Source organism: Schistocerca americana, chromosome 2 (genome assembly GCF_021461395.2).
Source record: "Schistocerca americana isolate TAMUIC-IGC-003095 chromosome 2, iqSchAmer2.1, whole genome shotgun sequence".
In the NCBI taxonomy this organism is placed as follows: Eukaryota; Metazoa; Arthropoda; class Insecta; order Orthoptera; family Acrididae; genus Schistocerca; species Schistocerca americana.
This window is the reverse complement of record NC_060120.1, coordinates 561,915,133-561,987,221: the sequence shown is the minus strand read 5'-3', so window position 1 is coordinate 561,987,221 and position 72,089 is coordinate 561,915,133. Positions and strand designations below refer to the sequence as shown.

At 43.6% G+C, this 72,089-nt stretch overlaps 1 non-coding gene across 1 annotated transcript; it reads right to left on the bottom strand.

Annotated features, from left to right (window-relative positions):
* Positions 1–45,066: 45,066 nt before the first annotated feature.
* On the bottom strand, positions 45,067–45,138 carry Trnaq-cug. Its single transcript has one exon. It is a non-coding gene; the product is annotated as a tRNA-Gln (tRNA).
* Positions 45,139–72,089: the final 26,951 nt, after the last annotated feature.

The window sequence follows — 72,089 nt, the reverse complement described above, 5'->3', positions numbered from 1 at the left end:
GCCGGAAATCGCGTCAATTAGCAAGTGATGCTGTGCCTGTATCAGTTCAAATTGCACGAGACAGTCGCTCTTGTCGTCAGCAGGACAATAAACTTTTTGTAGATTTGGACTTTAATGGCAAGGTCATACTATTCCAGCTCGATACCGGAGCTGCCGTTTCACTGCTCAATCACGACACGTACAAACAACTGGGCAAACCTCCGCTGCGTGCCGCAAATGTTCAGTTAAAAAGTTATTCAGGACAGCAGATCCCTGTGTTAGGACAGTGCACTCTTCTTGCAACATACAAGGGACAAACAAAACTTGTGTCATTTTACGTTCTTCGTTCGTCTACTGCAGTGAACTTGTTTGGCTTAGATTTATTTCAGTTGTTTAACATGTCTATAGTAAATCAGGTCCTATCAGTGAATCAGACTGTGCCTTCAGACAGTGTTTCTCGTCTGTGTGAAGAATTTGCAGACATTTTTGCACCGGGCCTTGGTTGCGCTAAGAACTATGAAGCACATTTGGAACTGAAAGTAAACGCGCAACCGAAATTTTTCCGAGCGCGCAATGTTCCTCATGCATTGCGTGATGAGGTCGCAAGAACATTAAACGATTTAGAATCACAGGGTGTAACTGAACGTGTGCAAGCTTCTCTCTGGGCCTCACCCTTAGTAATTTTGCCAAAACCTTCCGGAAAACTGAGACTTTGTGTGGACTTCAAGGCAACAGTGAATCCACAACTAGTGACTACAACTTTTCCCTTACCCCGCCCGGAAGATCTTTTTGATAAACTGTGCCCGGGTAAATACTTTTCCAAGTTGGACCTAGCAGATGCGTACTTGCAAATCCCAGTGGACGCCGAATCCCAGCGCGTTTTGGTGGTTAACACGCATCTTGGTTTGTACCGATTCAAAAGACTGCCGTTCGGGTGTGCATCCGCCCCTGCATTGTTTCAGCAATATTTACAAACTGTTTGTGCGTCGGTCCCTACTGCTGCGAACTATCTGGACGATATTGTGATCTCCGGAAAGACAGCCGACGAGCATTTAGCACACCTACGAACGTTATTTCAAGTCTTGCGACAAAATGGTCTTCGCTTGCGGAAGGACAAATGTGTGTTTTTTGCTCGTGACTTACCATACCTGGCGCATGTCATCAATGCCCAAGGCATACATCCGAGTCCAGAGCACCTCCGTGCCATACAAGATTTGCCTTCACCACAAAATGTGAAGCAGCTACAGAGTGTGTTGGGTAAAATTAACTATTATCATCGCTTTCTGCGCAATGCCTCTTCCATTTCAGCTCCACTTCATAGGTTACGCCGTAAGGGTGTTCCGTTCGTCTGGACGACGGAATGCGAACGCGCCTTTCGCCAGTTGAAATCGGCGTTGCTTTCAAATACTTGCCTTACGCCATTCGATCCCCAGAAACCCCTTTTGTTGATGGTAGATGCATCGGATTTCGGGATCGGTGCTGTGCTTGCGCACAAAAATGGATCGCATGATCGCCCTATTGCCTTTGCTTCCAAATTGCTCTCGTCTGCGCAAAGAAATTACTCACAGATAGAGAAAGAAGCTTTGGCTCTCGTGTTTGGTGTTACTAAGTTTCATGATTTCTTGTATGGTCGTCACTTTACCATCATCACAGACCACAAACCTTTGACATCGCTTTTTCATCCGAACAAGCCTGTACCTCCGCGTACAGCGCAGAAATTCATTCGCTGGTCTATTTTCCCCTCGCAGTACCGCTACGATATCTTGTATCGGTCCACTGCTAAGCACGGAAACGCCGATGCGTTGTCCCGTTTGCCTGTTGCTGAGGATAAAGCATTCGATTCTTCCGAACTTGCTTGCATGTTCATTGATTCGGAAACCGATGAAGTGGTCGAATCGTTTCCGATTGATTTTCGTCGTGTAGCTACAGCCACAGCTGCTGACCCTGTCCTTGCTACCGTTTTGCGTTTTGTTGCTACGCAATGGCCTTTGTCAAAATCTCGGATCGAGGATCCGTTGGTTCGCCGATTGTTTGCTCACAAGGAGAGACTTTTTGTTCGACATGGTGTTTTGTTGTTGCGTTCTGATAATGATCAGTCCAGAGTCGTGGTCCCACGTTCGTTACAGTCCTCTGTCTTACGGCTTCTTCACCAAGGACATTGGGGTATAGTGCGAACGAAACAACTTGCTCGTCAGCACTGTACTTGGTTCGGAATCGATGCTGCGATTACGAATATGTGCTCTTCTTGCATGGCGTGTGCCGAACAACAATCCGCACCGCCGCGGAAAGTCTTTGCATGGCCAAAAGCCACTTCCCCTTGGCAACGCTTGCACATCGATTTTGCTGGTCCATTCTGGAATGCTCGATGGTTGGTTCTGGTAGATGCCTTCAGTAATTTTCCTTTTGTTGTCCGGATGTCTTCCACGACGTCAACTGCCACCATCCAAGCGTTGTCTGCTATCTTTTGCATTGGAGGTCTTCCGCAGACTATTGTTTCCGGCAATGGCCCACAATTCATGTCTGCAGAATTTCAGTCATTCTGCCAGGCCAATGGTATTCAACATCTGACATCCGCGCCGTTTTCGCCTCAGTCAAACGGTGCCGCTAAACGATTGGTCCGGACTTTCAAGTCACAGATGTTGAAGTTGAAAGAGTCGCATTCTCGGGAGGACGCGTTGTTGCTCTTTTTGTCATTGTATCGCTCTCAGCCCCGAGATGGTCGCTCGCCGGCTGAGTTGCTCCATGGTCGTCCTCATCGAACCTTGATGTCTTTGCTGCATCCGCCGCATCAGGTTCCTGTGCAGCGGCAGACTCCTGCTTTTGCCCCAGGCGACGTTGTATTTTATCGCAACTATCGAGGTTCACGGCGTTGGCCCGCAGGGCGCATTCTTCGTTGCCTCGGCCGCGCGATGTATTTGGTTTTGGGGGCCTCTGGTGAGGTGCGTCGGCATCTCAATCAGCAGCGCCTCTGTCGTCGCACGGGTTCTGCCGCTCCCCTTCTGCTTTCAGCGACGGTGCCGTCCGGTCAGCGCCCTGGGGACCCATCTACTGGCTCGCCTCATCCCCAGGTGTTACCGACGATGCCTTCCATTTTGCCCCATGGCGACGCGCCGCCGCAGCCGCCGCCGCCGCCGCCGCCTGTTCTCCCGCCGGCGCCGCCCGCATTCGACGCTTCGCTGCCGCCGCCAAGCGCCTCCCTGGGTCACGCGCCGCCGATCGCTTCCCGTGACCAGTTGTCCTCCGCCATGGAACTCTTGCCCGCTCCGGACCACATGGCGTCATCGCGCGTCGGGTACCCCGACGCAATGGAGGTCGATCCTTCGGCCCCTCCTGTCTCCTTACGGGCGCATACACCGCATGTTGACGTGCACCCTGGACTAGGTTTTCAGGCGTTTCCTAGCTCCCCTCGGACCGAATGGCCGGGTGCGGGTGGCACAGCCTCGCCTGTTGGTGGGCTCCCCACCTCATCGCATACGTCAACATGGGGTCCTCCCCACGGCGGGCGGAAGCCTTATAACACGACCGTTCGCCGATTTGCGGGGGAGGAATGTGGTGTCACCGCCAGACACCACACTTGCTAGGTGGTAGCTTAAATCGGCCGCGGTCCATTTAGTACATGTCGGACCCGCGTGTCGCCACTGTGTGATCGCAGACCGAGCGCCACCACAAGGCAGGTCTCGAGATACGGAATAGCACTCGCCCCAGTTGTACGACGACTTTGCTAGCGACTACACTGACGAAGCCTTTCTCTCATTTGCCGAGAGACAGTTAGAATAGCCTTCAGCTAAGTCCATGGCTACGACCTAGCAAGGTGCCATTAACCGTATCTGAAGGTAGTCTTATTTGTATTATCAAGAGCGATGTACCACAAAGATAGAATAAAGTTAAGTATTCGAGGAGCTGCATACTTTTCTTATTTGCATTCACTAATTATCCTGTTCCAGAATTCACGCCCGTCTGCGTTAGATAGCGTGCATTTTAGGCTTCCTCTATCTACAAGGTGTTGGCACATTTACCAACACATCAATTATGACCACCAGCGTTCTTTTTGCTGGAATATTTTGTAAGTAACTTTGTTGTAATTTTGATGTTTATAGTACGTAACTTCATTGCCGTATTCATATAGGAATTGGCTGCACAATAACTTACTTGTCAGGAAATGAAGGTTACGCCATACAGCTGGTTACATCCAGAAGAAGGATATCCCAATGTAATCAACTTATCTACCTGAAGATAAGGATGTAAGCTGATGGAAAGCTTCGTGAAAGAAAATAAAAGTGAATGACACTGATGATTGTTTTTCTTTTTTTTTTATATCGTAAACAGTCGCAGTTTCCAAATCGCAGTCCAACATGGAGGACATAAGGTTACGTTATTTTTATTTACTTTAGTAAATGGTTCCTATCCAGTCACTGAAGTTTGAAAGACGCACTAATGCATTTCAGAGCTTGTGAGAGTCTCCCATCCCCCCCCCCCCCCCCCCCCCAGTATATACCTAAAATATGACGACAAGCAGATGAAAGAGATAGACAGTGTGAAGTTCTTAGTAATAACTTGATAATAAATTCAGTTAGCAGAAGATTTCCTCAGAACTGTTGAAGCACTTCATCAGATCTTTATTTGCTACGTGGACGTTGGCAGATGTAGACGAAATAAAAATGAAAACTCTAGCGTGCTTAGCTTACCTTCCTACTGGGTACCACCAGGCGGCATACAACGTCGCGGTGGGCAGTGATCATATTGTCTTGGATCTTCAGTGTATTCCCTAATGAAACCCGTCATAAATGATACACATCTCATTCGAGACCAACGGCTCAATTCATGGAACCAATACTAGAAATAAGAACAACCTTGGTAAAGATATAGAATCATTTACTTTGGTGCAGAAAAGTGTGCACTGATGATAAACACACATTTTCAATAACTTGCCAGCCATAAATTGTTAAATTACTAATTAAGTTACCTTTCAGGGACGGCTAAGTTATTTATTGATGGCCATTTCCTCCTATTTCATTACTATATTTCTTAGTGGGACCGAGTGAAGTGTATACATGACTAATAATAACGTGACTGTTACGTAAAATTTGACTTCTGCACATTTTCTGTGCATTAATATGATCTACAAAAAACCGTTCTAAACTGGTTTTTTCTTTGATGGTGCGTCATATACCGTAAGAACTATTACGTGGACCTTACTGCGATGTCTATATACATGTTTTGCCACAAGTTTCGTTATTACTTCCTGAATGAAAATATGTTTAAGATTTTTTTACTTATTCCACCTTCGTGAGGACCATTTAATTTGAAATCTGTGTACGGGGACTTGGCATATATTTTTTATTAATAATATGTATTCCATTTGCTTGTTTTATGGCGTGTTTTACATCCTCGGCCATCCCCACAGTACGGATCTATGGGACAAAAAGTAGATCTAATCTAATATATTCGAATCTATATTATAGCTGGCAGCAACTTCAGGTGTAGGTCAATGAAATGTGCATATTTTCCCATCAAATGTTGAAAACATTAAGACAGAATTATCCCTCAGATTTATACATTTCGGTAAATATTTCATTGGTGCTCACGGTCCACCAAGACACATAACCAAAAATTTCAAAATATTTCCTGTTTCTCGTGAAAACTTCTAGGTACTGCTCCAACACCTTTCATTAGTGGGCCATACATCTTCATTCCAGATATACACCATGTGTTCAAAAATATCCGGACACCCCCAAAAACATACGTTTTTCATATTACGTGCAATGTGCTGCCATCTACTGGCAGGTACTCCATATCAATGAGCTCAGTAGTCATTAGACATCGCGAGTGAGCAGATTGGGGCGCTCTGCGGAACTGATGGCCTTCGAATGTGGTCAGGTGATTGGGTGTCACTTGTGCCATACGTCTGTACGCGAGATTTCCACACATCTAAACATCCCTAGGTCCACTGTTTCCGATGTGATAGCGAAGTGGAAACCTGAAGGGAGAAGTACACCACAAAAGCGTACAGGCCGACCTCGTGTGTTGACTGACTGAGACCGCCGACAGTTGAAGAGGGTCGTAATGTGTAATACGCAGACATCTATCCAGACCATTACACAGTAATTCCACACTGCATCAGGATGCACTGCAAGTACTATGACAGTTAGGCGGAAGGTGAGAAAACCTGGATTTCATGGTCGAGCGGCTGCTCAGAAGCCACACATCACGACGGTAAATGCCAAACGACGCCTCGCTTGGAGCAAGAAGCGTAAACATTGGACGATTGAACAGTGGAAAAACGTTGTGTCGAGTGACGAATCACAGTACACAATGTGGCGATCCGACGGCAGGGTGTGGGTATGGCGAATGTCCGGTAAATGTCATCTGCCAGCATGTGTAGTGCCAACTGTAAAATTCGGAGGCGTTGGTGTTGTGGTGTGGTGGTATTTTTCATGGAGGGGGCTTGAACCCCTTTGTGTTTTGCGTGGCAGTATCAAAGCACAGGGCTACACTGATGGTTTTGGTTGAAATGGCCCTGAGCACTATGGGACTTAACTTCTGAGGTCATCAGTCCCCTAGAACTTAGAACTACTTAAACCTAATTAACCTAAGAACATCACACACATCCATGCCCGAGGCAGGATTCGAACCTGCGACCGTAGGGGTTGCGCGGCTCCAGACTGAAGCGCCTAGAACCTCTCGGCCACACCGGCCGGCACACTGATGGTTTTAAACACCTTCTTGCTTCCCATTGTTGAAGAGCAATTCGGCGATGCCAATTGCATCTTTCAACACGATCGAGAACCTGTTCACAATTCACGGCCTGTGGAGGAGTAGTTATACGACAAAAACATCCCGGTAATGGACTGGCCTGCGCAGAGTCCTGACCTGAATCCTATAGAACATCTTTGGGATGTTTTGGAAAGCCATCTTCGTGCCAGGCCTCTCCGACCGACATCGATATCTTTCCTCAGTGCAGCACTCCGTGAAGAATGGGCTGCCATTCCCCAAGAAACCTTCCAGCACCTGACTGAACGTATGCCTGCGAGAGTGGAAGCTGTCATCAAGGCTAAGGGTGGGCCAACGCCATATTGAATTCCAGCATTACCGATGGAGGACACCAAGAAATTTTAAGTCATTTTTAGCCAGGTGTCCGGATACTTTTCCCCACATAGCGCACATGTTCATTGGGTCATAAACCGAGTGAAATAATCTCCTTCTCCAGCTGCTTCTACTCAGGTGCTGATCTCATGTAATTATTGTTGACAGGAGAATAATATCAACGAAATATAAAACACTTGTGGCGCACTATCTTCCACGATTTTTCGAGTGCTCATTTACCTTTCCACGCTGAGATATTCCGCCGCCGAGTTATGATAATAAAGAAACGACCGTGCAGGAGTTTTCGCCGTTACGCAACGCGTTCGCAGTCCGTCGGCCGCGAAGGAGTGGAACACAATGTGCAAACTTCTCTGAACGGCATGAGGCGGGGGCAGGCGAGGAGAAGGAGCCGAGAAGGAGGAAAATGAAGGGGAGCCAGCGAAAGAATGGCGCGTCTGTGTGTAATGAAGGAACCGCCGGAGCATTGTTCGCTTAAGCTGCCCCTTTCTGGACAGTATGTGTCAATGTGCGCCATTATGCTGTCGCACACAGCTCCTCGCGGGCGCGCTTTCCTTCCGCATTTCCGCCGTGGCGGACGAGAGAGGAAGAAAGGAGAGCGAGACGTAATGGCTGTAAGGCAGCCTAATGAATGCCGACAGCTCTCTCAAGAAAAATAAATTTTTGGAGCAGCGTCTCCTGCGAAATCTGCCCGCTAGAAAAACGAGTAAGACCGGACCCGACTTCATGCAGACGCCGAGAGCGATGCCTCACTGTTTAACCACAACTTACAGCAAAATGAGGAGATATTTCCGAGAGGCCCCGTAATACGTGCGTCACATTTCTTCCGCGGATGAGATTCAGGCGGCCAACCATTTACGAGATTACAACTCTGCGTAACGCATTTTCCTCTTTTTAGCATTGGATTTCTTTAGCATTTTGGTTCTGATTGCCAAGGAAAGCATAAAAACTCTCTGACGTGTTTCTGTATATTAAACGACTACCATTTATCACCAGACATAATCAAAGAACTTAAAAATATGAAGGACAAAACATGAAATGAACACTCGTCAAATGGCAGTCCAATGAAACCAGTGAACGTAACACAGCAATAATTTCCACTTGTAGTGAGAACGCTTGACGGTTAGACCTAACGACAAATGCTTCCTTCTACTTGAAAATGTCAGTCCTTTATGCCCACGGTTAGGTTGGTCATAGCCATACAAGTTACGTGACTACCAACAGCACGTCAACCTCACCGGTTCCTCAGTGTCCATACACGAATGGTCTTCACATCAGAGATTAAGTGCCTGTTACTTCACCATAATCAGAACAAAAGCTCTTACTTATATACACTCCTGGAAATGGAAAAAAGAACACATTGACACCGGTGTGTCAGACCCACCATACTTGCTCCGGACACTGCCAGAGGGCTGTACAAGCAATGATCACACGCACGGCACAGCGGACACACCAGGAACCGCGGTGTTGGCCGTCGAATGGCGCTAGCTGCGCAGCATTTGTGCACCGCCGCCGTCAGTGTCAGCCAGTTTGCAGTGGCATACGGAGCTCCATCGCAGTCTTTAACACTGGTAGCATGCCGCGACAGCGTGAACGTGAACCGTACGTGCAGTTGACGGACTTTGAGCGAGGGCGTATAGTGGGCATACGGGAGGCCGGGTGGACGTACCGCCGAATTGCTCAACACGTGGGGCGTGAGGTCTCCACAGTACATCGATGTTGTCGCCAGTGGTCGGCGGAAGGTGCACGTGCCCGTCGACCTGGGACCGGACCGCAGCGACGCACGGATGCACGCCAAGACCGTAGGATCCTACGCAGTGCCGTAGGGGACCGCACAGCCACTTCCCAGCAAATTAGGGACACTGTTGCTCCTGGGGTATCGGCGAGGACCATTCGCAACCGTCTCCATGAAGCTGGGCTACGGTCCCGCACACCGTTAGGCCGTCTTCCGCTCACGCCCCAACATCGTGCAGCCCGCCTCCAGTGGTGTCGCGACAGGCGTGAATGGAGGGACGAATGGAGACGTGTCGTCTTCAGCGATGAGAGTCGCTTCTGCCTTGGTGCCAATGATGGTCGTATGCGTGTTTGGCGCCGTGCAGGTGAGCGCCACAATCAGGACTGCATACTACCGAGGCACACAGGGCCAACACCCGGCATCATGGTGTGGGGAGCGATCTCCTACACTGGCCGTACACCACTGGTGATCGTCGAGGGGACACTGAATAGTGCACGGTACATCCAAACCGTCATCGAACCCATCGTTCTACCATTCCTAGACCGGCAAGGGAACTTGCTGTTCCAACAGGACAATGCACGTCCGCATGTATCCCGTGCCACCCAACGTGCTCTAGAAGGTGTAAGTCAACTACCCTGGCCAGCAAGATCTCCGGATCTGTCCCCCATTGTTTGGGACTGGATGAAGCGTCGTCTCACGCGGTCTGCACGTCCAGCACGAACGCTGGTCCAACTGAGGCGCCAGGTGGAAATGGCATGGCAAGCCGTTCCACAGGACTACATCCAGCATCTCTACGATCGTCTCCATGGGAGAATAGCAGCCTGCATTGCTGCGAAAGGTGGATATACACTGTATTAGTGCCGACATTGTGCATGCTCTGTTGCCTGTGTCTATGTGCCTGTGGTTCTGTCAGTGTGATCATGTGATGTATCTGACCCCAGGAATGTGTCAATAAAGTTTCCCCTTCCTGGGACAATGAATTCACGGTGTTCTTATTTCAATTTCCAGGAGTGTAGTATCAAAATGTTCAAATGCGTGTGAGTTCGTAAGGGACCAAACTGCTGAGGTTATCGGGCCCTAGATTTGTACACTACGTAAACTAACTTATACTAAGAACGAAACACACACACACACACACACACACACACACACACACACACAGGACTCGAACCTATGCGGGAGGGGCCGCGCAATCCATGACATGGCGCCTCAAACCAGGCGGCCGCTTCGCGAACCTATATTGTATCCTAGCTAGGCGTCTCCATAAAATAGTAACATTCGCAGACTTGATGTCTGTTGCTGCCATTTGACTCTGCAACAAAGTACTTTGAGCTGTGGGCACAGTGCAATACCCTATTGCCTTTAGGAAAAAATTAAAGCATTTGGTTGTTTGGGGAAGAGACCAAACAGCGAGGTCATCGGTCTCATCAGTTTAGGGAAGGATGGGGAAGGAAGTCGGCCGTGCCCTTTCAAAGGTACCATCCCAGCATTTGCCTGAAGCGATTTAGGGAGATCACGGAAAACCTAAATCAGGCTCGCCGGACTCGGGATTGAACCGTTGTCCTCCAAAAAGCGAGTCCAGTGTGCTAACCATTGCGCCACCTCGCTCGGTTTAAAGCATTTCCACCCTCGTAAGGTTTCCCCAGAAATGAACGCGCATGGCCAGTTTTCTCTCTGTGAAACAGCAAAGCAAACACTCTCATCTTCTCCCAGCAACTCTTCCTTCTGTTTTCATTTCTGTATGCACATCTACATCAACATATATATTCCGCAAATCACCGTACAGTGCTTTACGTATCATTTCCTCTCCTGTTTCACTCACAAGTACATCTATATGTACGTTGGCGACAACAGAATAGTTCGTCAGTCAGCCTCGATTCCGGTTCTCTAAATTTGCTCACTAGTGCCTCATGAAAAGAGCATTATCTACCATATGGGGATTCCCATTTCAAATCCCGAAGTATCTCCATAATACTTGCTTGTTGTTCAAAACAAGACCAGCCGGTGTGGTCGAGCGGTTCTAGGCGCTACAGTCTGCAGCCGCGTGACCGCTACGGGGGCAGGTTCGAATCCCGCCTCGGGCATCAATTTGTGTCATGTCCTTAGGTTAGTTAGGTTTAAGGAGTTCTAAGTTCTAGGGGACTGATGACCTCAGAAGTTATGTCCTATATGCTCAGAGCCATTTGAACCATTTTTCAAAACAAACGGTAACAAATATAACAGCCCTCCTCTGAATTGCTTCGATATCTTCCTTTTATCCGACCTGGTGCGCATCTCAAACACACAAGCAGTACTTAAGAATGGCCCGTACTAGGGTCCTATATGCATTCTCTTTTATAGATGAATCACACTTTCCCAAAATTTTCCCAATAAACCGAAGTCGACGAATCGCCTTTCCTACTACAGTCCTTCCGTACTGGTTCCATTTCATATTGCTTTGAAACATTACGCCTAGATATTTAAAAAAAACATGACTGTGTGAAGCAGCGCACTACTAATGCTGTATTCGAACATTAAGAAATCATTTTTCCTACTCGTCTACATTAACTTACATTTTTCTACGTTTAGAGCTAACTGCCATTCATCACACCACATAGGAATTTAGTCTGAGTCAACTTCTATCCTCCCACAGTCATTCAACGATGACACCTTCCTGTACACCACACAATCATCAACAAACAGCTTCAGATTGGTGGCCACTCTCTTCCCCTGATCATTTTTGTATACAGAAGATAACAGCGGTGCTTTCACGCTTGCATGGGACACTCCTGACGATACTCTTGTCTCTGATGAGCACTCACAGTCGATGACAACAAACCGGGTTCTATTAGACAAGACGTCTTCGAGCTAATTACATATCTGGAAACCTATTCCGTATGCTGGTACCTACGTTACCAGTCTGCAGTGCAACACCGTGTCGAACCTAGGAATATGGAATCTGCCTGTTGCCCTTCATCCCTAGTTCACTAGATATTCTGTGAGAAAACGGTAAACTGAGTTTCGCGCGAACGATGCATTCTAAAACCCTGCTGATTTGTGGAAAGGTTTTCGGTCTCAATGGAGTTTATTATATTCGAACTGACAATATGTGCAAGGATTCTTCAGTAAAACGGTGTTAAGGATACTGGTCTGTAATTCTGCGGGTCTGTTCTCTTACCCTTCTTGCACACAGGCGTCACTTGCGCTTTTTTTTTCATACGCTTGGGACCTTGCGCTGGGCGAGATATTCCCCTATAACTGCAAGGTAAGGAAGGGGCCAATGCCGCTGAGCACTCTTTGTAAAACATACTTTTCTCTTTCCCTGTCTTCATTGCTTCTTTTATCACGTTCCTCTTTAGCTCCGTTCTCATACTGCAGTCAGTTCTCATACTGCAGACCTACTTTTCTTTAGTTCCCTTTATTCCATCTCTTCTCATGACTCGTTTTTTCTGTGTTATAGGTTTTTTCTGTGCTATAGGTGTTTCTAAAAGCTACATTTTACACTGACGACCCACGCCCTGATTACGATCAGGTAACATGTCGCGCTAAGGAAACTTGTAAGCTGTGTGTCTGTGTTTAGAATTGATCTACTATCAAACGTTATTCGACAAAGCCGTGATCTATGAACCTACGCTCTGCTGCAGTAGTGTTCATAGACGAATATTCAGTTTGTAAACGCAGTCTGATCACAAGTAAATAAATGAGTTTATCATCGTACACGCTGTGGTGTCACCGCCAGACACCACAATTGCTAGGTGGTAGCCTTTAAATCGGCCGCGGTCTGTTAGTATACGTTGGACCCGCGTGTCGTCACTGCAGACCGAGCGCCGCCACACGGCAGGTCTACTCTTAGAGAGACTCCCTAGCACTCGCCCCAGTTGTACAGCCGACTTTGCTAGCGATGGTTCACTGTATACAGACGCTCTTATTTGCAGAGACGACAGTTTAGCATAGCCTTCAGCTACGTCATTTGCTACGATCTAGCAAGGCGCCATATTCTTCAAGAATGTATTTTCAACAGATATAGTGAATCATGTACCGTCCAGAGCGACGTTCATCATTAATGGATTAAAGTTAAGTATCAAACTAATTACGTCCGCTTTCTGAATTCTAATTCCTTGTCATGTTCCAGACCTCACGTCAGTATAGTTCTTCCCTCCTCACGCCAACCTGCGTGAGCTAATACGCGTGCATTTCGGCCTCCAGTAGTAACACTGTGTTGGCTCTTCTGCCAACACAACACACGCAGTTACAAGAATCTGTGCAATGGGAGAGAAGAATATGCAAAGCTTCCGTAATTCGACGTCAGTCGGTAATTACTCATGAAACTCTAGCTAAATTATGTAGTGTGAACACGTTCAGCTTGTAGCCAAGGCACCGAGCGAGGTGGCGTAGTGGTTAGACACTGGACTCGCATTCGGGGGGACGACGGTTCAATCCCGCGTCCGGCCATCCTGATTTAGGCTTTCCGTGATTTCCCTAAATCGCTCCAGGCAAATACCGGGATGGTTCCTTTGAAAGAGCACGGCCGACTTCTACATCTACATCTACAGCTACATCCATACTCCGCAAGCCACCTGACGGTGTGTGGCGTAGGGTACCCTGAGTACCTCTATCGGTTCTCCCTTCTATTCCAGTCTCGTATTGTTCGTGGAAAGAAGGATTGTCGGTATGCTTCTGTGTGGGCTCTAATCTCTCTGATTTTATCCTCATGGTCTCTTCGCGAGATATACGTAGGAGGGAGCAATATACTGCTTGACTCTTCGGTGAAGGTATGTTCTCGAAACTTTAAGGAAAGCCCGTACCGAGCTACTGAGCGTCTCTCCTGCAGAGTCTTCCACTGGAGTTTATCTATCATCTCCGTAACGCTTACGCTTTCGCGATTACTAAATGATCCTGTAACGAAGCGCGCTGCTCTCCGTTGGATCTTCTCTATCTCTTCTATCAACCCTATCTGGTTCAAAAATAGCAGCGAGTGTACTCGAATTCGCGACATCTTATCTACCGTGCGCGATACTTACCATTACGCTACTAGCTGACACGTAGCTGTAACACCTTCCATCCCCGTCCTTCTCTAAACCAATGAGACCGATGATCTCGCTGTTTGGTCTCTTCCCCCAAAACAATCCAATGTAGCCAAAGGCTAATTACCAATCTTTTATTTAAAAAAATTAACTCTGTAATGGCTCATCAAATCGACAGTATCATAACGTAGTTCAAGGCAGTGGCCGTGCGGTTCTAGGCGCTGCAGTCCGGAACCGCGGGACTGCTACGGTCGCAGGTTCGAATCCTGCCTCGGGCATGGATGTGTGTGATGTCTTTAGGTCAGTCAGGTTTAAGTAGTTCTAAGTTCTAGGCGACTGATGACCTCAGAAGTTAAGTCCCATAGTGCTCAGAGCCATTTGAATCACAGTGCGGGATATCTGTCATTAATGAAGTGGCAAGCTGTGTAAGACTGAAATGTTTGCTTATTCGCACACTCATTAAACGTTGAAAAGACGAAAGGAGGATCTTGGCAACAGGTGTTTACAAGATGGAGTCATATCAAGGAAGCATCTCTCTTACGTGCAATAATCGAAAAATGGTTGAGGGAGAGCAAAAATTAGTAGCAATAATAGTGAAATAAGATTTCAAATTGCTCAGACTAATGGTGGAAACCTCCTCGGCTGCAGTACGCGTGACATGAATCGAAGTTTAGTAAAGCCAAGAGTTACATTGTAACTGCTTTCTTTTATTGTTGTGTTGTCTGTAGTTGTTTCGTATGTAAATTGATTTCCTGTTGTTAACTTTCGTGAGTACCTGAACAATGCAAGGGCTGTGCTTCGTAAACACTATCTGATAAAAAGAATCGCCAAATTCTTTGTCACTGTTCAAGTATCTTGCAGTTAACTTTTACCAAAAATAATTAGAAAACGTAAAACTACATACTAAATAAGCTGTCCTGTGGAAGTTTGCATTGCGCAATACAGTGAACAGTGCTACAATCCACGACGTCACAGTGCTTGTCTTACTGTCCCAACACACAAAATTAACAGAATAAAAATTCTCCATAGAACTACAAATCGAAATTTGAAGGAATAAATGTCCAAAAATGCTTTAAAATGCCCTTTTATTTTACCTATGTAGACTGACTAAGTAAAATCCTTAACACTAAGTGGCACAATCACACGCATATGCAACATTGCATTATCAAAATAAGATTGTCTGCCGAGGTGAACCACATCGAAACTAAGCTTAACTGAACTGAATCCTGTAATAATTTTGAAAAGCTAAGATCGGCAGTGGACGATCTTACTCTACTCTGCCACATAATATGTTAGTGAAACGTTAAAGGAGTGATGAGTTTGTAGCTCTGAGTCTATGCTATGTAAGAAGACAAATTTGTCTGATCACTTCTCCACAATCAAACTAATCAACCCGAATCAATAAAGAAAAAATTGTGCTTTTTCAAACTAATGATAAACTACTTGCGGGCAAGCAATGCAGTGACAAGGTCACTTGGATATATTCACATTTCTCAAATCAGCCCTTACAAGAGCATATTTCCAAAACGCAACATTCTCTACATTTGTAGCCCTGTGTTCTGCTCGCTATTTCCAAACTGCTCAGCAGCGTGGACCACGCCCTACTCTCCGACTAACTGCTCGCTGAATGTTGAATGCTACACTGACAACGACAATGCTACTGACAAAAGAGATCACATTGCTTGTTCTCAGAACTTCTGTGGCCTAACATATCAACTATTGAAGACTTCTGTAACTGAAAAATACCTACATCTACATGATTACTCTGCTATTCACAATAAAGTGCCTGGCAGAGGGCAATGCAGAGGTATGAAATATAAAACATCGAATAAAAAAAGAGCTCACATCATTTTTATTGAGTGATAAAAGTAAGCAAAATACCTTGCATATTTTTTCTGTACATATCCGCCAATCAAGTAATAAACTATTTAAAGTGCAAGAGAGGATGCTAAGACTGGGAGCACAATGAAATGGACTAAATAAAATAAGACTCGATACTGAAATCACCTTTCAGCTTACGAAAGACAAATTATGTAAGATGATTAGGGTTAATGTCTCGTCGACATCGAGGTCATTAAAGCTGGAGCACAAGTTCGTATTGGAATGAAATCGGCCGTGCGGTTCCAAAGGAACCATCTCGGCATTTGCCTCAAGCAATTTAGGAAAATCACTGGAAAGTCTGGATGGCTGGATGCGGATTTTCTCTGTCGTCCTCCCGAATGCGAATCCAGCATGCAAACCACTGTGACATTGCGCTCGGTGACAAGTGATTTGTGAGTCTTTGTGGCGCCACATGCATGAATTCCTAATCCAGTTCCAATTCACTACAAGTTCAGCGTGCGGAGTGATTGCAAGATAACTGTGCAAATACACTCCTGGAAATTGAAATAAGAACACCGTGAATTCATTGTCCTAGGAAGGGGAAACTTTATTGACACATTCCTGGGGTCAGATACATCACATGATCACACTGACAGAACCACAGGCACACAGACACAGGCAACAGAGCATGCACAACGTCGGCACTAGTACAGTGTATATCCACCTTTCGCAGCAATGCAGGCTGCTATTCTCCCATGGAGACGATCGTAGAGATGCCGGATGTAGTCCTGTGGAACGGCTTGCCATGCCATTTCCACCTGGCGCCTCAGTTGGACCAGCGTTCGTGCTGGACGTGCAGACCGCGTGAGACGGCGCTTCATCCAGTCCCAAACATGCTCAATGGGGGACAGATCCGGAGATCTTGCTGGCCAGGGTAGTTGACTTACACCTTCTAGAGCACGTTGGGTGGCATGGGATACATGCGGACGTGCATTGTCCTGTTAGAACAGCAAGTTCCCTTGCCGGTCTAGGAATGGTAGAACGATGGGTTCGATGACGGTTTGGATGTACCGTGCACTATTCAGTGTCCCCTCGACGATCACCAGTGGTGTACGGCCAGTGTAGGAGATCGCTCCCCACACCATGATGCCGGGTGTTGGCCCTGTGTGCCACGGTCGTATGCTGTCCTGATTGTGGCGCTCACCTGCACGGCGCCAAACACGCATACGACCATCATTGGCACCAAGGCAGAAGCGACTCTCATCGCTGAAGACGACACGTCTCCATTCGTCCCTCCATTCACGCCTGTCGCGACACCACTGGAGGCGGGCTGCACGATGTTGGGGCGTGAGCGGAAGGCGGCCTAACGGTGTGCGGGACCGTAGCCCAGCTTCATGGAGACGGTTGCGAATGGTCCTCGCCGATACCCCAGGAGCAACAGTGTCCCTAATTTGCTGGGAAGTGGCGGTGCGGTCCCCTACGGCACTGCGTAGGATCCTACGGTCTTGGCGTGCATCCGTGCGTCGCTGCGGTCGGGTCCAGGTCGACGGGCACGTGCACCTTCCGCCGACCACTGGCGACAACATCGATGTACTGTGGAGACCTCACGCCCCACGTGTTGAGCAATTCGGCGGTACGTCCACCCGGCCTCCCGCATGCCCACTGTACGCCCTCGCTCAAAGTCCGTCAACTGCACATACGGTTCACGTCCACGCTGTCGCGGCGTGCTACCAGTGTTAAAGACTGCGATGGAGCTCCGTATGCCACGGCAAACTGGCTGACACTGACGGCGGCGGTGCACAAATGCTGCGCAGCTAGCGCCATTCGACGGCCAACACCGCGGTTCCTGGTGCGTCCGCTGTGCCGTGCGTGTGATCATTGCTTGTACAGCCCTCTCGCAGTGTCCGGAGCAAGTATGGTGGGTCTGACACACCGGTGTCAATGTGTTCTTTTTTCCATTTCCAGGAGTGTATTTCTATCACACAGCTGACATAATCTAAACTTTGTCTGAGAAGAACCGAGGGGGACTAACTGATGTGGTCTGATCAAAACCTGCAACACTGCGATTGCAAACTGCTTCCCTTCGAATTCCATATTACGGGATTTTGTCAAATACATCAGGCTACGTGGTGAAGACGACAGCGCACGTCCCTGATTAGCTAAGAGCCCGAACGTCTCACCAAAGGTGAAAATCACGCTACAGCCACGTCACTAAGAGGGACCACAAAGAGTTTGCTCGACTTATCAGTACAGATTGCTGAATGTTTTGTTGAATATTGCAAAGACTAATTTACGATTTAAACTAAACTAACAGCTGTGGTAAAAAATGAAAGTGCAGTTTAACAAGTGACTTTCAAACTATAGAAGCGGAGCAAAGACGAAAGGGGAACCATTCAGTCCACGATAAGCGTATCAAATGGGGAAATCCACTGACATAAGCGACTTTGAGAGAGGGAAGATTGTTATGGCCTAGCGCAAGGGAACGAGCTGCTTGGAAGTTATTCGCCTGTTCGGACGCTGCCAAACAGTTACTGAACTTGGTTTTCACGCAACACTTTGCAGAAAATACGTAGGGAGGAGGTCTTTATTTCGTTGCACCTCACGTATGCTTTAAAATGAATAACGTCAACACTCAAATTTTCTTCCAAGTCGTCATTATAACCCCCTTGCGGTTTTCTAGTACATTTCAATAGTTCTGTGTTGTCTCGTCAAGGAAAATTTCATAGGAGCCAAAATTGCTATAAACCTTTCCCAACGACTTTTTCTTTTCTCCAGTTCCGATATCATTCTGTCTATAATAACCAGAAATGTATTCACCAGAAAATATTTCTTTCCTTGAAAAATGGTATCAAGCTCGGCTGTTTCATCCGCCTTTAGTTTACTTTTGTGTGGCTGTTTTTTACATATTTATCTTATTCTTACCAATGTCAGCGTTTTCACATGTATCGTACACAGAACGATTCTCTGTTTCTCTCTTGTATTCAAGTGAAAAATGGTACAACATTATTACAGTCCTAAAATCGGTACCAACATTTTGCCACAAGTTATTTGTTGAAGCTTCCTGGCAGACCGAGACTCGAACTCGGGACCTTTGCCTTTCGCGGGCAAGTGCTCCCGAGTTCCAGTATCGGGCAGGCACACATTTTTGATCTGACAGGAAGTTTCAAATCAGCGCGCACTCCGCTGCAGAGTGAAAATCTCATTCTGGAATTTGTTTGTTGCTTAAAATCTCTTCAATATTGCCGAGCAAAACGTTTTCACTGCTGAGCATTCCAGTCGCCTCACATCTTAGTGTAGCCTTTTGAGTTCCATCTCCCTTAATAACTAAGAGAGCTGATATTATTTCTACCTATATTTATGGCAGCGTGTTACCGAAGATCGTTTCAAGGAGACTGAACCATGTAATTTTTGAGTGTAAAATACTCCAACGGCTCGTCGAAGTGGAGAAGTAAGTGTACATTTGTTGTAATAAAAGCAAAAATGAAGCCTTATGAGGACAACACTCTGCTACAGACAATTCTGCTAATTTGAGGCAGTGAGTTGCACACAGAATATACGTTGCAGGACTGTTGATTTGTTTAATTCTAGCTTGAAGACCACAGTACCAGCCATATTGCTTGCACTGTCGTGTGGCTTCATAAGGGAGTCCAAATCATATTTACTTCAAAAATGTATTAATGTATCCGCTAATTCTTCTGATTTGTACCCTGAATTTGGGACAAAACAGATAATCTTTAAACAAGACAGCCAGCTTTTGATAACTAGCTTATATCTAAAGACAATGGATCTATATTTGTGATATCGCTGGTGGAGCCTGATACATGGTGGAAAAAATTAGTTTCGTTCATTTCGCCTATAATGTACTTCACCACCATTTGTGCCAGAACTGATATAAACTGATATAAACTCCACACACATTTGAAGAGAAAGATTTGATGTGCCTATTTTCCTTTGTTCCCATAAAGTTGTATTTGTTGAGCTAGAAAAGGACGGAATTCTGCTATTAGCAGTAGTGCAATCCCGAAATTTCCCCAATGTGTTGTCCCAAAATCATAGCTGCGATCCCTGAAAGATAGACCTTGTGTGTAAAAGGTTTTGGTCATAGCAACAATTCCTTTTAACACGTCTCAAGCTGAGATGTTTGTCTGTTATCTATTCTCCCCATGAAGTGTCCTCTAGCTTTCAATGTTAACACACATTTCCTGAGTTCGGCTGAATTTTCGTGGGCAGTCCGTCGGTACCGACCGTTCTTCTAGTCATTAAATACTTCAAAAATGGTTCAAATGGCTCTGAGCACTATGGGACTTAACTTCTGAGGTCATCAGTCCCCTAGAACTTAGAACTACTTAAACCTAACTAACCTAAGGACATCACACACATCCATGCCCGAGGCAGGATTCGAACCTGCGACCGTAGCTATCGCGCGGACCCAGACTGAAGCGCCTAGAACCGCTCGGCCACTCAGGCCGGCATTAAATACTTCATTAGGTTTTGCAAACTGTAATGTTCCATTAAACAATAAACATGCGACACAAAATTCAGTTGCCTTGTTTTTAGAGTATACTAAAAATCATCTTTGTTATTTCTCGCCATTCCTTAAGGATTGCCGGCCGGCGTGGTCTTGCGGTTCTTGGCGCTTCAGTCCGGAACCGCGCTGCTGCTACGGTCGCAGGTTCGAATCCTGCCTCGGGCAAGGATGTGTGAGATGTGCTTAGGTTAGTTAGGTTTAAGTAGTTCTAAGTTCTAGGGGACTGATGACCACAGATCTTAAGTCCCATAGTGCTCAGTGCCATTTGAGCCATTTGAACCTTAAGGATTTGCAAAACAAAACGTTGTGTACCTCGGTAAGTTAGTACATTGCCGGCACAATCCATATTCTGTGCACATGATCTTGTTTAATGGGAAGGAATTCATCTATTATCCAGTTTCCGTCAGAAACTGAATCACTATCATCATTCGCTTTGTGTGTGTCATTTGGGTCAACTGAAATGATTGTCTGCGTATTGTTTCTAATACCGTAAGTGCTTGACTCAGGTAAAGCACACGCTGCATTTACTGCATTCCACACCATTACACTCTGATTTTTCTGAACTCGCGATCGAGCTTGGACTAGATGGCTGTGTTAGATTTTTAAATAGCACAATGATTTTTCAATCTTCCTCACAATTTCCTGTTTCTTTGTTGCCTTTATTCCGGTATGGAGAACCACTTGCTCTTCTCGAACTGACTCTCATTTTATTAATAGCAAAATATAAATCACAGACTTAACACTAAACAACTGCATTCTTCTCAGTTTCAGATTAAAGAGGACTGCCAACAAAGAGGCTGGCTGCTAGAACGACAGACGGTAGTTTCGTTGAAATGAAGTTTGGATGGGCATTACTGAGTGTCGATACTGGCTACTCCTACTACAATGTTAGAGGTGTCTCTCATCACAGAGCTTACACTGAGGTGACAAACGTCATAGGACCTCCTTTTGCCCGTCGTTGTGCAGCGGCTCGACGTGGCATGGACTCACCAAGACGTTGGAGGTCCCCCGCAGAAGTATTGTGCCATGCTGTCACTATAGCCGCCGATAATTAAACAGTTGCCAGTGCAGGATTTTGTGAACAAACTGACCTCTCGATTCTGTCCCATAAGTGCTCGATGGGTGGCCAAATCATTCTCTGAATTGTCCAGAATGTTCTTCAAATCAATCCCCAACAATTGTGGCAACTGAGACATCTTGCAGACGCAATCCAAGAACAACGACCAGGAAGACTGAATGGAAATCATGATACTCCACGATACGCCCGCCAGCATTCTGTTAGACTGACATAAAGATCTGTACAGGTGTTGGATTGGGAAGTCACTCCGCACTCACCTTCTTCATCTTATCCTGCACCCTCAGATTTTCACCTTTTCCGCTGTCTGTCAAACAGCCTCCAACGGACATCCTTTGCGGATATTCGCGCTCCTAACATAGCTCGACGAGTTCTTCCCCTCAAAACCAAATGATACATACAGTCGCGGAATAGAAAAGTTGCCCTGGCATTGACAGACTGTTGTAAATAGTGAAGAAGACTACATTATAGATGAATAACGTCTCTGTTATGCATGTCTGTTGTGTTTATTAAACGCATTGAAAAACGCTACGAGTTTATGCCCCAACCTATTACACTCACTATACAATACGGGTTCTTGATACGTTTATTTACGATAGCAAATTATGTGATGTTTTAAGGGATGGAGAGGCATAACCACACACCCGCAAACGTCACATCTAACACTGAGCACTGAAGAATGGGAATAACTCGTTGTGCCAAGCAACAAATATAGGCCTACGCTCGAGTTCTTCAGTCATAGTGATGGGTGGCGTATCGTTCTCTCTGCAGCCTACCATTAGACGTTTTCAGTTGGTGAGAGATCTGGAGAACGTGCTGTCCAGGACAAACCTCGAACACCTTTTGTACCATGTAAGGCAGGACAGCACGGGCAACATGTGGTCTTACGTTATCTTGTTAAAAAATAACGACGCGGAGACCTCGTAGAAATGGCACAAACTCTGGCATTATCACGACAGAAGGATAACACCTGCTGTCTGATTTTCTGGTTATGCTAGGCATAGATGATAGTGTCGCTTAACTACTGCCACCTCGTACTATCACACCAGGCAGTGGGGACATATGACAATGAAAAAAGTAATCTGGCAACTCTCGTTCCCGTCCGCACCTCTACGTACGGATGCTTTCATCGTGACCCTGTTCGCAGAATCGAGGCTGGTCGGCAAAGACATGGTCTCGTGATGTCGTTGGCAAGGGAGACGGGGGGGGGGGGGGATAGGGGGGGGGGGCGATAAACTGCTGTCTCGATAGCCCATGATTATACAGCTGTCGAATTTCAACATGTACTGGTAGACGTTTCTCCATATTACAGGAGGCATGACGTTACCTTCTCACTGATGTTGTAGTCGCTTTCTGTCCGAAGATTGGTTTGATGCAGCTCTCCTTGCCACTCTATCCTGTGGAGCCTCTTTACCTCCGAATAAGTACTGCAACCTACATCCTTCTGACTCTGCTTACTCATCTCTTGGTCTCGCTCAACGATTTGAAACCCCCCTCCCCTCCCAGCCCCCCTCCCCCCCCCCCCACACACACACAAACACACACTTTCCCCCAATACCAAATTGGTGATACCTTGATGTCTCACAACATGCGCTATTAACCGATCCCATCTTCTGGTCACCTTGTGCCACTAATTTCTTGTCTCTCCATTTCTGTTCAGTACCTCCTCATAAGTTACGTGACCTACCCATCTAATCTTCAACATTTTTCTGTAGCACCACATTTTGAGAGCCTCTATTCGTTTTTTGTCTAAACTGTTTATCGTCCACGTTCCGCTTCCATATATGGCTACACTCCAGAAAGACTTCAGAAATATTTCGTAACACTTAAATCTATAATCGATGATAACAAATTTCTTTTCTTCAGAAATGCTTTCCTTGCCATTGACAGTCTACATTTTATATTCTCTCTACTTCGATCATCACTCGTTAAATGCTGCCCAAATAGCAAAACGCATATACTACTTTAAGTGTCTCGTTTCCTAATCTAATTCCCTCTGCATTATCTGATTTAATCTGACTACATTCCACTATTCTTGTTTTGCGTTTGTTGATGTTCATCTTATATCAGCTTTTCAAGACAAAGGCTATTCCGTTCAACCGTTCTTCCAAGTCCTTTGCTTTCTCTGCCAGAATTACAATGTTATCGGAAAACCCCAGAGCTTTTATTTCTTTTCTCTGAACTTTAATTCCTACTCCAAATTTTTCTTTGCTTTCGTTTTGTGCTTTTTCAGTGTACAGATTGAATAGTATAGGGCTAGGTTACAACCCTGTGTCACTCCCTTCTCAATCACTGCTTCCCTTTCATGCCCCTCGACTCGTCTGACAAGCAAACAAAATTCAAATTCGATATCTGAATGGGATACCCACAGCGTAATCTTTCCTTCCAAAAAATGTAGGTGGTATTATTCTTACCAGTTTTGTGGGATAGCGTTGAAATGCCAATCATTTATTTATAAACTAGCTGACAAATCCGGCATTGCTCGGATATTCATATTGTCAGTTTTCTATTAGAAAAGAAAATAAAAAATTAACTTTAGTGTAATATTCAACATATTTAATTTTCGTGTAGCCACGAAAACACCTTCGAAATCATGAAATAGTCGTGCAAGGAAATACGTATATTGTACAGGTGTATAAGCACACTATCCCGGAATGTTCATATGTATGCGAGGCGCAGCTGCTTCGATTGTCTATAACACGATTTTGTAAACGTCTCCATGGGAACGCCACTTCGTAGCCCTATAGACAGCGGTTGTTTTCGCCTAAGGCTATCATAAGTGCAGATATTAGGAATTTCCTTGAGTTGAGTCGACTGTAGGAATGTCGTAGTAGTAAAAAATACATCTGTCAACATTTCATGCATGATGAGGGTTTTTTTTGGACGCATCTCAGTGTTTGTGACGCCATATCTTCTTATGCATGTGTCATACAACGATTAATTTTGTAGGTGCATCCACACCACGTGTGGATATCGTCGGCAAAATGTGTTGCGGAGAGAGTTAACGGCACAGAAGTAATCAACTTAAAGATCATACAAGATGCAACAGTTTTTCACGCATAGCATTGTTTACGACGTCATGTCTCCTGAACTGTGATACGTGGTTTTTACCCCCAAAGCGATTGTTGCTTGATAGTAAGGGATGTGGGTACCAAGTTCTGTTGAAATCGGTCCATAGGTTTAGGATAAATATATACACACACATACGCACATTTTTGGGGTTCCGTACATCAGTCGGTGAAAACGGAACGCTTACAAGATCACTTTTTAGTCCGTCCGTAAATCTATCTGTCTGTCGGTCCGTCCGATTGTTAAAAATCCCTTTTCTGAAGAATGGCCAGATGTATCAAGTTGACATTCGCGTCACATAGTAAAATCTACGGTCCTTTGGCACTGTAAAAAGTATGAGCCTCTAAGTAAATTGTAATCAAAAGATGCGGCCATTTATATCACATATTTTGATACTCGCAAACTTAGTCATCAAAACCTATAGGGTACATAGGGTTGGCCTACCATCATGAAAATTTGTTAGAAGTAATGTTTCACAGTAAAAGCAACGGAAAAAGTCCGAAAATTGCGAATTTGTAATTATGTCACACGGATTTCTTTTTTTCATTTGTTATATGTCTGTCTGTCTCTCCGTCTGTCTGTCCGCCTGTCCGTTCGTCTGTTAAGACTCCTTTCTCTCAGAAATGGGCAATTGTATCAAGTTGAAATTTATATCACATACTAAGGCGTGTGGTCCGTTGGCGGTGTAATATATGTTAAGTTTATAAGTCAATGCAGTCAAAAGATAGGGTCTTTCATATTACAAATTTTAATACTCGCAGAATCACTCTTCAAAACATATAGGGTACTTCCCGTTGACCTAGAACCATGAAATTTGGCAAGAATCAAGGTTTCGCAGTAGAAGTGAAGCGGGGAAAATCAGAAAATTGTTAATTTGTAATTACGTCACACAAAAATATTTCTTTTTTCATTTGTTATTCGACTTGCAACTTAAAATTAAAACATTATAGAAAATCTTGGAACTCCCCGGACCTAAATCTTGGCAGTATCAATCTCGTAAACAGGCATAAATCGTCAAGATTCTCGAGTTCTAGGATGGATGAACTGTCTATGTACATAATTAAGTTCGTACGGAAGGCTCAGAATGAAAATTCTACTCGCATCTGGTCAGTTTTTATAATATGTATGGATGCAGTGACGTAGTACACGTTACGCCAGTTTGATGCTCGTTGCGCCCCGCTTTAATGGTGTTGCAATTTTAATGTGCAGCAGTGCAGTTGTAGAAACGATTAACTACTGTTGACAAATTTTAATACAGGACAGGAATAGGATAGAGGTCGAGTAACAGCAGGTGCGTTCTCAATACAATAATGACGTGGGGAATGTCCCGTTATTTGCGAGGGGACAGGTAATAGCTCCATCTTACTGAATGTGGGCGGGAATGCGTGGCTGGCGTGACGTTTGCAACCGTTCGACGCGACGCCCTTGTCGGTAGCGCGTGCCGGCGAGCTTTCCGGTAACAACTGCCACTTCCGCTCAGTGGTGCCCTCCTTCATGAGAGGTAGTCCAGTGAAGTCATGGATTTATTGGCCCTGCAAGAACTACAGTCCCGGTTCTAACAAGGTGTGAGTCGCAGCACATTGTTCTGAGGTTAAGATTTCGACCTGTCATTTGGTAATTCATGTGCATCAAACAAACAGCAGCACATTCTGTGTTATTGTAAAATTGACCTGTTACATGAAAGAAGGTCTCCCTGCGACATTTCAGTCGTGTTGGCTCAACATTTAGTTCAGCAGAAATGTGCCAGCAATAACAGAGCTAGTGGTGTACGCCACACAATCAGTTTTCGCGTTGTAGTCCTCCTTCGTAGACTCCTACCGTCCATGTCCTGAAGAGGACCGCTGCGAAGACGGTCGAAACGTCAGCTCTATAGTTGTTTTAGTGTTTTATAACGAAGTGGACTACACTAAAAACTTTTTTGGTTCGAACTCTCCTTAGTGTTTTATCCATTGACAGGCAAAACAGCTTTCGTTTACGCACACGTGGTTCTCAGCGCCCTGTCCGGAACTCATCCGTCCACTTCCACTTGAACGAAATTTTCAACATCGCATTTTCTTCTGAGTCATCTACAATCTAGTTCCCTCCCCCGAGGCTGTTTTAGGGCTGGGAAAAGCTCACCGGTTAAAACTGATTCCGACATTTTAGTTTTGATATTTTAGTTCAACATTTTAGTTCGGTATTTGTTTGGTCTGCTATATAACAAGTGTTTCTTTATTTTTTTCCAGTAACCGAGTAAAAAACCGAAATATCAATTTGCCATAGCAGCAGTGCTAAAATATTTCGTTTTTAAATAAACATGTCTTTGAAAAAGGAGTAAGTTTTATTCGTAAACCGCGTAGGTTTGAAATATTGCGTTGTTATAGACAATACTAAAGGCGTTCAGTGCTGTTTTAATAAGAATGCCGACAGAAATGAACAATAAACACATAGCGTAAGAAAGGGAACAGTATTGCTGAGACAATAATGTCCTTGTTACCGTATGTCGTGGCTTAAGGTACATGCATACGTGCAGTATGCAAGACTTGCCCCCACCTGGTCTATATGGTAGATTTTTGCTGTCGGCGCTACACATCTACTGTATCGCAGAATGGCACCAACAATAGCCGGGAAATATTTTTACGAAGTGACATAGCAAGGAAGTATAATGTTTCATTTGCTTTAAAAGATTAAAGATCTGTCTGCCATCTCTATGAAATAATAAAAGAGGAAGAAATTATGATAATAGTAATAAATTAAAAACTTGAAATAATGGAAGAGGAAGGAAATTATGGTAGAGTAATAAATTAAAAACTTAAGACCAATTTATTTACAGTATCCAATAAAAATAAAAAGTAGGTGATCTGCTGTCTGTGTCTACATAATATGCCTTTACCTGCTAGAAAACGGGCAAATTAACGCGATAAACAGAGTTCTTCAGCCTCAGTTTTCCTCTTTAGTACTTTCTGTTTATAATCCCCAAACAGCGGCATGATTCCCGATTATAGGATACTTTTTGAACAGAGTTTAAAAAAATTAGGATCAATTGGAGAATATTGGTGATTTTTTTGTAGTATTCGACTAGTTATCACATTTACAGGAAAGCAGCGAAGTGGTACTGACCAAGTTTTATTTTATTTGCGTAATTAATTTAACACTTTTATTCTCTGTACCTTGGAGGTGAGGAAGACAACATTTTTCAATCCTTGTTCGATTTCAGTGTTTATAACCGGAAATAACAGGAATAAAAATTGAAAATCAATTATTTCAGGCAACGGTTCCTTTGAGTGACTTTAACAGTCACGTTAAACTGGCGTGGAAAAAACTGATATAGCCGAAATAGTGATGGGGGATTGGAACACGTAAGTAGGAAAAGGAAGAGAAGGAAAAATAGTAGAGGAATAAGGAATGGGGAAAAAAATGAAAGAGGAAACCGCCTGGTAGAGCTTTGCACGGAGCATAATTTACTCATCGCTGACACCTGATTCTTAAATCATGAAAGCACCTTGTATATGTAGAAGAGACCTGAGACACCGGAAGGTTTCGCAGCGATTGCATAACGCCAAGACAGAGGTTTAGGAACCAGATTTTAAATTGTAAGACGTAAGACATTTCCAGAGGCAGATGTGGACTCTGGCCAAAATTGATTGGTTGTGAACTGCAGAATAAACTGAAGAAATTGAGAAAGGGTAAGAAGTAAGGAAATGGGACCTGGATAAATTGAAAGGACCAGAGGTTGCTGAGAGTTTCACAGTGAACGTCAGGCAATAACTGTGCATTAGACCAGGGGAAAGGAATACAGTAGAAGACGAATGGGCAGCTGTAAGAGATACTTAATATAGTAAAATAGTGTAAGTAGCAGGGGACTGAATATGTAAAAGGACAAAGCTTAGTAGAAATCATTGGATAACACAAGATACATTGAATTTAATTGATGAAAGAATAAAATACAAAAACGCAACGTTGAAGCAAGCGAAACGGAATACAAAAGTTTCAAAAATCAAATTGACGGGAAGGGCAAAATAGCTAAGCAGGAACGACTAGAGGACAAATGTAAGGCTTTAGGAGCATATTTCAGTATGCGAAAGACAGATACCGCCTACAAGAAAATTATGAATGAAGAGCAACAGGCGGAATCCTTATTTCTAGAGTTCTGAAAAGCATTTGATACGGTGCCCCACTACAGACTGTTAACGAAAGTACGAGCAAATGGAATAAGTGCCCAGTGGCTGCAAGACTTCTTAATTAATAGAACCCAGAATGGTGTCCTCGTTGGCGAGTGTTCACCAGGACAAGGGTGTCGCCAGTATTGCCTCAGGGAAGTGAGATCGGACAGCTAGTGTTTTCTATGTACAAAAATGGTCTGGCAAACAGACTGACCAGCAGCTTTTTGCTGACGATGCTGTCGTGCACGGCAAGGTGTCGTTGTTGAGTGACTGTAGGAGTATACAAAATGACTTATACAAAATTTATAGTTCTTTGATGAATGGTAGCTAGCTCCAAGCGTATAAAAATGAAAGTTAATGCGGATAAGTAGGAAATACAAACCAGTAATGTTCGGATACAGCATTATTAGTGTCCTGCTTGACAGTCATGTCGTCTAAATATTTGCGCGTAACTCCGCAAAGCGATATGAAATGAATTGAAGATGTGAGGATTGTGGTAGAAAAGGCGAATGGTCGACGTCGGTATATTGGCAGAATTTTGGGAAAGTACGGTTCATCTGTAAAGGAGACCACATATAGGACCCTGGTGGGACCTATGCTTGTGTACTGTTCTCGTGTTTCGTAACCGAACCAGGTCGGATTAATGGAACATATCGAAGCAAATCAGAGGAGGGCTCCTAGATTTGTTACCGGAAGGTTCGAACATCACGCAAGCATTGCAGAGATTCTCCGGGAGCTCAAATGGGAAACTCTGGAGGGAAGGCGACGACCTTTTAGAGGAACCCTAGTGGGCAAATTCAGAGATATGGAATTTAAATCTGACTGCAGAATGATTCTACAACCTCCAAAATAGGTTTCCCTTCGCGACCACGAAGATGAAAGGAATTACGGCTCATACGGAGGCGTATAGACAGTCGTTTTTCTCTCTCTCTATTTGCGGGTGGAACAGGAAAGGAGCTGGCCGTGGTGGCCGAGCGGTTCTAGGCGCTACAGTCTGGAACCGCGCGACCGCTACGGTCGCAGGTTCCAATCCTGCCCCGGGCATGGATGTGTGTGACGTCCTTAGGTTAGTTAGGCTTAAGTAGTTCTAAAAGTTCTAGGGGACTGATGACCTCAGAAGTTATGTCTCATAGTGCTCAGAGCTATTTGAACCAGGAAAGGAAATGACGAGTAGTGGTACAAGGCACCCTCCGCCATGCATGGCTACCGCAGTACGTGTGTAGACCTAGATGCAGATCCTTTCTGTAGATCAGAGAGGGTCACCATGCGGAAAGGAGAATGGAGTCTCTGCAGATTCCTAATTGGATCAAGCCGTTCGTTCACTTTGGTGTCTTTTCCGTTATTTTCACATCAGTCTATGTTGATCATAAGCTCTTACTGTCTTTCCGATTACCTAGTTCAGTTTCTCGAAACCTGTACAATGAACTCCTTAGTGTGATGAAGCTAATTCTTCTAACAGAACAAATTAGAGCAATAGCCTCATTGATACACAATCGGAACGGTCATTCGCACCGATGGAGCCGGCGTAATGTTGAAAACCCAGGAGTCGTAAGTGGCACGAGCAGGGTTAGAATGTCCAGGCCAAGTACCTGGAGTCTGTTTGGGAAGTTCCCGTATCTCTAGTTAAATACCAAGAAGGCATTATCCCAACAGGACAGAAATCGGTGGAACTGATGTACGTGTACAGACAGACAAATGATTACAATTACAGAAAATATGGATCATTTACTCAAAAGAAAGAGCTTCACAAATTGAGCAAGTCAATAACGCGTTGGTCCGACTCTGGTCCTCATTGATTGACAGAGTCGTTGGACATCCTCCTGTGGGATGTCATGCCAATTCTGTCAAATTTCCGTGTTAGATGGTCAAAATCCCGAGCTGATTGAAGAGGCCATGCCCATAATGCTCCAAACGTTCTCTATTGGTGATAGATCCGGCGACCTTGCTGGCCAAAGTAGAGTTTGGCAAGCATGAAGACAAGCAGTGGAAACGCTCGCCGTGTGCATTATCTTACTCAAACTGAAGCCCAGGACGGCTTGCCATGAAGGGCAACAAAACGGGGCGTAGAACACCGTCGACTTACCGCTGTGCTGTAAGAGTGCCGCAGATGACGACTAAAAGGATACCCCATGACATAAAATGGCATTCAGACCATCACTCCCGGTTGTCGGTCATTACGGGCGACAGTCATGTCGGTACCCCACCGCTGTCCCGGGCGTCTCCAGATACACTACTGGCCATAAAAATTGCTATACCAAGAAGAAATGCAGATGATAAACGGGTATGCATTGGACAAATATATTATACTAGAACTGACATGTGATTACATTTTCACGCAATTTGGGTGCATAGATCCTGAGAAATCAGTACCCAGAACAACCACCCCTGACCGTAATAACGGCCTTGATACGCCTGGGCATTGAGTCAAACAGAGCTTGGATGACGTGTACAGGTACAGCTGCCCACGCAGCTTAAACACGGTACCACAGTTCATCAAGAGTAGTGACTGGCGTATTGTGACGAGCCAGTTGCTCAGCCACCATTGACCAGACTTTTTCAGTTGGTGAAAGATCTGGAGAATGTGCTGGCCAGGGCAGCAGTCGAACATTTTCTGTATCCAGAAAGGCCCGTACAGGACCTGAAACATGTGGTCGTGCATTATCCTGCTGAAATGTAGGGTTTCGCAGGGACTGAATGGAGGGTAGAGCCACGGGTCGTAACACATCTGAAATGTAACGTCCACTGTTCATAGTGCTGTCAATGCGAACAAGAGGTGACCGAGACGTGTAACCAATGGCACCCCATACCATCACGCCGGGTGATACGCCAGTATGGCGATGACGAATACACGCTTCCAATGTGCGTTCACCGCGATGTCGCCAAACACGGATGCGACCATCATGATGCTGTAAACAAAACCTGGATTCATCCGAAAAAATGACGTTTTGCTATTCATGCACCCAGGTTCGTCGTTGAGTGCACCATCGCAGGTGCTCCTGTCTGTGATACAGCGTCTACATCTACATCTACATCTACATTTATACTCCGTAAGCCACCCAACGGTGTGTGGCGGAGGGCACTTTATGTGCCATTGTCATTACCTCCCTCTTCTGTTCCAGTCGCGTATGGTTCGCGGGAAGAACGACTGTCTGAAAGCCTCCGTGCGCGCTCGAATCTCTCTAATTTTACATTCGTGATCTAAGGGTAACCGCAGCCATGGTCTCCAAGCTGATAGTCCATGCTGCTGCAAACGTCGTCGAACTGTTCGTGCAGATGGTTGTTGTCTTGCAAACGTCCCCATCTGTTGACTCAGGGATCGAGACGTGGCTGCACGATCCGTTACAGCCATGCGGATAAGATGCCCGTCATCTCGACTGCGAGTAACACGAGGCCGTTGGGATCCAGCACGGCGTTCCGTATTACCCTCCTGAACCCGCCGGTTCCATAATCTGCTAACAGTCATTGGATCTCGACCAACGCGAGCAGCAATGTCGCGATACGATAAATCGCAATCGCGATAGGCTACAATCCGACCTTTATCGAAGTCGGAAACGTGATGGTACGCATTTCTCCTCCTTACACGAGGCATGACAACAACGTTTCACCAGGCAACGCCGGTCAACTGCTGTTTGTGTATGAGAAATCGGTTGGAAACTTTTCTTATGTCAGCACGTTGTAGGTGTCGCCACCGGCACCAACCTTTTGCGGATGCTCTGAAAAGCTAATCATTTGCGTATGACAGCATCTTCTACCTGTCGGTTAAATTTCGCGTCTTTAGCACGGCATCTTCGTGGTGTAGCAATTTTAATGGCCAGTAGTGTATATCTACGCTGGTCAGCAGGGCTCTGTTCGAAGCGGGACTCATTACTAAAAACAAGTTTACTCCAATCAATGAGATTCCAGGCCGAATGTGCTTGACACCTTTGTAAACAGGCTTGTTGGTGCACAGAGGTCGATGGTAGTCGGTGCTAGGGGCGCCATGATCTCAGTCCCCTTTAAGTGAGCCGCCTTTTAATGGTCCTCGTGGTCCTTGAAGCACTAGTTGCACGTCAGAATGAATCCAGGACGCTGAGTGCCTGTCTGAAGACTGCTCGGTCGTCACGTTCTGTCACGGCCCCACGTCGACAGCTTCCTTTTTGACGCTGTGCTCGGCTATGCTTCATCCATTCCTAGCAACAGCGTCGAACAGTGACACCGTTCCTGTTCGAATACCAGTTACTCCAACCGGATTATTTGAGCCCAAAAGCACGACCTCTCTCAAATGGTGACGTCGATGTAAATTGCTCACGCGCACGACTTGAAGCGTAGTTATTGCCCAGCTGAGTACACGGAATGAAAATCGCGAAGAATGGATGGCCTGGTATCGAAATGTCCTCTGTTTACCATCCTTGCCAGCGGAATGGTGAACTGCGCTACAATGTCACACATTCATCCAAAGCCAGCCCAGGTTTACAATTTTGCATTTTCCGCCTATACCTGTAGGAATGTCAAATTGTGTCAAATGTTCGAAACTCCTTCGTGGTGCGTCGTCTTTTTCGTCTTAGAGTGTATTTAAAGGTTTAATTCAGCCGCAAGTTCGAAATGCAATCTGACAGGTGTAACGGGACATGCTCCTCTGGCATTGCTTTTCCTCAACAGTAGTTGTCGATACCTGTGTTATTTTTTTCGAATTTCAGAAAGGTCAATATTATCTCAGGTGCTTTTCTAAAAACTGGCATGTAATTTTATACGCATTATATTATATTTCAAGCTAAAATTTATGAAAAGGAATTCCTTTATAAAAATTTTAGTTTCGAGGTTATAATCGATAAGTACCAGTTCTGAATGTACTGTTAATATTATTTTTTTTAGAAGCAAGTGAAACTACGAATTATTTGCACACTTAAATTTTCAATAAATACTTACGCAATCCTGTACTGTTTACTATGTTTATTTGTGGATTCATTTATGAAATAATAATCGAAATTAATAGTGTAACGAAAACTAGTAGGAACTGATTTGTTAAGAGCAATTGTAAATCCTTTGGAAAATTGTTATTCCCGCAGAGAGTGAGAGTTTTAAGCCTGCCTCTGATGTGATGGGACGTATTTTTGTATAATAGGTGCAAACAATGCAATTTCGGCTTTGTTAATGTGAAAAATCCAAATACAATATGATATACTAGGATGTGAGAAAATCAGTGGAAAATACATTTATGTAAAAAATTCTGCAACAACAATCTTCCAATTTATTTAGTTCAAACCAACCGTGAGGACCCAATGTTAAATTTTCAACTTCAAGAATCAGACACCTAGACAAGAAGAACTGGAGCCATCTCAACATGATAAGCTAAGTAAAATTGAAAGTTTATTATAATCTTCACTCCTTTCAAATCTTCATAACAGACTTTGTTTATTAATTACTTGGACTGGGCGTTGTTTAATGTGAGCCTGACGCATTGTTAGATTTTAGCTTATCAGCTATTTCTCACCATCATTAATATCTATATCGGTCCTATTTGCAGTAGCGCGAGAGTTAGATTGGGGCAATAAACGTGGTTCTTCATTTGTAAAGGAACATTTGGAAACAGAATTCAGAGATTCTGGTTCTGCTTTGCTACCCTTAAGTTGACTCACTGTCCCGTCCACGAGGGCCTGGAGTCTACCTTTGGTACCATCGAAGGCCTTCACATTTGATCAGAATTTCTTTATGTTTTGTGAGAGCTCCCACACGGTGCACGATTGTTCGCCACCGTGAGTTGTCTGGTGCTGGTTTGCTCTGGCTGGTTGCAGTGTAACAAACCGTGAATGACTGAACCTGGATTGCAGAACTGTAGCGACGGCCGTTTTCTTTCTTTTTCCGCGGAGCAGCCCGTGCCGAGGCAGGCTCGCCCACCTCCCGGGCAGCAGAACTGCCGGCGTGGTAATAATAGGCGGCGCGGCGGACCCGATTTGGCGGCCAGCCGGCCTCACCCGCCGCCAGGCTGCGGGGTGGGGGGCAGGCAGCGGGCCGCGAGTCGGGATGAATGGCGCCCCCGCGCTCCTACAGCCTCATTCAGGCCGCCGCAGGCTCCTCACACACAGCCCACGACCCAAGCACACGACTGCGGACGTGCCGGAAGATGGCCGCCTGCAGTTGTGGTGCGTGACATGGTGGGCGGAGATACCAGTGTAATGAGTGAACAGACACTGTAGGCTGCTCCTAGCCAGGAAATTAGAAACCACATACCAGATTACACCGGTAAAGGCATAATTTTCGTGACAGATGTACAAGAGATCTTCAGTAAGTAATGCAACACTTTTTTTCTGAAAGCAGGTTGGCTTTACTCAGGATTCCAATACACCATATCTTCCCCCATCTTTCTGGCTACGAAACCCTATTTTTCAACATAATCTCCTTTCAATGCGACGGCTTTACGCTACCTTACTGAGCGGACCTGTGTGCCAACAAGGTACCACTTACAATGTTTCCTTATGGAACGTCCCCTTAGAAAAATTAAGGACTTACTGTGCTGATAAACGTCTTACATTATTTGATTCTCAAACAGCTGAGCAGAACTGAACGTACTCAGACATTTCTCTCTTTACTTATTCTGATCAACACTAAAGTGACACACAATATTTTTAGCGCAACGCAATCTTGACTTTCAATAATCCCTACAAAAGAATGGCCCTGACTAACAATAACCTATACCTTTCATAAATCACTTACCTCACAAAAATCTTCGTTACTTGAACTACTGCAATACAGCGAGCGTCAATACTGCCAGCTAAATGAAAGATTCTAACTACTGAAGGCACTAACTACTGATAGCCATAGTTAGTAAATGAAAGATTTTGATAGAGAACAAACAATGTATTTACCTTAATAATGGGCCGGCCCGAGTGGCCGTGCGGTTCTAGGCGCTACAGTCTGGAGCCGCGCGACCGCTACGGTCGCAGGTTCGAATCCTGCCTCGGATGCGTGTGATGTCCTTAGGTTAGTTAGGTTTAATTAGTTCTAAGTTCTAGGCGACTGATGACCTCAGAAGTTAAGTCGCATAGTGCTCAGAGCCATTTTTGAACTTTAATAATGTTCAAAAGTCAAAATATGTATATCAGTTCATGATATCCAGTATTACAAATTTACTCTTTCTGGCGGACACACGTCCAGATCGTCCGCTCTTAAAATTCTGCCATCTCCCTCCCCACATCTACCACTGCTGGCGCCTCACCTCCAACTGCACAACGCTACGCGCTGTTGACATCCAACATTACAATAGCGAATATTCTAACAATGCTAACCAGCCACAGACTGCACACAGCACAGTCAGTGATTTTCATACAGAGCGCTACGTGGCATTACCAACATAAAAACCTAAACAGCCTACTTACACTTACTTTAAACTACGTACGGTGAGAATTTAACATTAATTATTTTCATTGCGTAGGTAAGACCATTATAAGCTCAATACGTTGTAGGAGGCCAAATAGATGTTTTATTTTATTTTAGATGAGCGCCAGGCTCCCTACAAGTTTATAATTTCACGAAATAAAGTCAAGGTCAGAATTTACATATCTACCCCAAATAGTATCGCTGAAAATATCTGACCTCTTGCAAATTTGAAAATACTCAGACTCAAATTAAATAAGGATTTGAAATGATTTCGTAGCCTATGCTATTTTATTTCCACGGCGCGCTTCAGAGGTTTAAACCTCCATCATCGGGTGGATTTACATTAGTTAGTATGGCATTTGTGTGTGTGTTGTGTCACGATGTTTTGGAGGAACATGTGGCACTGCCTAGTGTTCTGAAATAGTGTCTTGTTTCTCCACTAGGCAGTGCCACAAGTTCCTCCAAAACATCGTAACACAACACACACACAAATGCCATACTAACTAATGTAAATCCACCCGATGATGGGGGTTTAAACCTTTGAAACGCGCCGTGGAAATAAATAAAACTGCGACTGCTAACAGTAAACTTGTTGTTTCATTTAATGTCAATAACAGTAACGGTAAAGCCTAAACTAAAATGTTCGCATTTAAAGTGCTTGCATTATCTTGAAATAATATGAGCTGTTTTTATACATGTATTTTAAGCAATAATTTACAAATGGCTCTGAGCACTATACGACTTAACATCTATGGTCATCAGTCCCCGAGAACTCAGAACTACTTAAACCTAACTAAACTAAGGACATCACACAACACCCAGTCATCACGAGGCAGAGAAAATCTCTGACCCCGCCGGGAATCGAACCCGGGAACGCGGGCGTGGGAAGCGAGAACGCTACCGCATGAATAATTTACATACATACCTTAACATCATCTAGAAGAGAAAACAATAATAACATATGCAAGCGTTAACCGCTACACACAATCTCTCTATAACGAAGGAAACATATGAAGTTCAAATAGTTCAAATGGCTCTGAGCACTATGGGACTTAACTTCTGCGGTCATCAGTCCCCTAGAACTTAGAACTACTTAAACCTAACTAACCTAAGGACGTCTCACACATCCATGCCCAACGCAGGATTCGAACCTGCGACCGTAGCAGCAGAGCGGTTCCGGACTGAAGCGCCTACAACCGCTCTGCCATACCGGCCGGCTATTTTATTTCAATATATTTTTTACTGCGATATTAATTATCAACGGTAAGGTATTTTTCTCATCAGAGTATTTACGTTACAGTTTTTTGTAGATATTAATCGTACATTTCTTCACAAATGTCTCTTAAGTCTTGTTTTATTTTTTTCACGTTTTTTATATGCGTTGCTCACGCACTGCCTGTAAAAATCGCCTAAGGAACACTACACACTCTACTGGTCGACGTCTGAACCAAGGTCTCACTGCATCAATAACCTCTCCATCACCCACGTACTGCTTCCAGTGATGTACATCTTTCATTCAGCCAAACAGACGCAATCCAGAAGGTGCGAAGCTGTTCGGCTGTATCTATATCTATGGAAAGTGGTTGAAGACGGTGAAACAACCATACGTCCTCTCATCGGAGAATGTGGGGTTCAGAGGCTTATTCACTCTGTCTGTGGCACATCAGACGACGAAGAACATTGCTGGTGCAGGCACAAGTGTTTGGTAACTCACCATTGCTCCCACTGTTGGACATGGGGTTTCACACCAGATTACCTGTACGTGTTCTCACGTTGACCTAACGACATTGTCAGTTGCGATTGCAGTCGGGTCATCGAGACTGGGGAGTGAGTCAGTGGAAACGTGTCACCTGGCAGGATGAATCACGTTTCTTGACACACTGGGTCAATGGTTGAGTTCGGATTCACCTTCGTCCAGGCGAAAGTTTGCTCAGAATATGCAATGCGCCACCGACGCAGACCGTTGGGAGCAGTATTATGCTTTGGGGGGACATTCACCGGGGTTTCTGTGGAACCCGTGGTAGTAATCGTAGGCACAGTGACAGCTATGGACTGCGTAAACATTATTCGAGACCGGTTGCGGCCCTTGAGTATACATTCTGGGTGTTTACGAATTTTTAGATTCATATAAATTTGGGACTGTGTAATTAATAGCATCTGCTGTGTAACAGTTATGCTTATCAACAAGTTAATACAACTACAGCCACTGCCAATAACAGTAACGACAGTAATAATGTTAATAATAATAGTAATAATATGCGTAACTTATCTGACAAAAGAAAGAAGGTTTTTGTAGAATTTTGTTGTTTTGTACATAATTAAGTACAGTTTAGGGGAATAACGAAATGATGTGTAAGATTTCATAACTCTCCGTTTCGCATTTTTGTGTAAGTGGGACTTTTCGTGACTTCCTTTTTTTCGGACAAATCTACAAGATCCCTAACAGATGTATTAGTTCACGAATTTACTTCCGAACTGAAAATCAGATATCCTTACACTGCTCCCACAGTGCTACCTGTACACTTTCTTTGTTAACCGAGCGAGGTGGCGCAGTGGTTAGCACACTGGACTCGCATTCGGGAGGACGACGGTTCAATCCCGTCTCCGGCCATCCTGATTTAGGTTTTCCGTGATTTCCCTAAATCGCTTCAGGCAAATGCCGGGATGGTTCCTTTGAAAGGGCACGGCCGATTTCCTTCCCCATCCTTCCCTCACCCGAGCTTGCGCTCCGTCCCTAATGACCTCGTTGTCGACGGGACGTTAAACACTAATCTCCTCCTCCTCCTCTTTGTTAAATGTTCGCTTGCAGTCATGCTTATTTGATTTCGTCACTCACTCAATCCAAGAATTTGTTCTGAGAACCCCTAATTCCTTTGCGTCAAACTTTTCCTGATAATTTACTTTTATGTTCCCAAAGGAGTGTGCACTGATACGAAACTTCCTGGCGGATTAAAGCTGTGTGCCGGATCGACACTCGAACTCGGGACCTCTGCTTTTCGCGGTCAAGTGCTGCCCAAGCACAGCTCACAACGCGTCCTCACAGCTTTACTTTTCTGTTAGCATTTAAAAGAGATTCAACATAGTTCATGGTTACACGGCCCATGAAAGCCTATTCCTGCACAGAAAGCAACCAATTCCAAGCACAAACTGCAGTTTGTAGGAATGATTAAACTCAAGTAGTAATGTCTACCAACATGATCAGTCGACTAGGATACAAATGAGGCGCTGAGATCCATAAGGGCCTAAAGCACACCGCCGTCGATCCCACATTTAACTGAATACCAGAGAACCCAGCGATACAGCTTTTCGTGAATTTTCATACGTACATTGTGGACCTACAGCAAAGATAAACTTGACTCTCCACAAGATCAACAGATGTCAGAAGCAGCAATAAATGCTATTCTACAGCCTTACAATCGACGGTAATTTCCTGTAGACTGAGCCGTGTTGCGGCTCGCATTGGTGCCGTTGGTAGGTTGGCATCGTGTAATAGAGATAGTGGCGTCTCGTTTTCTTCTCGTGTTTACTGGCGCCACTACGTTTGCTAGCGTTGTCTGCCCGCGAGAGGCACCAGCAGCGGTTATAGATATCTAGTGCCTTAGTACCATCTTTGGAAGGGCGTAAAGTGTTTTCCGCGTCGGAGTGTGTCGAGTAGTTCGGTTGGGACGGAGCAGCAGTGAGGTCCGGCAGCGTGAGGACATGCCGGGACCGCTGGCGGCACGCAGACACTGCCGGATCGAGGGGCTGTAGTTGCGAGGGCCACAACCTCGTTCTCCACCGGATCCAGGACGTTTGAGTTGAGTGGACGTTAACCCAGTAGTGAAACCTCCACTGTTTTGAGATCACGCCATTTGTTCGCGCGTTGCTGCTCCCAGGGTCGCTGAGAGGAAGAGCAGCCAGTGGATTGTTTGGAGTTGGCGAAATTAATTAGCCATCCTCCACCTTTTATTATTAATCATTGAATCACTCGTGTTTATTGACGAAGTTCAACCAGCGGTATTTTTCTGCCCAGTGGCCGCTGACTGCCCAGTTACCTGCCCTGGAGGTTAGTCTATTTTTTCGGCAGTGTACCTTTCCTCATCTTACCGCTGCTGTCCGGTAAGGCGTGTAGTTCGACAGCCTCCTTGATTGTGGTTCGGATATTTGTTTCTTTTGGACTACTTTGGTCGTAGTGGGTCGTTTTGCTTCTGAATGTTCTAAGCGCCAGATTTTGAAGACGCATTGCTGTCTGCCAGTTCCACCTTGCCTGGGTTATTGCATCCTTGTGTTGGTTATCAGACGTTAGGTAGATGTTGCAAGGGTTTTGGCCTGCGTTTAAACTATCACTAGTTTGAGTTGCCATCTGGTTAAGTGAATACAACTCTTGACTGCCTGTCTCATCGTTTACAAAGTTGAGCGACTTTCCCAGGTCGATCCTTGGAGCATTGCCTGAGGCCCACTTCTCTCTTGATTTGGTTAGATTGTTGTGATTGTCAATAAGACCTTCAACCGTGAATGCAATTTGTCTTAAGAATTTTTAATTACATATCGTGGCTTAATACTGAAAATTTTAAGATTGTCATTTTTTTATAATATTTCAGCATCTCTTGGAGAAGCTTAATTCGTTCTTAAGAATTCTCTATTCAGGCCATCAGCCGTCAAATTGTTTTTGAGGTGTTACTATTGGGGCCATCAGCCAACAAATAAGTTGAATTTATGGTCAATAAAGCCTTCAGCCGTGAGTGCAACTTGCTTAAGAAATTTTTTATTAGACATTGTGTCTTAACAGTCAAATTTGATAATTGTTCCTTATTGTCAACATTATTTACAATTGTTTTCAAATAAAGTGTAATAAGGTTACGTGATTTAGAAGAAAGACAACTGAGCAACCAACGGCCCCGTCCACACTGAATCCTGCCTTTCCCTAAGTGCCACGTCTCATACACCCTTTTCTCACCACCTCACCTGGATTACTGTATGATACTTAATATTCCATAATTCATTCAAAACCCACAAATAGGCTTACTGTCAGTACAACTTTAACACACACTGATGTCCGGTCTAATTTTACTGTATAGTGAGTGAATTAGCGTACCTGACGAGTGTGCTATCATCTAGCAGGATTTACTCCGAGCGAACGGGTATAAAAGTCTGCCGCAGCGTGCTACCACCTCGTGGCACTGACGTAAACTTCCAGCTGAGTGACAAGGGCACATTATGAGCTGTGCAAGTTATTTATCAAATCCGTATGTACTTGGCCCGTAAGGCAATTACGTCAAGCGAGATTCGCATGCGCAAAAGCTCTTTAAAACGTGCGCAACTGAAGGTGTGCTCGCGACCCTGATACCAAGTTTCACGGATTCTACAGGAGCAGTAGCGCGGTATATGTAAGTGCCGTATCTTTCAGATTGCAGCATCTGTGTTACATTTAACAGCATTCATAGTAAACTAACCAATAAATTCACAAGCTATAGAAAGTTAGGATGTTCACGTGCTCTTATGCTCTTACACAGCAGCCACAACTCTTTGAGACCATCTGCATCTCTTCGTGCTTGAAGTCTTCCCCGACGCCGATGGCATCTTCCAACAGGGCAACTGCCTGTGTCACAATGTTAGAATCGTGCTACAGTGGTTTGAGGAACCTGATAGTGAACTCACATCGATGTCTCGCCCACTATATCTGCTTGATCTTGTGGCGTTTCCGCCAACATTAGATTTTTATTTTACTTCTACTGGCCAGACATTCAGTAGCAGCAAGGAAGGAAGAGTACCGTGCTTTGAGTTGTGCGGCAGATTGTCTCAGAGCGTGGGAAAGCGCCTGCTAGCAGTGACTGAATCATGCTGGACTACGGTAAACCTTGCCGGGAACGTGGCACGAGGCAGTAGAATGTTGTTGGTTAGTATTTATTATTTGAACGCTACTATGCTCCTTCAGCCACATCGTCAACATTGGTTGCATTGATAGAAGTTCAATAATTATTGCATAAAGTCATTAACGAAAGCAAAAACGTAAATGAGAAGAACATTTTAACTTAGTCGTTACTGGTGGAAGACGATGGACCAATCAGAAGTGCGCACTGAATAAGCAGGCGCCAGACTATTAACTGTACCTCATTACTAGCGAGGCAACACGCGAGAAGAAGCCAATCGAGACAAGATCTTCGTGACAACTTTAGACGACGTGAGGTAAGCAAACCAAAGCCAGTGAAGCCATGTAAGTGAAAAGACATATCGATAGAACCTAGCATTTCTGCAAGGTGAGTAAGACATTTTATGAAACCCACCGTTAACAGGTACGTAGGCGAACACTATAATAATAATAATCTAACGTCGCCATTTTCCATTCTCTTTTAACATTACAGTGGAACACATCTGGAACGCTAACGGGCGCCAGCTCCGCGTCTACAAAGCAGCGGCCCGCCACGTAGGGCTGTGCGTAGACATGGGGGGCGCCACAGGGCCACCGGAAACCTATCAAGGACTTTTCAAGTCCCTGCCTTGTAGATTCGTTGCTATAGTGCGTTCCAGTGGTGAACCAACAAATTATTAAGTCGTTTTAGTTGAGCAACCTGTTATCTGCAAAAAACGTTTTTTGACTGAGGTAGTCGGAGTGATTATATGCCTCCCTACCACCTGTGTGACTCCTCTACCCTACATTCAAAGGATACTATACTTTCACTTTTCATGAAAAGCACCATTTACGTTCCTCCGCCTTAAGAGCTAGCTGCCAGTGTTTTCTATGAGGTTGATCCTTGGACAGATCTGACAGGATATTACTATTAAATTTCTCCGATAACACTCCCTCATAAGTGTGACCGCGTCTATTCGGAAAGTCTCTGCAAGTCATTAATATCAAGCTTCAGTAGGCATACCGTATGAACATTTCCCTTGAGATGTGGTGATTTACCGGCCGGAGTGGCCGAGCTGTTCTAGGCGCTACAGTCTGGAACCGCGCGACCGCTACGGTCGCAGGTTCGAATCCTGCCTCGGGCATGGATGTGTGTCATGTCATTAGGTTAGCTAGTTTTAAGTAGTTCTAAGTACTAGGGGACTGATGACGTCAGAAGTTAAGTCCCATAGTGCTCAGAGCCATTTGAACCATTTTTGTGGTGATTTCTTATAGTGCTAAAAGCTCTTAGGTTTTTAGTGTATCATTCGTAGAGAGCATGAGGTAATTTCCAAGTAATCGTTTTCGAAATCCGTGTTACTCTCCATGGAGAAAGACATATGGCCCCAAAATGGATCGATGCGTTCGACCTCTGAGTATGCTAAAAAATTCGCTAGAAATCGAGGTGTATGATACAATTCAGCAAATCACAAATGTTGCTTTTCTCTTGGAGACGGATTTGGCCTTTACTTCGTATGAATTTCTCCAGCGATGTATGTTAACTTACGGTTAATAGTAAAGCTCATGCACCTACATATCTGTATACATCATGACAGGCCATCCATTGGGTCCTCGCGCCTTGAGTTTTAGCGATTTCATCTACTTTCAGCATCGTCGTTCTAAATCATTATATCACTCATTTTCATAGTATTGTGGCAAATGAATATTGCCAGTATTTCTTGACTTTCTTTTATTAAGCAAAATTTGGAACCTCAACATTTATAAAATGAACTTCCGTGATCAAACCGCCTCATATCCGAGCGTAGTGTCACTCAAAGTAATCTGTACACAGTTTGTAATCGTGCTTATGACTAATTTAATCCTCGACTGTGCGTTATTTCATAAAAGTTGGGTAAGACTGAATATTGCAATTTATGTATATTCCACTCCGAACGTGAGTAGCAAATTTTATTATTCACATTTTGAGACTTTTGTTTTTTACTACCACACAAATTGATGTTTAGTTTCCACAAATTCGTTCAGTTCGTTAATGTCTCTTGATTCGAGTGTTTCAGAAACGATTGTTTCTCTACTTTCTTTATGATGCAAATCCGTATGGCGATTCTCAGAAACTTCGCCAGCATGAGTAAGTTTTCAGCAGACGCTGTGGCATTTTTATGACATTTATTTGCATGGAAGCATCATGTTGTCTCAGTTAAAAAAATAGCGAAAATCCTCAAAAGAAAGACTGCTGTAAAAAGGCAGTGACGGAGGGCTACAATTCAGTACTCTGGCGATATTTAGGTGGTTAAATACAGATCAATGGTTTTGTTGCGGAAGCAAGCGCAGTGACATGGTACTCGTTCACTTTTCAGGTACCATCCACGAATTTGTGCGAACTTACGCGTACGTCAGAGCTTAAAACAAAGTTGTCTGTCAGAACCTGCTCTCTCCGTTAAAAAAAAAAAAAACAATAAAAAAATAAAATAAAAAAATACGGTGTAATTAGTGAAGAAACTGAGATGTTTACGACTTAAAATTATGTGCAATGACCAGAACAAGGGCGAGGTACAAAGAAGACTGACAGTGGTGCAGATAATTTGACTGCAAAATTTGGAGAAAACATGACAAAATCCATGAATTTGAACAAGGATACAAACTGTAAACGTAGGCTTCCGCGGCCGTACTCGCAGTCAATAAAATTCTTCTGGGTTTGTGACCGCATTGTCAACTATAAAATTCCGACGTTTCGGCGTTAGCAATACACCCTGAGGAAGGCGTCTTGCAATAGTCGCCGAGGCGTTGGAACTTAATAGTCGACAATGCGAACACAAACTCAGAAGAATTTTATTGACAAGGGTACAAATTATACGAATGAGAACTCTTGTGCTACAAATTTTATAAATTGACCAGTTGCCTACGATAAAACAACGCACAGATGAGTAACTACAGCAAATCTGACGTATCCGGAATCTTTGGACAGGTAGACGACTGATCACGATTACTTTTAATTCCGTTTGCCTTAACTTGATTTCAGTATTCATAGATTAACGTTGAACGTGTTTTCAACGATGATTCCGAGTCTCTGTGTCTTCAAAAGCTGTTAGTTGTGACTTTTCATGTATTTGTTGTGTTACATATCTTCTTTACCTTACGCTTTTCTCTCATCTCTTCAGTAATGGTTATTACCACACTATAAAAGTAGTATTAATTTGCTCGGTTCCTGAATCTTGTGTGTTGTGTTACTATATGTAAAAAATAATGACTAAATTGTTGACGTTAATGGCAGTTGTAAACGAACGAAGAATATGATAGGTTTCTATGCGAGATAATCTTGCACTTTGTGCAGTTGGTGAGACGTTCAGAGTGTTATGAACTATTTCTTTACAGCAAGTAATTTAGTTTGAAAGTATGGTGAAAGCTAAGAGACGACAGCAATTAGAAAAAAATTTATAGGTCCCACCGAGATTTGAACTCGGATCGCTGGATTCAGAGTCCAGAGTGCTAACCATTACACCATGGGACCTCGGATGCTGAGGAAGAGGATGTTCAAGAGTCTGATCAAGGAGATGAAAGAGTAGTTACGCCGAACATCGCTCATTTATAGGCGGTGTTTGTTAGCAACACGTGTTCCGCATGTGGTGGGGTGGGCGAAACGCCAACAGGCCGGTCGATGGCCCGAACTTCCACACTGAACGGCAGTGCGTCACCGTTTAAACAAACGCCATGAGCCGTTATCTGCCGACAGCTGTGCGGTCATTAAAAGAAATTTCTTAACATATCTAGTCTCTGAAATGTGTCACTAGCTCACGTTACCACTGATGAGATTACTCCAAGGATTTGCGCGGACCTATACCCAGAGGAATCAAAACTCCCCGTTACATTATTTTGACCCATCAGTTCCTTAACTGCAGATGGAGAAGAAAAATCTCCTCAGACATTCCTGACAATAATTTATCTTACAACTCATTCAGACGGATTCATAAGAGGAAAAATGGCAGTACTTTTATAGATAGTGACAGTTCGCCACTGCTTGTTCGTCTTTTTCAGACAGTTACGTTCAATCCTGATTTTAACTGATTCCCTTAGCCTCCTTATCTTCTTATTTTTCTCCTTCTCCTCCTCCTCTCACCCCCCCCCCCCCCTACCTTCTTCAGCTCTTCTTCTTATTCTTATTATTATTATTCCTTCTCCCCCGTCCCTCTCTCTCTCTCTCTCTCTCTCTCTCTCTCTCTCTCTCTCTCTCACACACACACTAACTACAGTAGGTCTCTCACAAACAGAAAGATGCGTTTATATAGGATGCGTATTGCAGGATATAATGCAAAACTAATTTTCACATTCTCATTCAGCTCCTCGTTTTTATGCTGCCCACAACACCGAAGGGGTGGTGCGGTGGTAAAAATCACTAGACTTGCTTTCTGGAACAGTGGAGCCCATATCTACGTCGAACCATTACAATTTAACTTCACAGGAATTTCTTCAAATCGTCTATAGCGAAGGCTGGGCTGCTTATTGCTGTAATCTTGAGTCCAAAGACCAAGTTCATGCAGCTTTCCGCCCTAGTCAGTACATTACAGATCTCTAATCTCTGCACAGCTATAGCACCCTCCAAGGATAGTGAAGCTCTGATGTGATATGTATGCGATGAGTTGTGCTGTACCTGCCTACCTATCCCTTCTTTTTGTCAAGTTGTACCATAAAGCTTTCCCAATTAGTTACTTCGAACAGGTATCGGTTGTTTTCCTGTCCTAACTTGTGCCCCGAATCCAGTGACCCTGTCTCCTTCGCCTGTGAGCCGACCTCCCTCGTTATATTTGTATTCTTAGAACCGATTTCCACTCAATTACTAATAATTCTCAAGTAAGTCAAGTGGTTTCTGCTGAGGGCAGTCTGCACCATGCATACACATGGTCTACTGGAACAAGAACTGGGCTATTCAGAGAATCAGCTTACAGATTCCGGGGTCTTTGGACTTTGATATAGTTTTTACCATTATCCAACATCTCCATGCCCTTTTCCTCATCTTCTGAACACTCTTACTTTCGATCGATGGAAGCAGCTTATTCTTAAAAATTTCGTACACAATTTAAGTTTCTAACCGACCTTGTATTTATATGTTTCGCTGGTTGATCAGTAAATAATATATGAGTACATCTTCGCCCCACTGAAGTGAGGAAAACATTTTTTTTTTGTCTAGAATCCAGTTACTTCACTTACAGTTCCTCTCATCATAAGGACTATTATGAACAAAAACATTAAACAAATTCGTTGTTAAAAGAATGTCGAATTACATCTTACAGATCTAATCATGTAAATACACAGTGATGAATAATATTATTGGACAGAACGAGTCATGCAGATTATAGCAAGTAACATTAAAAGCAAAAGTAAAATAAACAAGGCAGGTTAATGATGAATCCCGTCTACATGTTTTTATTTCTTTGGACAACGAAACATTCAGGTTACAAGAAAAAGGAGACAATACAAACCAGAGTTATGTGTCTTCATCACGAAATAATTTCTGTTGTAGCCAGAGTCACAATACGATACCGATAAAACCAATACCTATGGTATTTGGTACTTCGGAACGCAAGCTTACAAGGAACAGACCTGCATTTCTTGGAAACCAAAACCCGGTTTTACTAGCACGCAATGAATTTTGTGGATACACAGCATAGAATCTTGAGCACAGCAACTTTTCCTTCCTTTTCTCTCCCAGCTAAATTGCCACACCACATTAAACGATCGTTGAGCACTACTTTGCACCAAAATTCAGTGACATACTTTTATACTATTTATTTACTAGCGGTGACAACACACTGATAAGCCAAAACGTTATGACCACTGCCCACAGCGACGCTGGATGCCGCCTGGTGTCGTTGCGGGCACGTGTCACGGTGACAAAAGTTGAAACTTCTTAGTTTGAGTTTCACGAAATAACTGAGTAGGTGAAACTACTTTGTGTGAGTCTTAAACTGCTGAATGAAACTGAACCAACTGTCTCGTTACTTAATTTTATCATTTCAACACTGACCTACAGAGTTTTCCCTGACAAACGCAACTCAAACTTAACCTATTCATTTATTACCCTCAATATACAAGCGCAACGCAATATGACTGCACTAAAATGACTACATAACTTCAAATAATTAACACAAAAGAATGGCTCTGAATTGGAAGAAATGCTAACAATAACCCATACTTTTTTCATAAGTCTCTTAGCTCACAGAAAATCTTCATAACACGAACTACAGCACTGACAGCAAGCACCAACTACAGCCAACTAAATAAAAAGGAGTCTAACTACTATAGGCTCTAATTGCTAAGAGGCATATGGTTAGCAAAATAACGATTTTTGTTGAAGAGCAAACAATGTATTTAGCAGATTTTACCTTATTCATGTGACAGCCAGTCCCAAAAATTACATAGTCGCCAATAATTCTACTGCTCAAACATTACCAACTACATCCATCATAATTTTACGATGTCCTACCAACACTGAGTCTCCCTGAAGGACACATGTCCAAGCCGTCAGCTTGCTAACTGCTAGTTCGTCCAACCACGGGGTCTCTTACCGAGGGCGCAGAGCGCTGTCAGCGATATTAATTACAGTCTATAGTGCTGCCAACATACAAAGATATAAACAGGCTACTCACAAAGTATGTAAGCAGAGCAGACACGAACGGGGTTCACCTTAGCGAAGATGTGGACTGGAAAAGGGGAGGTAAGCGACTTTGATCTAGGGTAGATTATTATCACGCAGAGCATGCGAACGAGTATCTCGAAAATGGAGAATCTGATTCAATGTCCACGTGCTACTGTCGCGAGCATCCACGGAAAGAGCTAGAACGACAGTTAAACTACCACTAGCCAGTAAATGGTCGGAAGCCCACGACTCTTCACAGAATGTGGCATTCGGAGGCATGTCTGCTCTGTAAAGTAGGATGGATGGTGATCTGTGGCGTCTCTGACGAAAGAGCACACTGCTGGTGCACGCACAAATGATTCTGAGCACACAGTTCATCGTACGTTACTGAAAATGGAGCTCCGCAGCAGATCACCCTTAAGTGTCCACATGTTGACCCAACGACATCGTCAATTACGATTGTAGTGGGCACGTGAGCATCGGGACTGGTTTGAGGAGTACTGTAGTGAACACAAGCTGATGTCTCGGCTACTGAATTCGCCTGATGTAACTCCTGTGGAACCCATCTCGGTCGCTATCGGGCGTCATCACCGCGTACGCAAATCAGCGGACGTTGGTTACGCGAATTATAAGACCAGTGCGTAGACATATAATGCCACATACCTCTACAAACCTACCAAAAAACTGTCGTAACCCTGATACGCAGAGTCAGTGATCTATTTCGTTCCAAAAAGTGACAAAGAAGCTATTAAGCAGGTAGTCACTACGTTTTGGCTCATCAGTGTATTTTACCTACAGATCGGCGAATCCTCGGGGTTGTAGCTTTCCGTGAAGTATATAGTTTCCGTTTTTGATAATAATAATTAAAATCGTTGATCCTTTCGTGGCCACTTGACAATTTGCCTGTTGGCTTCTGTCTCGGGTTCTTCGGCCTCGGACGTTGGCGCGCCAGGTACATACATGGTCTTAAGCCGCGAGTTCGGTTCCAGTCCACCACCAGCACTGGAGGGTGAAACTATGAGAATACCAGCCACTCGTGCTGGCGAAACGTCAGAAAAATCATCAGACGAACATCGGCCGAAGAACCCGAGACAGCAGCCAACAGGCAATTAGTCAATAATTAAAATGTGTATTCTAATCTAAATAATTTCACTAATAAACTTTGGTTTTGAGCAGATATTTATAGATATCAAATACCGTACAGGATAACAGTAGCTACATTTTTTTCCTTTTTAATATTTCTCCTCAAGTCCAGACCAAAAAACGACAACCAAGAAATACACAATCATTTTCACGGTTCCGTTAAGGAGTAAACTACAGTATCAGAGTAATTCTTATTATGTGTAACTTACGATGTTAACAAAATGTACTTTTTGGTAACTGCTTGCAGTCGCAACAGGAGAACAATAATAAAAACAAAAGGAATTGTACTTTTTATGTATATTGTTCGGTTGCTCGACCACAGGATGGGATTGTAATATACCAGACTGATCAAATCTGCTTAGCTACAAATACTCGTCTCCTCTTGCCATTTCCCCTCTCCACCTTCGCTGTCCCAACTGCCCCTTCCCTCCTCTCTTTGTCCCCTCTCTTCCTCTTCTTCTCTCCCCCTCCTCCTGTCTCCCTGCATCTTTCCCCCTCTTCCTCCTCCTCCTCTCGCCCCTTCCAATTAGACTCCTTCTCTCTTCGTTTTTCAGTCGCGTCAATTTTCCCTTCTCGCTTCGTTACTTGCATTCTACATTCCGTCTCTCGCCTCTTCTTCTCCTCTTCAGCTTTTCTCCTCTTCAGCTCTTCTCCTCTTCCTCCCCCTTCTGCCCCCTCTACTGCCACTGCCCCCTCTTCTCCTCTTCCTCTCTCACCTTCTCCTCTCCCTTTTGCCGCGCGTGATTAGCCGAGCGGTCTAGGGCGCTGCAGTCACGGACTGTGCGGCTGGTCCCGGCGGAGGTTCGAATCCTCCCTTGGGCATGGGTGTGTCTGTTTGTCCTTAGGATAATTTAGGTTAAGTAGTGTGTAAGCATAGGGACTGATGACCTCAGCGGTTAAGTCCCATAAGATTTCACAGACATTTGAACATTTTCCTCTCCCTTTCCCCCAACAATATATTATAGAACCAAATCCCTGTACCATGAAGTGGGAGTCTAAAACGGGTTGCAAGACAGATCTGCCTGTTGGTACTGTCCACAAAGTCACCCACACATACTCAACGTCGTTCATATACCATTCCAATGACGAATTACTGTAACACAACGATACACCGAGTGAGGTTGATGCAGAAGCAAATGTGGAGAAATAAATCTGATAAAATCCTAATGCAGGCTGTTCCAACCGAGCTCCAGGGAGCCGGAGCGCTACGGAGCGCTCACTGCGGCAGCTTGGAGCCCACGTGGAGGGGGAAAGCCAACTCACTGCCCCCAGGCCGCACGTAGCCGCAACTGACGCAATAATCCGTGTGCAATGACAGCTATGACTAGCCGCATGAGCTCTGTACCTCTATTGGAGGATACCTTTCTATTCATTGAGAGGGATGGTCGTCCGCAGTGTCTTGTGTGTCATAAAGTATTTAATTCTGCGAAGAGGTACAATGTACAACGACATTATACACCTCTTCACGCAGCGCACTACAATCAGGTAGAAGGCGTTGCACGCAGAGAACTGGTAGCCAGGCTTAAAAACGACATACCAGGAGACGTAAATTTAAAACGGTTTCGTAATACGGAGGATATCAAAACATGCAACATATTTCTGTAATGCGTTTATAATTTTCAGGTGAATGAGAGCGGAGACAACACTACTGAATCTGCAGTTCGAGCAAGCTACAGGGTCGCTCACATCATTGCGACGAGTGGCAAGCCGTTTTCGGTGGGACCACCCGTAAAATCGTGCATGGTAGCAGTTGCAGACTGTTTGTTTCCAAGGGAGGTGCAGGCAATTGAAGGGGTTTGTCTGTCGAAGCAAACAATGTCTCGTCGAATCCTGGACATGGCAGCGGATTTAGAGACACAACTCAGAAAAAAGGCGGGGAGCTTTGTTGCATTTTCGCTAGCGCTTGACGAAAGCACCGACGTATCGGATTGTGCTCAGCTTGTAATCTTTGTGCGTGGTGTCGACATGGAGCTGCAAGTAACTGAAGACCTCTTGGATGTTGTACCACTCGATTACACCGCAACAGGATGTGACATTTTTTAAACTGTTAGTGAATGTTGTAAAACGCAGCTGGCATATCGAAACGCTTGCCTTGCCGCCTGCCTCAGCCAGCCGTGCCACATGCCGGCGTGCCAGCCCACTTGAATGGTCACAGCGAGCAACACGGCTCCCTGGAGCAGGGAGCGCTCCGCGGCTCACAACGGAGCTGACGAGCTGGAACAGCCTGTGACCTAATGTGTTGTTGAGGCCCGGCGTCTTCCAATTTGGTAGTCATACATTCATTACAGCAATTATGCAGAGTTACGGCAAGGTCCATGAACCATGGACCTTGCCGTTGGTGGGGAGGCTTGCGTGCCTCAGCGATACAGATAGCCGTACCGTAGGTGCAACCACAACGGAGGGGTATCTGCTGAGAGGCCAGAGAAACGTGTGGTTCCTGAAGAGGGGCAGCAGCCTTTTCAATAGTTCCAAGGGCAACAGTCTGGATGATTGACTGATCTGGCCTTGTAACAATAACCAGAACGGCCTTGCTGTGCTGGTACTGCGAACGGCTGAAAGCAAGAGGAAACTACGGCCGTAATTTTTCCCGAGGGCATGCAGCTTTATTGTATGATTAAATGATGATGGCGTCCTCTTGGGTAAAATATTCCGGAGGTAAAATTACATAAATTTTAATTGTTTGCAAAAGAAAATACAAATTTGTTTAGTATTGATCTCTTAAGTCAAACGAGTCGACTATAATATTGAAATGTTGATTATTTCACGAAAAAGATACATATATGAGAAAATAATCACACATTTTGCACTGCAGACTGAAACAGAGCTTGCATATGTGTAGTCGTCCACTGGATCGGCTGGCGGATTGGGAAATTTCGAGATACAGCCCGAAATAAGAACTGTTTTCTTTTCTATAATAAAGAAAACAGTTCGATTCGCATCCCTGACTCACAGTAGATGCTCCCCACTTGTTAGGTGTGAAACTCAGAGGTTCATAACCCACACTTTGTATTTAGCTTGGACGCGCACTATATATACTTTATACTGTACAGTATTATTCAACATCAATTCGTGTTTGCTCTATGGCATTGAGTTTTCACAGCATGAATGCTGCAGTCTATTATCAATTAACTCTGGTTATTAATTTCATGTACTTATCCATGAGACTGTCAGTATTCCTAGACGCTTTAATAAAACACAGACTTTCGTTAAAAACCATTTTGGTAGCTTTTTATGGACAAGGGTTGCACACAGCTACCCTCAAATTTAATATCAAAAGGAGAAAATAGACTGAAAATATCTGAATAAACGAAATTTCGCGTTTTGGTGGAACTGTCAGTGAAAGGCTTTCTAATGTGGACCTAATACAGTATGAAAGGCAAATGTAAAGAATACACGGTTGAAGGTTTGCTGTCGGCCCAGACGTGTTAACAACTCCCGTTGCATCACGACGGCCTGCTACGTAAATTTCATACAGAATGCTGAAAGTGAATGCGGGACGGCGGCGTGACCCACCTGCCACCTACATGTCGGAGCGGCGGCATGAAATGCAAATGCCGCGGCGGATCCTGTCGATCATGCATATTGATGCTCGCCAGTCGGGCTCTTCTCTGACTCACCGGACCGGAACGCTGCCGCATCAGTCCCGCGGAGACAAACGGGTCGTTACAACATCACCTGCGCACCGTTTTCCGCTCGTAAAGCACTTCTGGCGTCGACTTGGAAAGTGCGTTAGTTCTTCGGTTGCTGTATACAACTCTGGTTCAACGTCTACGGTAGGTTCTTCATACCATTACACAGATTGTTATTAACTGTTTGGCAACCACAGTCTTCCTTCTGTTCTCATGCAAACAACGTTTCGTTTCTGCCAGACACATTTATGTCCAGGGGAGTGTACAGATGAGGGGAAGATGAAAATATCCCAGCTTGCTTCAAAGATGCCGTTGATATCAATGAAATTTTGTTCCTCTTGTGTTGCTACGTATTGTGCAATGACGTACGAACTTCAACCACAGGAGCTGTGTCCCCACGACTGGTTATCTTTTCTTTTCCTTTTTTTTTTAACTTGTCGTTAGTGTGTTTCTTTCGAGTGGCTGAGCAGAATTACGCGACTTCATAAAATTCCTTGTTTTGTTGTTTTGGACGGTTTATTGCTAACGATAGTTCAGCCAAAGGTAGTGGATGTTTATAACGAAACAGTTCCTTCGTTACCAACAGATAATGTGACATTAACGATTTTGTGGCGACACACCGATGTGAATGGCATCCCTTTCCCGATACGCCACGCCTGTAAATTACTCCTCAAACTACACGTTTTTGATTGTACATTCATTTTGTGTTCACATCATCCGAAGACGTTTGCGTCGTGAACACTGTTTCTTTACCTATGACGTTTTACAACAGGTGTCTTAAAAACTTCTCCGCAAAATTGTGCAATGCCGTTTGTGAAAACACAATGTTTATGACACGTAAATAAATGTGTACATCTGAAAAAAAAAGTTCAAGCGTGTGTGAAATCTTATGGGACTTAACTGCTAAGGTCATCAGTCCCTAAGCTTACACACTACGTAACCTAAATTATCCGAAGGACAAACACACACATCCATGCCCGAGGGAGGACTCGAACCTCCGCCGGGACCAGTCGCGCAGTCCATGACTGCAGCGCCTAAGACCGCGCGGCTAAACCCGCGCGGCTGCACGTCTGAAGATGGGAAGTCAGGCATCTAGAAATGTCATGGAAAACTAAATTCCGATAAAAGCAACTGATTGCAGCTAATTCATTATAAATCATCTTAAAATTTAACACTTTCAGTGTTCTAATACGTCCACGCTGTCTCTCACGAATTCCTTCGCGGGCCTTATCCTGTCCACGCCCAGCAGGTTGCCTACCTGTGCTCTAGAAGGTGATACACACGAAATAACAACCGAAACTACAACCTCCGATGGAAACGTTAGGAAAGGACTTCAAATCACGTTGGAGGATCAGCGATTGGAGGTGTTACAAACCTCACAAGCCACAGACATATCAAGTGATGGAGTGCGACACATTTTACATGAAGAATTTAACTACAAGGCAGCTTTGCGCCGTATGAAACCTACATTTTACCTATGCTGGCCGAAAGTAAAGGCAAAAACTAATTTATTAGCAATGATTTGACCGTTTCGAAGAGAATCAAGCTGATTTTCTACATTGGTTTGATGCTGCAGATGAGAAGTAGGTTGACCACTTTAAAACGTCCCCCTTTGACAAATTATACAAGACTGTGCTTAAACTGATACACGATATTTTTAGCGCAACGCAATCTGACTTTCAAAAATCCCTACAAAAAAATGGCCCTGACTAACATTAACCTATACGTTTCACAAATCGCTTACCTCACAAAAATCTTGGTTTCTCGAACTACTGCAATACTGCGAGCGCCACTACTGCCAGCTAAATAAAAGATTCAAACTACGGAAGGCACTAACTACTGATAGGGATAGTTAGCAAATGAAAGATTTTAATAGAGAACAAACAATGTATTTACCTTAATATCATCAAAAGTCATAATATATATAGCAGTTCATGACATCCAGTCTCACAAATTTCAAAACTCCGCCATTTCTCTCCCCACATCCACCACTGCTGGCGGCTCACATCCAACTGCTCAACGCTACGCGCTGTTTACATCCATCTGCCCAACACTACAATGGCAGACAACAATGCAAACTAGCCACAGACTGCACACAGCACAGCCAGTGATTTTTCATACAGAGCGCTACATGGCGTTACCAACAAGAAAACCTAAACAGCCTACTTACATAGCCTCCATGCTCCCCACAAAAAATTTTACAAATTGTTTTGGGCACTGGGCAATACAGATTTGAAAAATTTTTTCATGATTACAGTAAGAAAGATATCAAATGCACACACTTATTAATACAATGTTGGTCAAAAGCTAAAATTTTCTCACAGTCCATAAAGACAGTCCTGATCATTCATCACAGTAAAACTGCCGTTTCTTTTCTCAAAGTCTGAGCAGTAAAAGACAATGCACACGGAAGTAGTGGATTTCCATGCAGTCTTGAAGAAGTAGTGTTGTCTTTCCAACAGAAAGACAATGCTGACTCTTGACATGCAGACAGGTAATGGATCACAACAGAGCAAACCCACAGCAGAGTCATTCAAAGTTTTGAAGAATATTGGTAGGTAGGTCATCACAGAGTAGACCCACTGTAGTCCTGGTAGAGATTGTGGTGTTGGTGGGCCATCAAAGATGCAGACCCATTGTAGTCCTTGTAGAGATGGCCAGCAGCCATCTGTTGTGACTGTGCAGGTGCACAATAACCATTGAAGAGTCTTGCAGATAATATAGCAAGTCCATAACCACCACTTGTGCACTCACAAAGTTTTTGGAATTGTCCTTAGAACCAGCAATGCTGTTATCCAGTCCCTTGCTGAATTAGTAATGCACGTGCAAACACTAACAGTCCCTACTTCTCACATATTGTGCATTACTATGACCAACAGAAACGTGTGCAGTGAAATGTAACTTAATTTGAAGAACTAGTGTCTATTCCAATTTTAGAACACAAGAATACAATTACAAAGGTACAAAATACATCATTAAAGAACATAACAAAGAGAACATTTGTAGTACAAGCTTTACAAAAGAATCGATATAACATATACATCAGTGATACAGGAATTATGACATGAGTACATACATAAAAGATCAGAATAACTTTCGAAACATCAACTTCACACATGAGCATTAAAACCGAGCAGAATAAATAATTTCTAAACATCTTTACAAAGAAAATAACATATTATCAGAAAAATTCTACAACATAACTCTTATTAGCTATATACATTAAGGCAGGAAAAACACTAATTCACATAGTGTAATAACACAAAAATACAGAACAGGGTTTGTTTTCAGTGTGACATTTGGTACTGCAGTCCACCCCAAAACTTCATTCCATTTATCTTTCCTCTTATTTTAACATTTGTTTCCACCAAAAAAAATTCTATCCAAGCATGCTTTCTGTATTTATATGTTCACATATTTCTTACCTCATCATTTATTTCCAAGAAAATCCTACCTAAACCTGTTGTCCCTAAACCCTACCTTTTTCTTCATATCCTCTTTCAAAATACTTTTTGGCCAAACCACTTGCTTATAGCTTCTCATTGCATTTCTTCCAATTCATCATAGTTAGTTTCTTATATAGTCTATCCCCTCTTAAGCTAACTTAAATCTACTGAGCTCAGATATATATACCAAGGGACGAGGCAATGCAGCAGCACATAACAAATTAACACAAACAGCAATGACAAAAAATGCAGATTTGCAAAGCAAGCAGCATTATAGAAATTAGCAAAGCAATTGCAATATTACAACTAATATAAGGCAATGTGCAGCAAACAATAAAAATAAATCAGTAGTAAAACTGGCTTAACAGAGTAATACAAAGTCAAATTCAGTAACACTATGCCTGACAAGCAGCAGCAGCAAATGCAATAACTTATACCTAAACATGACAAAGCTCAAGCAGAAAAAATATTACAGTAAAAATGGCCATGTTTAATACCTATGTCACATCTTAACAATAGGGTGATGCATCACGAGAACTTACTCTAGCAGACAAGTTACCACATTGTAAAAAAAATTATTTATGCAGTTCCTGTGAAGGGAAATGTCTATTTATGTGCCCACATATTCTTGGAAGTAGATCATAAATTTATAATTGACTGGATCTGTAGGCATAAAATAACTATATTAGTACATCTATTAAATTTTATTTTAACCAATGCTGCAGTGCAGCTAGAAACTAGATATTAAACAAAATGAGTAAATAAATACATAAATCAAGCCATATGGCATTTCTCTCAACTAGCAAGACAATAGCCGTGAAATGTTTCTCATCGTTTCATTAGGCATTTTAGTAAAATGTATTATAAATTAAGAGCTCCACAGTATTATCATATATTTTCAAGTTTGAGCGTGTTGTATTTGCGATGCTTTCTACAAAGAAATGTCAATAGCGAGGATAATGGCCCCTTTTTTTCACCTGTGCCTCTGAAAAGGCACACACTAATGGCTTTTTTCCAGGCATCTGACACAGCTGGCTGCTCAAGACGCATTACGTCAAGGTCACTTGGCTTTCTTACCGAAGTATTTACGGCACCAGTTTGCAATACAGTGACAGTCGCACATAAAAAATTTCACAGATCGAGAATTTGCGTTGCAAATGTGTAGAAACAAAATCCTATGAATATAGCAGTGTTCAAAAAGTTTTCGTCGGCATTGTGATATATTCGCGCATTTACACACATTTCATAACTCTTAAAGTACGATTCTTGGTTTCCAACATCCTTTCCCACAAATCAGAGTCCGTAACCACTACTCATTATTCATATATGTATTCGTTGACACTTCTTCAATTTTTCATCATAATAAATACCTAGCATAATCAAATTCCTCATATACAGTAGCATCATCTTATTGATCATAAACATACCTCAACAGCATAATACACGTCGTCGTCATAAAAATAACATCATAACACCTCAGTCAAATCTCAAAAACGTCGCAGCTTTCTGCAATAATGTCAAACCCTAAAAAAAATTCTCTGCTCATTTCAATAGTGTCATCTACCTCAAATGTACTTTAAAATCATGCTCCCTTACCAAATACATCATTCAAAGCTCTCATAGTATCACAATGGTTCCGAAAAAATATGAACAGTTCACAAAGTACAGACAAAATACAATTTCATAAGTGTGAAGTTACCCAACTGTGTAATTGCGCAAACATGTGTCACTGATGTAGTAAAAAAAAAGTTTATCTCTCAGTTAAATGATCAGATAGCTGTGTAATTTGTGTGTTAGAGAAATATGGTACCGATGTGTAAAGTTGTATAAGCAAATACCATATTAGCTAGGGCTCCTTGTGCTTGCCAAACACATGGTACACAAAGTAAACGTGTACCCCCCTGAGGATTAATGTAATTATACCGTCAGGTGTTACAGATTACAGCAATGCAATGAAATGTATCACGGAAAACCTTTGTATCATTGTACTTGAAAAAAAATAAAAATAAATGATTTAAGTGCAAAATTAATCACTCAAATACGTGTCCTGTAGTGCTATATGTGCGACTTGCTGTAACATAATCTCTGTGGAAGTGTCGTAGTTATTGTCCTCCGAAAGCTAAGTTCTGCAGAAGCCAATGTACTTACCTCATGATAAATAAAAGTGAAATTCTTTGCGTATAGATATCTTAGATATTACGCTTATTGCCATGATGAAGAAAGTACTGTGCTGTAACGTATTGTTGTGTTACTGAAAAGGCAGTCTCATTGTAGTTATACTGGATACTTTCCAGAATAATACAGAAAAACTGTGCAGATGTAAAACAGAAACACTGCAAAAGGAACATTGTAAATTGTCACTATTAGTAGCGTCGTGATAAAATCGTGTAGCTGTCACGTAAAGTAACCACTGTCTCATCTGGTATCTCACAGAAAGTACTTTAAATCCAGAATGTATTTTCAAGTAAACCAAAATGTTGCATTAAAATCTCATTAGCAGTACCAGTATATGTTCTAAGTATGTGAGCCTTATAGTCATTACGTAATCGTGCAACTAACAAGCAAGAATGTACACACAGAATAACACTGTGACGTCTGTTCACTATAACAATGCATTTGTAATTACTGTTTAAATAAGTTCTCTTGGTTCTTGATTGGATATTTAACTTCAAACATTGTTGCATGGTAACAGTTTCTAAGTCTGACAATGCATACTAGAAATGTGAAGTGAAAAGTTTTATGGCACAGACAAAGTTAAAAAGCAGATTATCTTTCAATAAACGGTTTTACATGTGAAATGTGGTGCAATCCTTTACTCTTCATAGTACTCACAGTTTGAACTTGAATGAAATTATTATGCGATATACATCGGTAAGGAACACTAAAATTTTTCTCAGGGTTAGCGTCTATGTTATTTTTCTCTGAGCCAGCCGGCGCACGTGGCTGCCTGTGGTGTGAGTCATTGTCTGTCTCTTTGTTGGCGCGCGTCGTTATTGGGATTAGGAGACCTAACTTCTACAAATTCACCTTGCCGAGAGGGCCCTGCTCTGTTTGAATCCCGCCAGTTCTGATGGAATTCAGGTCTGTCGTTTTGTCGGTAGTTTACATAGTTTCTTGTTTGTCGGTCATGTGGTGGAGAATTTCTCCCGGAATCGTAACTGCGCGCTGAACTATTGCGTCTGAAATTATTCTGTCTCCCATTATAATAATAGTTCTGGTTACCATATTGTCTGTTTCTATGATTGTCTTTGTCATATTCATTACTAGGGAAATGCGAACTTTCTCTGTAACTATTACTCTGCCAGTGGTTGCCATATAGGTGGTGTCTGTTTTGGTCACGATTTGTGTTGTGAGAATAGCCTTGTCGTGTCCAGTTATTATTTCTTTCATCGCAGAATTGCGACGGATGTGACCTGTAATTGTTGTGTTCCTGTTTTCGCGTTCCGCGATTGTCAGTGTCAATTTCTAGTTCTTGTAAGAGTCCCTGAAAAGCTTCAATGTAGTCCTTGCAACGTCCTGCCAAAATAATATTTCTTAGATGTTCAGGCAATTTCATTAAGCAAATGCGGATGAGTTCAGAAAGGCTGTATGGGTTTGAAAGCTATTGATTCTTATGCAACATGTCTTCAAAATATTTGACAAGACTGGAAAATTCATATTGTTCAAAGTGTTTCATCATCATGATGCTATGTTTTACTCGGTCTTGTGTAGCTTGAGACCAATATGCTGGGAGGAACGCATGGTAAAATTCTTCTTCACTGTGACAATCGTGAATGACCGATCACATTCTTTCAGCTGGTTCATTCTCTAAGTAGTCACACATAAATTCTAATCTGTGCTCTAATGACCAGTTGGGAGGAAAACAATGAGAGAATTGATGGAGCCACGCTTGTGGATGAATGTCGTTGCCGGAATTTTCAAATGTTTTGAATTTACATGTAGTAATGAACAGCTTATAGTCAAAATCATCGTGTCGGCGAGTAGCATATCGGTCATTGTTACGTCGTGTCGGAGGTTGCATCTCAAAATTCGGTGCACCTTGCCAATTTCTTTCATAATTTCCGAAATGCCCTGTGTTATTATTTTGTGGCTTTTCCGAATTTCTAAGTCCCTCTTCCCGTGTTGGAGTGCGAGTGTCCTCTGAAATATGTAATTTTTGTATTACTTGTGCCAACTGATCTTGTACTTCCCGGATTTCTTTTTTGTGTTGCGCATTAATTTCATTCTGATTTTGTTTGAATTTCTTAATTTGTTCATACTCTTCTGTGTCAGTGATGGCTACAGGTCTTGTGTCATTCAGATCATCATCTACCTTTGTAGATAAGTTAGTGAACTGATCTGAAAGTTTGGCTACTTTATCCGATAGTGAAATTATTTCCTCTGTGTGTTTTTCTGAACCAAGTCTCAGAGTGTCCAATTGTGTTGAAATCGTATCTACTGTGTCCTTTAAGTTTTCCTGAGTTTTTGCAAGTTGCGTAACCGAATCGGTAGATGCAACTGAGTCAATTTTAGCTTGCAAGGTGTCGTGATTTTCATGAACAATAGTTTGCAGTTCTTTTATGGCTGCTTCGTGATTCTGTAATGCATTTTCATGACGCGCAAAAATAGGTTGGAAATGCTCACAAATTTGTGTTTTTACGTCATTACAGGGTTTTTGACATTTCGATTCGATTTTATGTAACTCAGTAGTTAAATCTTCACGTGTTTGTTCAAGTGTGGTGTCTAACTTCCGAAGGTTTTGTTCCATTGTGTCTAACTGTTGCTGTGTTTGTCTCTGGTGTTGTTCCATTGTGTCTAACTTTTGAAGATTTTGTTCCATTGTGTCCAACTTTTGAAGATTTTGTTCCATTGTGTCTAACTTTTGAAGCTTTTGCTGTGTTTGTTTCTGATTTTGTTCCATTGTGTCTAACTTTTGAAGCTTTCGTCCCATTTGTTGCATTAATTGTAATAACAATGCACTGGTGTCTGAAACATGTTCCTCAGTGCTTTTCGGCAGTGAATTTGCACCGGCAACATTCACATTTTGACAAGCGGAAAATGTGTCTTGACTCATTTGAGAAAACGGTGAGAACCCAAAACCTGAGTCTACAGTATTTGCAATATTGTGTTCTGTCATTCCCGATTCCTGAGGCGAGCTGTTGCCGACCGATCGATCGATAATGCTTCCCTGTTCACTACCTTTTTCACTGTCTACACCATTATTTGACGCCCACTCCATTTCCCTATGCACAGTTACCAAATTACTACTTTGAATATTAGTTAATTCATAACATGGTGGCGCTAACACACTGCTTTCGTCTTCACTGTCATTTCTCAGTTTACTTTGGAGCCTAATATTACGTTTTTCACACGCCATTATTGTCACAATATTTCACATGACAGCACAGAAAAACACACTTTGAAGAGCAAAAATAAGAGAACACATTAACATAGCACTGAAAGTAATATCTAGTTAATTGCAAGCGCAGCTGCGAAATACTTGGTGCAAATTTACATGCGTGCCACACCTGTTTTACTGTACAACAATGAAAGACTGCAACTACAAAGAAGATTCTCTCTACAATTACCCGCTAGCAACAAACAAAATCTACACTAATTACACAAACTACAAGAAAAAATCAGAAGATTCCGGTGAGGTATCCTCGGCTAAGGGTCGACATATGAAACGTCCCCTTTTGAAAAATTATACAAGACTGTGCTTAAACTGATACACAATATTTTTAGCGCAACGCAATCTGACTTTCAAAAATCTCTACAAAAAAATGGCCCTGCCTAACATTAACCTATACGTTTCACAAATCGCTTACTTCACAAAAATCTTGGTTTCTCGAACTACTGCAATACTGCGAGCGCCACTACTGCCAGCTAAATAAAAGATTCAAACTACTGAAGGCACTAACTACTGATAGGGATAGTTAGCAAATGAAAGATTTTAATAGAGAACAAACAATGTATTTACCTTAATATCATCAAAAGTCATAATATATATAGCAGTTCATGACATCCAGTCTTACAAATTTCAAAACTCCGCCATTTCTCTCCCCACATCCACCACTGCTGGCGGCTCACCTCCAACTGCTCAACGCTACGCGCTGTTTACATCCATCTGCCCAACACTACAATGGCAGACAACAATGCAAACTAGCCACAGACTGCACACAGCACAGCCAGTGATTTTTCATACAGAGCGCTACGTGGCGTTACCAATAAGAAATCCTAAACAGCCTACTTACAACTTCACGGTAGTAAAGTACCAACCGTCAAAGCAGTGAGACAAAGCTACTAAACCCGCATCAAAGAAGTTGGTTTAATCAGTCTGCGAAGGTCAAAATAGGAATTTTCTGGGATGGAAAAAGGAGTATTCTTATCTGTTATGTACAACGGGTAGAGCAATGACACACACACAGTGGTTACGGTTACTACAAGCCACACCACAAGTTGGGAAACGGGGCCAAATTTCTAGTAGTTTACTGTCGAGTTGAGATTTTCACAAATGTTTTATTCGTATCCTACAGAACCTAGCAGTACGGCAATAAACAGCCTTTTAAACATGCCGCTAACGGCAATCAAGTAATTTATAGCAATACAACAACTAAAAAAATTAAAAAGAACACAGACGCTAGCAGTATGGCAATAAACAACCTTTTTAAACACGCCGCTAACGGCAACCAAGTAATTTATAGCAATACAACAGTTTAAAATTTTTTTTTTAAATACAGGAGCTAGCAGTACGGCAATAAACTACCTTTTAAAACACGCCGCTATCGCCAATCAAAGTAATTTATAGCAATACAACAATTTTAAAAAATTTAAAGAACATTAGTAAACAGGCTACTAAAGTAAATACAGAACTTTGTTAATAAGATACGGTGAGGTAGTGAAGCTACCAACACCGCCATTAAAAAAAATTAAACAGGTCTCAGCAAACACACGATTAATGGCAGTAAAAGGAATTTACAAACAAGGAGGAATTTTAAAAAAATTTAAACAAAAGTGTCCTGGAATATCATTAGAACAAAACAGATATGACGGACCCGTGTAAGGCGGCCACAAATCACCCACTCAGGGATGCTCAGGCTAGACAGAATACTGACCAATTTAAAAACGCCCGTAAACACAATTGCCACTCTCAGGCTGGTCACTGCACCGACTTTTAGCCAGCGAAAACTTATTATAAGATGTCTTAACTTCCTGACAGGAGCCGGCCGCGGTGGCCATGCGGTTCTAGGCGCTCTAGTCCGGAACCGCGCGACTGCTACGGTCGCAGGTTCGAATCCTGCCTCGGGTATGGATGTGTGTGATGTTCTTAGGTTAGTTAGGTTTAAGTAGTTCTAAGTTCTAGGGGACTGATGACCTCCGATGTTAAGTCCCATAGTGCTCAGAACCATTTGAACCATTTTTGCTGACAGAATTAGAGCCAACCTCGTGCAAGGAAACATTGCACCGCACAGTCCTGAATGAGCGACCACATGATCAACCAACAAGAAGCATGAATTTACTCATAACCCACGACAGAATAGCGAAACAATTAAACTGCCAAAACTACACCTCCCATCGGACAGTAACGAGAGGAGGAGGAAAGATCACTATCTTCAATTACACCGGTGCCAGGGACAGGAAACCCAGTCGACGGAGGCCACAAGGCAGAGGAGATGCTGGTTACACAAAATCATTACTCAATGATTAAACCTTCCACGAACTTAACTTGCAATTATGCTCCAACAGGCAGTACACGACCTCCGATGGCAAGGATCCACACATCCGACCGCGCATGCGCGTTATGTGAGAGAGGGCGTGTAATTGGGCTTAAAGAAGCCGGTTGGAGTAATCGGCGAATCGCTCGACATTTGAATAGGAGCGATGCCACTGTTCGGCGATGTTGGCGGCAGTGGGTGAATCATGGCCGAACACAAAATCAAGAAGGAAGCGGCCGACTTAGAGAAACCACAGAAGCTGAGGATCGAGCAATCGCCAGAGAGGAAATTGAGAATGCAATTGAGAACGCAACAGAGAACGCAATATAGAACGTTTTGAGCATCACGGGTATGAGCCTCCAACCACGCCGGGATTTAGACGATCTAAGGCACCAATAGGACAGAATTTAGCATGATATTCCACAGGAGGTTATCCATCAGCACTGTTAATAAGTACCAAGTCGAATAACAGACGTGGACCAACGCGTTACTGACTTGCTCAATTTGTGAACCTCGTTCTCTTGAATAAATCATCCAATTCTTTTCTTTCTTTAATTCTTCTTTTTTTTTAAATTATAGTCATTTGTTTGTCTGCACATGTACATCAGCTCTACGGATTTTTGTTTATTTATTTATTTATTTATTATCTTAGAGTGAATTTGGAGGCCAGAACATCCATGCAATATTGTGTCTCCCCGCACCGTAAGGTTTGAACCACTAGAAGAATCATGTTGTATAATATTCCCAGGTGGATTATGTGTTCCCATCTTTCGTCATATGAGGACGCGTCCAGCACTGGGTTTGGGAATAAATCTGGACAAGACGGAGTATAAGTGTATGGGACAGGATTTGATGAAAATTGTCACAGGTGAAGGAGAAATAAAATCCTACACGAGTTACCAAGTGGTTCAAATGGCTCTGAGCACTATGGGACTTAACATCTGAGGTCATCAGTCCCCTAGAACTTAGAACTACTTAAACTTAACCAACCTAAGGACATCACACACATCCATGCCCGAGGCAGGATTCGAACCTGCTACCGTAGCGGTCGCAGGTTCCAGACTGTAGCGCCTAGAACCGCTCGGCTACACCGGTCGGCACGAGCTACAAACGTTTGGATACAATAAGAGATAATTTAGATACACGTGACAATAGTATTAGTCCCAGAATAGCAACTGAAAAGAGAGCCACTAAAATTTTGATTGGTATAATGTACAACAATATTCGGAAGGACAGTAACAAACGAATATTTCACAGTGTGGTGAATAACATAGTTCTATATGGAGCTGAGATGTGGGCCTCCAACAGGGAAAGTTAGACTGCAAATTCGAGCAGTAGAAATGAACTGTATGTGATGTCTGCAGTTAACGACGCGTTGTAGGATACGAAATGAGAAGGTATGGGGGAGTAAATGGAGATAAGATGCTCCACAAAATTAAAAAAAAAAATTTTATAAAAACTTTGGAGCGTAGAGCAATTCGGTGATACGAGCACGTACTATAACTGTAGGTGGCCAAGGAAGATTTTGAATTAGAAGCTGAATGGAAGAAGAAGGAGAGGAAGGCCAGCGCTAAGGGTAAAAATACGTAAGGAAGCAATGGAAGACAGAAATGTAGAACCGATTTACTGGGACGAGAGAGACTTGTGGTCAGAAACGGTTAAACTTCTAGGAGGAAACGCCGAAAAAGAAGAAAAGAAGATAATATTGTGCCACGTTGCTCATCGTCAGACCAAGATTCGAACGAAGAAAAGAAGCTTGAACGCTTCACAATACTTTATAAGCAATCTAGCCTCGCAGTGCATTCGAGAAAAGTGATGTAAGCTCTAATTTGACTGAATGTTTCATACTGCATATGTATATACTGGATATCTTTCGAACAGCCACAGAGGTTCTGGATACAAGCAATTTGATCTCTCGTTGCTGGCAGGACTGCCGTTGCTTTAGCATTGTGAGGAAAGCTACTGAGTGAGTCGAATGTAGGCCGTGCTACTGAGTGGTCTGGAAATAACGTGCAGAGAGCACACCGATGGTGAACTTTGGATGTGTGATTTGGTAAGGATTAATTTCAGAAGTGAAGATTTCCAGGTACTGTTGTTGCTGCATTTCTTGCTTGCGCGTACTTTACGTTGTGTTTGGATAACGGAAAGTCTTAGTAGGATTTTTCTTAATGATTTGAGTCAGTTAGTTCATTATTGAGATGCACTTTAACAAGATCTCTATTCACATGGGTTGCAATCAGAAGTTACAGAATTACCATTCCTTTGCCATTTCAATAATTAATTTCATGACAGTCATATTTTAAGTAAGCGGTAACTTTTGTAACGATGATTCTGATATTCAGACAATGAGTTTCACTATTCACGATGTACGAGGTGCATTCAAGTTCTAAGGCCTCCGATTTTTTTTCTAATTGACCACTCACCCGAAATCGATGAAACTGGCGTTACTTCTCAACGTAATCGCCCTGCAGACGTACACATTTTTCACAACGGTGACGCCATGATTCCATGGCAGCGGCGAAGGCTTCTTTAGGAGTCTGTTTTGACCACTGGAAAATCGCTGAGGCAATAGCAACACGGCTGGTGAATGTGCGGCCACGGAGAGTGTCTTTCATTGTTGGAAAAAGCCAAAAGTCACTAGGAGCCAGGTCAGGTGTGTAGGGAGCATGAGGAATCACTTCAAAGTTGTTATCACGAAGAAACTGTTGCGTAACGTTAGCTCGATGTGCGGGTGCGTTCTCTTGGTGAAACAGCACATGCGCAGCCCTTCCCGGACGTTTTTGTTGCAGTGCAGGAAGGAATTTGTTCATCAAAACATTTTCGTAGGATACACCTGTTACCGTAGTGCCCTTTGGAACGCAATGGGTAAGGATTACGCCCTCGCTGTCCCAGAACATGGACACTATCATTTTTTCAGCACTGGCGGTTACCCGAAATTTTTTTGGTGGCGGTGAATCTGTGTGCTTCCATTCAGCTGACTGGCGCTTTGTTTCTGGATTGAAAAATTGCATCCACGTCTCATCCATTGTCACAACCGACGAAAAGAAAGTCCCATTCATGCTGTCGTTGCGCGTCAACATTGCTTGGCAACATGCCACACGGGCAGCCATGTGGTCGTCCGTCAGCATTCGTGGCATCCAACTGGATGACACTTTTCGCATTTTCAGGTCGTCATGCAGGATTGTGTGCACAGAACCCACAGAAATGCCAACTCTGGAGGCGATCTGTTCAACAGTCATTCGGCGATCCCCCAAAACAATTCTCTCCACTTTCTCGATCATGTCGCCAGACCGGCTTGTGCGAGCCCGAGGTTGTTTCGGTTTGTTGTCACACGATGTTCTGCCTTCATTAAACTGTCGCACCCACGAACGCACTTTCGACACATCCATAACTCCATCACCACATGTCTCCTTCAATTTTGAATTTCAGTTGGTTTCACACTACGCAAATTCAGATAACGAATGATTGCACGCTGTTCAAGTAAGGAAAACGTCGCCATTTTAAGTATTTAAAACAGTTCTCATTCTCGCCGCTGGCGGTAAAATTCCATCTGCCGTACGGTGCTGCCATATCTAGGACGTATTGACAATGAATGCGGCCTCATTTTAAAACAATGCGCATCTTTCTATCTCTTTCCAGTCCGGAGAAAAAAAATCGGAGGCCTTAGAACTTGAATGCACCTCGTAGTTCTTTAAAAAAGGTTAGTTTCTTTTCAGTCATTCAATAAGTATAAAGTGTACGATTGTTTCCTCACGAAAGTTTGTTGTCTGATTATGTGTGCCACCGCACTGTACTCAGCGAAACACAGTGGCTAAAACATGATTTGCTTAGAAGAGGTCCATCTCGCTGCATTGCACTACGCAAAGCTGTCTTTGCTTTAGCTGGTTTGCTACTGAGCTGCATTTTTTATGTTCATCACTACGAGGAATAACGAGTTCCCGTACAAATTTACAGGTTTAAACAGAAACTTTTAGGTTATGTATTCTTTCAGAATTCAGTTTGTAATTTTATGTAGCATTTTTGATTCTATTAGTTTGCTGTGATGGAATTGTAAGGCATATATTGTGACTTGACGCATTGTAGCACTATTCACTGCGCTGTGCAGTACAGTTTCGCAGGACAGCTTATTTAGTTTTCAGCTTCAGGTTTTCTAGTTAATATCGTTGAACTGTATACAATTTTCAACATTTGGCGACTCGTTTTATCAGATAGCGTTTCGTAATTATATCACGGGTATTGTTGAGGACAGCAACACTAACAAACGAATGCTACGGTCGCAGGTTCGAATCCTGCCTCGGGCATGGATGTGTGTCATGTCCTTAGGTTAGTTAGGTTTAAGTAGTTCTAAGTTCTAGGGGACTGATGACCACAGATCTTAAGTCCCATAGTGCTCAGAGCCATTTGAACTAACATACGAAGTTAAGAATTGGAAAGCGGTTCATGTTTGGTACACGATAAATACACATTTTTATTCAGAAAAGTCACACATTAAGCTCTGACCATCAGCATTCAAAATGCCACAGTTTTCTACACTGAAGAGCCGAAGAAACTGGTACACCTGCCTAATATCGTGTAGGGCCACCGCGAGCACTCAGAAGTACCGCAACGCGACGTGGAATAGACTCGACTAATGTCTGAAGTAGTTCTGGATGGAATTGACGCCATACCATCCTGCAGGGCTATCCATAAATCCGTAAGAGTACGAGGGGGTGGAGATCTCTTCCCAATAGCACATTGCAAGGAAACCCAGATATGCTCAGTCATGTTCATGTCTGGGAAGTTTGGTGGCCAGCGGAAGTGTTTAAACTAAGAGGAGTGGTCCTGGAACCACACTGTAGCAATTCTGGACGTGTGGGATGTCGCATTGTCCTGCTGGAATTGCCCAAGTCCGTCGGGATGCACAATGGACGTGAATGGACGCAGGTGATCATACAGGATGCTTAGGTACGTGTCACCTGTCAGAGTCGTATCTAGACGTATCAGGGGTCCCATATAATTCCAACTGCACACGCCCCACACCATTACAGAACCACCACCAGCTTGAACAGTCCCCTGCTGATGTGCAAGGGTCATGGATTCATGAGGTTGTCTCCATTCCCGTACACGACCCCCGCTCGATACAACGTGAAACGAAACTCGTCCGCCGGCCGGAGTGGCCGTGCGGTTCTAGGCGCTACAGTCTGGAACCGAGCGACCGCTACGGTCGAAGGTTCGAATTCTGCCTCGGGAATGGATGTGTGTGATGTCCTTAGGTTAGTTAGGTTTAATTAGTTCTAAGTTCTAGGCGACTGATGACCACAGAAGTTAAGTCGCATAGTGCTCAGAGCCATTTGAAACTCGTCCGACCACGCAACATATTTCCATTCATCAACAGTCCAGTGCCAGTGTTGATGGGCCATGGCGTGACGTTAGGCTTTGTGTCGTGTAAGCATCAAGAGTACACGATCTTCGGCTCCGAAAACCCATATCGATGATGTTTCGTTGAATGGTTTGCAAGCTGACACTTGTTGATGGCCCAACACTGAAATCTGCAGCAGTTTGCGAAAAGGTTGCACTTCTGTCACGTTGAACGATTCTCTCCAGGCGTCGTTGGTACCGTTCTTGTAGGATCTCTTTCCGGGAGCAGTGATGTCGGAGATCTGATGTTTTACCGGATTCCTGATACGGTACGCTTGTGAAATGGTCGTACGGTAAAATCCCCACATCGCTGCTGTGTCCCTTCGCTCGTGCACCATCTATAACACCATGTTTAAACTCACATAACTCTTGATAACCGCCACAGTCGCAGAAGTAACCGATCTAACAACTGCACCAGACACTTGTTGTCTTAAATAGGCGTTGCCGACCACAGCACCGTATTCTGACTGTTTACATACCTCAGTATTTGATTAAGCTTGCCTATACCAGTTTATTTGGCGCTTCAGTGTAGTTTAACGTCTATCGCGCTGTCACTGCGTCGGCAGGGCGGGACTGCGCCAGCGGACGGCGAAAGCTGCACTCGCGGCGTTCCCGTGTGCAGCCAGCAGCGGGATGAGTCGGCAGCCCGATGTGCGTGGCTGCACAGGCGGGCCCGTTAACCGGCCACGGGGACAGCGGGCGGATTCCGGGAACGTCAGGCTCCAGCCGGCCGCTCTTTCCAGCACACACGCTCACTGCAATTCTTCTTCTTCTTCTTCTTCTTCTTCTTCTTCTTATTGTTATTGTTACTCACTTCATGTACTAGCCAAGAATTTTACAGAAATTTAACAGAAGCCGGCCGGAGTGGCCGTGCGGTTCTAGGCGCTACAGTCTAGAGCCGAGCGACCGCTACAGTCGCAGGTTCGAATCCTGCCTCGGGCATGGATGTGTGTGATGTCCTTAGGTTAGTTAGGTTTAAGTAGTTCTAAGTTCTAGGGGACTGATGACATCAGAAGTTACGTCGCATAGTGCTCAGAGCCATTTGAACCATTTAACAGAAGCCTCGGAAACTGGACTTAAAACATGTATCACGACCCCGGAAAAGTACACGGATAGAGGATCTGACAACAGCATCATGGAATGTGAAGACAATGCTTCAGCCTGGAAAAATGAAAGAAACAGTCAATGAATTTTTAAAATTTTTGTAAGATGACGCACGGCTACAGGAAATAAGATGGTAAGGGAATGGCAGATAGATAAACCTGAGTACTCATAACCAGGGAATTTAGGAAAAGCCTATTAGAATTTGAATCGCTGGCCTCGGTGGCCCAGTGGTTCTAGGCGCTTCAGTCCGGAACCACGCGGCTGCTACGGTCGCAAGTTCGAATCCTGCCTCGGGCATGGATGTGTGTGATGTCTTTAGGTTAGTTAGGTTTACGTAGTTCTAAGTCTATGGGACTGATAATCTCCGATGTTAAGTCCCATAGTTCTTAGAACCATTTCAGCCATTTTGAATTTGAATCCATAAATGAAAGAATGTGCAGACTCAGACTAGAAAGAAGTTTAGGAATATATCAATAGTGAATGCACATGCACCAACGGAGGAAAAAGAGGATATAATTAAAGAACAGTTCTACGAAGACTTGGAAAAAGTATGCCGCGCGTTACCAAAATATGACCTGATGCTAGTAATAGGAGATTTTAATGAAAAAATAGGGAGGAATGAACATCCATATAGAGTTTGTAGAACATATTCACTACATGAAGAAAAAATCGACAGTGGAGACTTACTACGCCAATTCGCAGCAAGGAATAATACTATTATTAAAAGTACCTTCCTCCCCCGCAAAAGGATCCATCTGGATACTTGCAGACAATGGAGTAGTCAGTCAGACTGACAATATTTTAGTGATTGCACGCCACATCACGTCAGTTATGGATGCACGAGGCTGCAGAGAACCAAACTGTGACTCAGACCACTTTGTGATAAAATTAGTCTTATTTCACTCTGTTCCTTTTTCTAGCTCTTGAAATTTCTTCTTAATCCACTCCCTTTTCAAGGTAACGGCGTACTGAAAATTTATCACAAACTCGTCATCCTTACCATTAAATGTCATTTAACGATGCATCAACGATACAAGCCTTCGAGAGGCAGAATCATATTCAAGACGAAAGGCCAACAACGTCGTGGCGTAATGGGTAATGTCGTGGAATACAGTCCTGAATGACGTAGAAATGTTTCTTTTCTTTCTTTTTTTCATCTTATCGTTGTTCACACGTTTTTCACACATTCTCGGTCTTCCCTATGAATATATGTTCTGCAATAGTCCATGTTATTTATATTTCCGTCTGATTAGAAAAAGAAGAATCAAATAAATATTTGGCTGTTTATTTTCAGTATGTGGCGATTTCCGAGTGTGTGATTAGGCAGGAACCTAAGAATAAAGCTTAAAATGCTGCGAGTGAAACGTCATGTAATACTTCCTAATATCGTCTCGTACCTCCTTTTGCGCGGCGTC